Raw genomic sequence first — 66,598 nt, forward strand, 5'->3', positions numbered from 1 at the left:
TGTATAGCTATTCAGTGCTTTCGAGCCAGAGGACAGCTTCAAGGATCGAGTTTGGTCTTGGCGGCGGAGCGCCTGCGCGTTTGGTAAATTGTGTTTGAATGGTTCGTAACGGGTGTGAGCGTATGTTTGTGTGCACTCTCCGGGTGAACCGGAGTCTGTGTCACGCTTCCCTCCTCTCTTCAGCCCTCCCTCCCTCCCTCCCTACTTGAGCTCTCGCTCACTGGCTGGAGCGGTGATTCAAAAAAAAAAAAAAAGATTGCTCACGTACTCCACTGCCTCTCGGTTTCATCATCAACTTTTTTCCCTCCACTTCAGTTTTCCCTCTCTCCTCTCCTCTTCTCTAATTCCTCTCTCTCTCTCTCTCTCTCTCTCTCTGTGCAGATAGAAATGAAAAAAAAGCCTCTACCGCTGTTTCCACAGTTCAGTCTCCTCCCCTTCACCCAGTCTGTGCCAAGAGAAGGAGGGATTTCTACTACTCACAGGATTTTAACCCTGTAGCACAACCGATTGGCTCAAGCTGCTTCTCTGCCACTTCAGTTTTTCCAGTGCGTCTTTTCCACCACTTCTCTAAACCTTGGCGGTGTGTTCTTCTGCATTTTCATCACCTCGAGACGCTTTCGATCGGAGCATTTACAGCATCCGGAGGTGTGTGGCATTTCTCATCCTCGCCAGGGGTTAACGGATCCTTTCCGTTGCTGAGCTTTGAAAATGGCTGTATTCTCCCTGCTTGTTGCGTGTCTCGGAGAAGGGAGGCGCCTGGATTTCTATCACTTTAGCACCACCTCTCTCTCTCTCTCTCTCTTTTGCCCTCCCTCTCTCATACACACACATACAGTTCTTCTTTCTCGCTCTCTTTCCCTCTCTCTGAAAGGAGAGCGGGAGGGCGGTGCGGTGTCGGAGCTTTTTCTGGGACAGGTGCCAATTCCAAACAAAAGACATAAAAAGGCAATGAGTGAAAGATGCCTTCGATCGTAAGAAAGAAATATGTTGCACGATGAAATGCAAGAAGTTTGTGGCGACCGTGTGCTCGTGCTGTTGTGCACGTTCGGCTGAATAGAAATGTTTGAAGCTAAGATTTGAAATACTTTTCTTCTCTATCTCTCTCACAACACTCTCTCACTCCTCTGGCGCTCTTCAGCCACTGAAGGCATTTCAGTCATGGGGGGGGTAAAAAGGGGAGGGGGCTCGGTTTCAAGCTCCTGAATTATTCATACGCCTGGGCCAACGCTGCGATCGGACTGGCTGGGACATTAACATGCAGCGGACACTCTGTTTGTCTGTTTGCTAACATTCCTCATTCAAAGACTTGTTAACTGCAAGACGGACCGACACACGCGTCTCGGGTTGCTATTGTGGCCAGAGCCCAGTCGTCCCGGACCAAGGGACCGCAGGCAGACGGGTAGCCGAGCGCTGGAGACACGCAGCTGGGGTGGGAGGATTGGCTTGGCCCCCCGGCCTACCTCCTTCGGTCCTTGTGCCTGCTGTGGAAAGCTCACTGCCTCTTCTTCTCCTTCTCTCTCTGTCTCTCTCTCTCTCACTCTCCTTCAACACAGGGCTGGTGAAGTGAGTAGAAAAGGCCTTCAGCACTTGTCCTGGAATGTTTCTATCTACAGGCACATGTCAATGTTATCGGGTAAGTTGCGAATATTTGAGTTTTATGTGGTATTTGGACATATTTCGTTTGTTTTTCGTTTCTCTGATGTATTTCTTGATTTTTGTGTCTTTAGAATGTGTGTGAAATATTCCTGTTATGGTTTTATGGTTTATACGAAAAAAAGCGTTTTATAAACAGTACAATTCCTGAAGAAAATGGCGTAGGGGGTATGTAAAGGCAGTTCATATCAGCGCCCAACAAATATGATGTGCCTCTGTAGTGAGGAAGTCGACCTTCCACTGTGCATAGTTTTGGGGTTAATGTTTTTGTGAGTGAGAGTTTTAAATCATGTTATCAGAAAAAGGTTTTTACGAATTAACCCTGTTATTTTCTGATGCTTTTGGTGTGTGTTTACTGGAACACATCAATGTAGTGAATGGACATCAGCTATTTGGGCCTTGTGTTTGATTATCATGTTGTATTGTCATTTATCTTACGAACTGTTCATTGCGATTAATATTTTTTATCGTTTTCATAATATTATTGAATTGTAACATGGACGCTTATGGACAGAAGCATAATATATGCCACTTCTGAGATTAGTTTGCGCAGTTATGCCTTAAAACTCGAATATACGTGACAGTACTTTGTGTTAATCATGTAAATGTTTCAATTAGAGTTGTTCTCGGATTTTATTTTTTCTGTAGCTTTTTTTTAGGTTGCTTTATTTCAATAGTTTTGATGTAAATGTAAAATTCAACTCTCATTCATGTCATTTTGACTCAAATATATCATTGTTTAAATGTACACATATTTAAATTGATCGAACATGACCGTATTTCATTTGAAATCAGCAGAGAACAATTTCTGCGATTTATACAAATTTTAACCTATGAATATACATATTAGTTGTTTTTATAAAGAAGGCATTTGCTCAATCTGAACGATTTATGTATTATTTTAACTCTTTTATTTAAGAAATACATATTACGTAAAGATGTCTTTTGAATTTTTCTTTTTTAGAAAATAAATGACCACCCCAGTGTTCTTTTTTCTGTCTCACACACACTCTCACACACACACACACACACACACACACACTGCCTCTCTCTCTCTCTCACACACACACACACACACACACACACACACGTAAAAACTCTCTTATGGCTTTCTTAAAAGTAAATAATTTATAGGTAAAATCGCATTTACCAAATCAGAATTTACCAGCTGACCCCTGTGTGATATTTAAGAACCATTTACATAAAATAGCATTGTGTTTGATCAGTTCATATCATGTAGAATTTACAGGCATAAAAGTAAACAGTTGTTTCTTCGCTCAAACGAATGATTTTGGCTCATAGCAGGCTGTTTAGTAGTACGAGTGAGAACACCAGGGGCAGTGCTGATGAAGTGTGTTGGCACAGAAAATGCACGTTGGTTGGCAGTGCCCTCCCCCACCCCTTTTTTGGTTGTGAATGAAGTGTTCCAGAGATGATGTATAGTGTAAAGAACAGAGCAGGTGGCATCATCTAAAGAAAGAAGAGGGGGGTTGGCATAGGAACGGAGATTTTCAAGATAAACGTACCACTTTTTCTCATTTGTACCAAAGATTTTTTCTTTTCTTTTTTTTTTTTTTGTATGAAAATATTCATGGTTTTGACACAAATGCTGAGTAGCTTGCATCGTAAATTTTGTTGCGTTATTTATTTATTTATAGTTTTAAGGATTTTCTGGGATCTTTTTTTCAAAAATTTTGTCATGAAAATAGAATTGCATGTATGTAAAACTGTGGCGAGGCATTCCCAGATATGCCGAAAAGCAGCGAGCATGTGTGCACTAACTGAGACACCCGCCCTCGCTGTCACGTACAGACGTACACACACTCTCTCACACACACCCAGACACACTTGCAGCCATGTGCTCCATAATAGACCTCTGATTCAGCCCTGAATAGAGTTCCCACGCCTCAGTGTGTGTGTCTGTAATAGTTAAGGGTGTAGACCCCCCCACCCCCACCCCTTTCAAAAGATACTTGTGTACTCTCACACACACACAGTCTAGACTAAAGATGTCTCCTTCATTCTGTTTCGAGGTGTATTTTAACAGCTACACACTGTGAATTGATAATTAGTTAATTTCGGGTGAAGTTCCAAGGGTGGAATTTAATGAAGGATGTGACAAAGCGATCAAAACAATTAAAAGCCTCATAGATTATAATAAATTTCACTTAAATATTTGCGTATGTTTTTTTTTTAAAGTCATTTTATGATTTTTTTTTTTTCTGATGGCTGTATGGAATTGAACAGCTTAACATGATTTGCACTAAAAAGGCAATACTTATGAAATGAATTCATGAATTACTTTACATATATGATATTGTGAGATGTCTCAAGCCAGGTTATGTTATTTGTTGAATATTAGTTTGTGTATTTTTAAATATTTCAAATTGTGTAATGGTCCAAATGCAGTATGAATGTGTATTATTAAATCGCACATCTTTTTTTTTTTGGTAGAAGTTTGGAGGCAAATACAATTATACAAATACAACAAATAACAGCAAAAAGCTGACGGACCCTTCGCATATCGGAATGTTTGTCTTCAGTATTTTAAAATGTTTTAACCATTTAAACGTGTTTTTTTCTCAGAGAACATTTGCGTTTCATTATCAGTAGTCAACTTAATCTGAAAACGATTATGCTTTAACATCAGGATTAAACTAAATAACTTTAAAAAGTTCTTACCGTGTTTTAGAGATTTAGATTAGATATTTTTTATGATTTTCATGGACACAAACGTCTTCTAAATATTAGAAATATTGTTTGCAGTATTGCTCATATTTTTGTGTTACCGTTTGATCTATTTCTTTTTAAAACGAAGATAGATGAAAGATAAATTTATCCTTTTTTTGGTGTTTTTCATATTTTACATTTATATTTCATTCATTAATGTCTGTATGTTATGGCAGACTCACAGCAAAGTGTAGAGAATTTACACATTACATAGTAAAAAAAAAAAAGACAGCATAATACGAAAATGTTTTTAAATGAATCTGTATGCATAACTCTAAATAAACTATTATGATTTTTTTTATCCACTACACATGTTTTTAATTATTGCTTATGATTGCAGAAGTAGACAGGCACGTTTTTTCTACATTTCTGTATAATAAAGATCCTAAGCCAGTACACTCCTATAGACTCTATAGTGAAGTTAAAAGGGAAAGGAGTGGAGGACTGTGGGGTCATTTGGGGATAGAAGTTCTCAACTAACTTGTTTCCCAAGGACACAATAGGAGCCAGACATGATTGGCAGGTGACAAAAGGTGGGGTGGAGCTGAGTAATTGTTCAACACTAAGATGATGTCATGGGCAAGTCTTGAGACCAAGAGCCGCTTGCAGTTTTAGCAAAGGCTTGTGTGCTGTTGTGTGATTGTGTTGGTGTATAATGTATATTCCCTGCATTTAGGTTTTTCTATCAGAACGAAATGTTTAGCTCAATTCTTCATAAACGCCTGCCCAGACAAAGCAGAATAATATTATGATACCGATCACTCGTTTAATCTGCGGTTTAAAGTTCAAGCTCAAAGTCCATTACAGACATTGTATTCACGCTCTGTTGTAATCAGTCTGGGATATCTCTCCCCCTCCGGCAAGTCACATGAGGTCTTTTTTTCTTTCTTTTTTTCTTTCACTGATTTTGTTTGAACAAACATATAATACAAACACAGAAGATGGCTTTGCTTCGGGAGCGATAAAACAGCCAAAGCTTTATTCTGTCAATCAACAGTTCTTAAATCATGTAACACAAAATGTTGCTTCAAAGACCGTGCGACAGGTTTCTTTGTCGTGTAACTTGTTTGTACCTGCAGTATTGACACTGCACAAATAGGGATATAAACAAAGTGTAAATGAGTTGTACACCTAAAAGTCAAACGATGATTAAAGGAAATAAGAATCGCTATGTTTAGCAGCCTTTCTGTATAATGGGCCTATTGTCACTGAAGGGTGAAAAACTGAGGGAATATGGCATCAGCGCCACCTTATGGCTGTTAGCTACTCCACCAGCTCTTAAAAGTTCCAGTAATTCAAGAGCGTAACGATCTATGGTTTGTTTCACCACTAATGTAAACTACAACCTGACTGCTTTTATCAGTAGCAATGTTTCTAATACTCTGCTGATGTTCTTAAGACGCTAGTAATCAAATGAGTGCAAATTGCTTGGGTGGTTTAGAGAAATATATTTGAAACCACTCAATAAATCATTGCTTTTAGGAAACAGTGTTCAGAAATCGACTCGGTGTATGGAGTTTCAGAATAACAACAATTTTAATGGATTGATTCTGAGTGAAAGTATCATCTGATCTCACATCATTTCTGTGCATCTCTGTCTCTTTTGGAGTACGATCCCAGCTCTGCTGTAAATGGACCTGCTTTAGATGAAGGGTGATGTGTTAGAAATGTTTGATGACACTAGTAAAAGTACTTTTATGGTTACGTTTTATTTAATAGAAAATGTCACATTACAAAATATATTGTCATGTTAACACAATATGTTATCATACTTTGGGTAAGAAGTTGAGAAATATGACATTAATATAAAATTGTTTTAGTATTTGGTTTGTCCACCTTTTGCTTTAATGACAGCAGCACTTGAGCTGCATGAACTTGAACTTGAGATGATCTAAAGTGCATCTAGAGTTTTAATCGAAAGAAAATCTGATTGTCTATACCAAGATTCATGCAATTATTGTTGCAAACACAAACATATTTTTTTCAATATTATCTCTTCATTTTACATTTATTTTTTCTTTTGTTTGAAATTTGTAATAATCCTATATATATATATGTATACATATATGTGAGTGTGTGTGTGTGTGTATGTATTACCATTTACTATTTTTCTTGTTGACAAATTTATTTTCAGGTATTTTTTAATTTCAAATATAGTTTATGCTTATAACAAGAAAACGAATTGTGAAAGGGTAACGAATATCTTTTATCCTAATATCTTAACCTGAAAATATGTGTGTGTAACCACTCACCCCTGTGAGGTTCGTGGCCTGTGTGAGTCAGCAATGTGTGTGTGAGCCTCCTCCTTGTCTGAGGTAAACCACACTGCTGCCCACAGCCTTACTCACTCACGCTGAACCCTGCCGGTCTGACCACACACACACCCGTCCTAATCCGCTCATGCACCCCTGTATACTGTCAGGGTCAACAGTAGACAGACATACAGCACAACAGATGACACAAGTCAAACAGGACATGGAGCTGATGTACTAACTTGAGTGTGAGAATTTCGTGCCTCAATAATCCTCTCTCTCTCATTCTTTCACAGATGGCAAACCCAGAAGGTGACTGTCTACCTTTGTCATGTTGGTGACCTTGATGATTTTGAAGGATCCCTGACTGAAGCTTTGGAGATAGAGGTGATAGGGGGCTGTATTTGGTGCACAGCAAAGAGTGTTGTATGAAAAACAGTTTTAGCCCACAAATTTACACTTCATTTCACATATTAGGTATCTGTGATACCTAATGCTGTCTGTTACTGTCATGTGATTTGTGATACTGTGCAGTCATTAGGCATTTTGTTAGAGAAGGTAAAACAGGAAATGGAAGCAGCTGTTGCAGGAAGAGGAAGAGAGAGACTGTCGTTTGGGGTGAGGTAGTAGGTTGTATAGTTTGAGGGTTTAACCCTTGCTGTCAGATAACTATACAACTTACTGTCTTTCCCGAAGTGACCGTAGTGCCATCGCTTCAGAACATGTCACATGGAGGACGTCAACAGGAAAGAAAAAATTACACTTCCAGGTTCCAGCATTAATGTGTTTATCTAAGGTATGCTTGATGCAGTCTTAAATGTTTATCAGATATTTACAATAAAATAATTTAAAAACATGGTTCATGCCATACTGTCAGCGTTACCAAAAAAACACTTCTGAAATTTGTGTTAGAAATGCAGTAATGCAGCTTTGATTTTGCTGCATCACATGTTGGTCAAGCATTCACGTGAATCCATAAAGAGGACAGTATACGCAGAGAGTGACGATAGCATGGCAATTAAAAAAAATGACAAATTTTACAAGAGACTGATACTGTTGAACATCATTTATTCTGAAACATCCTTGAAATCTCTCATCTTTCTTGTATTGGCATATTTTCTTCTGAAATAGAAGGTTTGAGTGGGGCATATTTAAGGGCTTATTTCTTTTCATTAAATAGCAAAGTCTTCAGTTAGGACATTACAGTCATGACTGATTTTGATTGAACAAAAATCAATGTAGTCAATATTTGTGGAAGAAACAAAAGACTAAACTAAGGAATTCAGAAGCATGTAGGTGGGTTCAAAGCTAACAAGAACAGTAAAACTTCAAAACAATTTCTATATAAATTTCTATACTAATAAAAAAATATACTGCATTAATGATTAGAATTCAAAAGGTAAAAATGTGTCGTTTTGTTGTTGTGGAATATTCAGCAATGATGTTCGTACAGGGTGAGGTAGTAGGTTGTGTGGTTTCAGGGTTGTGTTTTTGCCCCATCAGGAGATAACTATACAACCTACTGCCTTCCCTGAAGGGCAGCAAAACATCACCAGACACAGTTCATCCACTCTTTGAAGAGTGATTTCCTTTCGCTTCTTAAATGTTTTAGTTTCCCAAGATTCTAATTATGATGATCTTACCATTTATAGCTGCATGAGGATACAGCACAGGTGTGTAATACTTTAAACGGGAATAAAACAGTTTGATATTTCAAAGATTGCTTGTTTTTTTTTATTCTTTGCCTCAAGCATGATATTGACGTTCATAATGTAAAAAGGCAAAATAATCTCGTAATAAATGAGGAAGGAATAGTTCACTCAAAAATGAAAATTCTGATAGAGTGGACAATATTCTTCCAGATTTCTCTTTTGTGTTCTTTAGAAGGAAGTTGTATTTCTTCGGAATAACATGAAGGTGAAATTACAAATTTTAATTTGAAGTGATATTTCTCTTTAAGATTACAATTTCTGTCATTCAGTGACAGATCCACATTAAATGTAGAGTATTTCCTTCACAAGGATGTGAGTAAACTATACGGCCTTGTGTTATTTCGTTTGTTTGTTATTAAAGATGTAGTGCAGAGGCAGACAGAGTGCTTCTGCCAGGGTAGCTTGTATTGTAAATAAAACATGGCCATGGCTCCAGACGGCCATTAGCCGATGTTAACAACTACAGTGCTGTAGGCAGGCTGACCTTTCACTGCTGCACAATTTATGGGCACTGCCTGGCAGATCTCCACAGGAGCGCCCCTAGACTGGCACTCACAGGAGAGGAATAGCAGCAAGGGTGGACAGAATGTGACGGCCATGTCACCTTGAAAAAGTTTTGTTTCTTTGGAAACAGGTGGTGTGCATTCTTATTATGTCAGCATTACCTGGGGGAGTGCAGCACCGTTAGTCTTACTAAACTACTTTGTTATGCACATTACAGAGGATAAGGGTTTAATATTATTCGCTTGAGACCGCACCAGTTTTTCCTTTTAAGTCCTCAAGAGCTTTTTTTTTTTTTTTAAACACACACTATTACAATAATAAGCCTCTGTGCAATAAAACTGTAATATCAGTGCGGATGGGTTTTAAATGAATTATAATACATAAAATGACCTACAAATGTTAATGAATGAATAAAAACATTAGAAAATCTGGCCGTTTTATCCTACAGTGGCATTAGGCCAGAGGTTTTCAGAAACTAAAAAATAAATAAATAAATACTAAAAATAGTATTTATGACAACAGACAATAGCGTAGTTACAAATGCAACAACATAAATTAATTACAGATGTAATTACATAAAAAAGGTATTTTTAAATATAAGTACAATGTAAAAACATATATGTACACAATAAGTGTATTGTACCAAATGAATAATTTAAATGAAGGTACATAGTAGACCATAGTAAAAACCATTAAAATAGATTTATAATGTTATGTCCAATACACATACAGGTAGGTGGCAGCAAAGGTACGTTATTGTGACATTGTATTATCTCTTAAAATACTGAATAGGGCGCTATATGAATAGGTAACTAAACAGACTTTAAGACAACATACGTAATATTAATTATTTTATAATGACTTGTATTACGGTAAGTAACATGGCGAGATATTATTCAGGGGCATAAAATAATACCATCATCTCATTAAGATCTGTTGCCCAGCAACGCGACCTTAAATCGGTGGGCGTGGCTTTCCGTCTAAAAGCCTGCGCCGATTGGCCGAATCCATAGGTGTGTCAGGAGGTGTGCGCTGTCGCATCCGGAACGAGCGAGCTCGACTGCTGTCAGAGCGGTTTGACAGCAGTGGCTGCGGTGAATTTTAAATAGGACGTTTGAGGAGTACTACAGCCTCCCTCGCACCACCGAGCTGAGTGTTGGCAGTGTCACAGAGCCCGTGTGTTTTATTCCTGCCTGCATGGCGGCCTGGGATTGGGAGGTAGACGCGCAGCTCTTGTAAACAAAGCGCTTGTGTAACATTATGATCATGTTTTATCCGGTTTTATGGCCGTAATTACTGTAATCGTAGGCTTTTAACTGGAGCAAAGTAAACATTCACATAAGAACACATGTCTGTGCTATTTTCACAGCGAGAGTCTTATCACATACTCTGTAAAGAATAGTACATGCGTTTGCTATAGTTTATCAAGATTTAAACTCTTGCTGCAATCAAAGCGAAACTTTACAGCGTCTGTGGTATACGCTTAAGTTACATGCACTCGGTCGATCTTTAAAGCTTGCCGATTCAGTTTTTTTTTAATCTATATATGCTTTGCTATATAACTTTGCACACTAAAGTTAATGTGATTTTAACTAACATAATTATGCACATTCGTGTATCATTTATAATATCATTAAAAAAATACTCTTATAATAGTTAAACTCAGTTGAATTCTGTTATTTAGTATTCAATTTAGAACAGAATAATAAATGGAGTTCAATTTTATTTAGAATTTAGAATTCAAAATTCTAATGTAACTATGAATGAAGGAATGAATCTCACACTTAGCCGTCGAAAATATCAAGTAGTTTGCAAGTTACCTTGGTTTAACCTTTGTAACTATTTAAGGACCAAGAACATAAAAGTGCTTTAGTATTACATTTAATATAATATTTACCAGTCAAATTTAATGTTTGTTATAAAAATATTGCCTTCATTTTCAATTACAGTTTGTAAATTTAAAGGATTTTATGAGGAATATGTCAGTTACACGGTACATTTGACTAGAAAATTTGAGTTTTTGTAAGACCTGTGCAACTGTTTTTTTTAGTACCATTGCTATACTACTATAGTTTGTATTCATATTATATGAATATATATATATATATATATATATATATATATACATACACACACACACACACACACACAGAGATGATTGGTGAAGAACATAATGCAGGGCAAGCCTGATGTAGCCTTTAGAATGCAGATATATACCCTTAAAATTCAAGAGATTGAATTTTATTGATTGAAGAGTCTTTGTCTCATATTTATATTTATGATATAGTTAAGCAATATCACACAAGTGCTGTTTTTTCCCAAATAGCACGAGGGGAATGTGATACTGATTTTATACAACAGTCCAATAAAAAAGAAATTAAAGGTGCTGTATGTAGGATTTTGACTCTACTAAAGCATAAAAATACCATAATATGTTTGCAGATATTTAAGAAACCTGCTAAGTTAACATACTTGTTTATCTGAAAAACAATGCTACAGTCAGTTATTCTCCTTTGAAAATGTGCATTCTGGTGTACCGACAAAACATGCTACCTATCAGATTGTGCTACAAATAATATATTTGCATTGTTTTAAGGGTAAGTTTAGGGTAGGGGTAGGTATGGACATTAAAAAAAGCCTCAAACCACATGAATAAGATGCTGGTAGCACAATCTGATAGGTAGCATTTTTCGCTATCGATTTGTGCTACCTATCTTTTTAATGGGAGGTAGCACAAATCTTCAGAACACCGGTCCGGAATGTCTGTGTTTGTTATGGTTTGTGAAACCCGCCCACTGCCAGTTTACCCGATTGTATTTCGGCACCTCGGTTGCCAGTTGGCGGAAAACGCAGTTTATTTAATTTCATTCATCAGCGTGTGCGCTCGTTCCTGTTGCTGTCGTTAATCTGGCAACCTGCCTGTGCGTCAAGTCTGAGGAGGAGGGGCCGAGTGAAAAAAAACGTCTCCAATATTTTGAATTTGGACCACAATACCTAGTTCAACCGCTAGGTGTCAATCCTACATACAGCACCTTTAATACTGGTATATTTTAGACACAATATTGTCTGTTTTTGCTAACACAAATATTACCTATTAAAGCCACAGCAGAGCTGTTGTGCTTCTCCAAGCAACGCACAATTTCAAAAGTTGAACTAATCGGGTGAATCAATGATTCAATGGCCCTTTCATAAAGAGTAGCCTAAATAATAGTAAAAAATTATCTCATATTAATAAAAAATCAGGGGAAAAAAATCCATATCAATAATAAAAAATAAAGCGATAGCTCACCCAAAAATAAAAATAAAACGAAGAAGGAAAAATAGAAGAAAAAAAACTTTCTAAAGCTACTTTTTTAAAATATGTATTTCATTATTTTCACATGTAACACAATAATGGCTTTAAATTTATCTTTTGTGGGTAATATCTCAGCCAAATCTGATGTGTGATTCATTCATCTAATCTAATATTGTGTAATTCACTAGATTAAAGATTTTAATCAATCGACAGCCCTATTTTTAACTTTAGTTAATGTTTAGTAAAATGTAGATTTCAGGTAGTTTTCCAGTAAAAAGTTGTTGTTTATATATCTTGTTTTATTTCAGATACTGTTTATTTTATTTCTAGAAACGGATATGCGACCCCCTTTTTAACATCTTTTACTTAAGTTAGTCCCACTTGCTCACTGCCCCTCATCTTGAAGAATTCATTCATTGATAATTCTCTGATGTGCAACTAAATGAGAAACCGGCGGTGTTTAGCACAGCTTTTGTTGCCCACATATCAGTGACTATACAGGGCCACATGGGCTTGTCCATTCGCTCCTGTTACGTTTTTCCCAGTACGCCATTGCGTGGGCTCTGAGAGTCTCATTCGAGATGAGGTTTGAGGTTTGTCAGTTTATGAACAGCTAAATTATATTTTAAATAATGTGATATTCACATTTTACTTTAGTCATTTGATCCATCTTAGAAATCTGATTCATAATATAGTGTGTGTATACAGGAGCCCTAATACACTTTTAGGCATCTTTGAAAGTTGCTCCCTTAAAATTAAGTAATTTTATAGCCTGTTTCGTTATCTTATCTCTGTGGCCAAGTTTCTTTCGCCATATTGGCTTTGTGAAACACTTTTGATTATCATATATCATCTGTAAGATTAGATTAATGCAGATTTATGAAGTCATGATTGTCATGTTTAGTTTGTCGTAACACAGACACAGATTTTGTCCATGACTGTATCAGCAGGTTAAATGATAGAAAAACATCTGGCCTACATGGATGCACCTGCTTCAGTTGCCCCATGTTTGCATTTCATAGTCCATATGAAGCCGTCTGCCTTGACTTAATACTGAGCTGTCTCTCTGTAGGCTGAATGTACTAAACAGACAGGATGTTTCCTGGGCGTGTGGAATGAAGACATTCCTGTTCTATTGTTGAAATCCCAGCGGTTTTGATTAGGCTATAAATGTATCCATCCAGATATTAAGGTTCTCTTATCTGATGCATTCAGCTCACTGCGGCGTCTGTTTGTTGCTGTAACGCCAGCCCAACTTCTGAACGGAGAGAAGCAGGCATGCAGGGTGTGTGTGTGTGCGGATTCGGACTTTGGTCCTGAAAGGGGTGCGTGTATTTATTGGCAGCTGGCAGAGCAGAATCGTGAATCGTGATCTGGTAAGCACTGATTTCATTCTGCTTTGCTCTGCGCTTAGGTGATGATTCGAACCCGGTTTGTAATTGTGCTGTGCACTTTAAACAAAGCCTCACAGCCATTGTGAAAGGTGAAGTAGTTCTCTTTTATGCAAGGATATGTTTTGACACCAATTGTTTTTGTGCTGCTTTTTTGTATCTATATTTTAATCAGTGGCAAACGAGTGATTTTAAACATTTAGTTTTAAAGACATTTTTATTATTTACGTTTTGAAAAGCTTTTTAGCATTTTTAAGAAAACTAATTCCGTTACACTCTTTATGCATGCGAGTGTATACATTTTGATCATTATTTTCAAAAAGATTTTTAAATATATTTTTCAAGGTTTTGTTGTTGTTTTTATTAATTCAGAAACATAATTACGATTTTGGAGAGTCGTACCATGTTAGATTTTACAACCTTACAATAATAATAACAACAACAACAACTATTATTATTATTTAATAAATAAATAAATAAATAATTATTTAATTAGTAATAAATAAATGCAAATAATTTTTAAGAATTTAAGTTCAATTATTTTCATAAAGATTTATTTCTTCTTTATGATATCAGGATAAGTTGTAATTATACTTTTTACCCACCAAAAATATTAAAATGTAAGTGTTTAAGTTGTGCTTTAATGCATTTTAATGCATCTTGAATAATCAGTAGATCCAAAAAAAATAAAAAGTCATGTCATTGACCTTTCACCGACACTGAGCAAATAGACTTGTCTTTATTTTTGCCAAGTGGTTTTGACCCACATCCAAACTGGAGAGATTTATCCGTTGCACATGCTGCTAGGAAGACGTGCATTTTATCATACGCTGAATCAGTATTTCTTTCAAAAATAAACTCACACGTGGTCTGTGGTCACAGATTAATCTTTATACTTCAATTCTGTTGTTTCTGTCCGGTGGGTAGAGATTCTGCTTGGTCATTGGTAGTTGGCTGATGCAGTGGAAATTTCTACACAGATGTGTTTGCTTTACGTCTGTTGTCTTGCGCAGCGAGTCCAAGGCTGGTTCTGAAGTAATGATGGGGAACACATGATCAGTATGGCCTGTTTGTACTAAGTTTTTGAGAGAGGATTAAGTATGTTGACATTCATTGTCTTCTTGTGGCTCTAAACTACCCCTTGGGACTACTGTATTGTTACTACACGGTCAGACCAGACAGTCGGTGAAGATCAACCAGGAAGGAGGGGGTAAATCAGCCTGTATTGGTTTCCCAGTCCTGTCAGCTGTGACCCTCCACAACAGGCCTCCTCCTCTTCAGCACGTAGGCTATGAGCGTGTGTCCTTCTCTAGCCAGAATGAGAAACACGCAAACCTTGCACTGCAAAAATTATGTTATTACCAAGCAGTTTTTCAGGAACAATTTCTAATCTTAATTAAAACAAGATACATTTACTTGACAAGCTGAATGACACAAGAGATGTATTTTGATTGAGAATTTTTTATGTGTTTTTATGTGTTGTTATTTTGATACCATATGCAGATTTATCTTGTTTTAAGGATATTTTGATTATTTTTCTTTACAGCAAAATATGAAAAAAATATCAATTTTTGCACAGCCTGACTCAGTCTTGTTCTGTTTGTTTAATAGGACTCATTGAGGATTCTGTGTTATTGTTCGACTCTTGTTTTGTAATCTGCACTCATCAATTTATATAACATCTGTTATGAACAAGGAGGTGTTGAATCTTATGCATCCGTTGAGATATTTGTGTAGAATTGATTGTAGTTTGGAAGCGTCTGTGAGGTTTGGTTTTGCTGGTTAATGGCTCAGCCGGTCTCCATGGGCACATTTCCATTACAGCAGAAACTGGCGTCTATCCTACACTTCGCTTGGCTCTCACTCGTTGTCATGAGGCTCAAGTCATGCGTATGTGTGCCCATGTGAGTGTCTGGGTTTACACTGAATAAATATAGTAGCTTCAGCTTATCGCTCTCTGTCTCGCACCCTAATACACAATTACTGTAGGTACACAAATGTAGCCTCACTCAAACGCATGGTACATGCGTAATCTTGTTTACTGTCAATGGCTGGCTTCTTGCACTGCAAAATGAAATAAATCAAGCTAAATAAATAGTCATGTTTCTACTAAAAATAATCTAAAACTACATTTAAATAAATAAAAGTAAATTTGAAATATTTGCATAATTATTTACACAATTATAAAAATATTCATTAAATGAAATTAAAAGTACATTTTAGTAAAGTATTTATTTAAATAAAAGTTCAAATAAATTTACTTGAGACAGCTGTATATAAGATATAAAGATAAAATTTGTATAAATATTTACATAAAAATACAAAAATATTGATATTTTTTTATAAAATATTTGTGTACGCATGAGGTTTATGTTAAAGTAAATTTTAAACATGTTTATATATTTTATCTGGAAAACAAAACCCAAAAAAGGATTAAAGGTTCATTTTTTTAAATTTATTTGTTTGTTTATTTATATTTGTAGTGTGTTAAATAATATACAATCAATATACTATAATCCTTCTGTAGCCAGTATGAGAAATACATATCCTTAGATTTTTATTTCCTAAATTTGTAATTTTCATATATATATCTTCTTTTAAGGATATTTAGATGCACTTTTGCTTCTCAAGTCAATTTTAAGGGTGGTTATATACTTTTACTGGAAAACAGGACAAAAACAGATGAAGAAAATTGAAGGTGTTTTGTTAAAATGTTATTAAAATGTATTATTACCTTAAGCGATTTTAATTATCAAGCAAATCTATCTTGTTTCAAGAATATTTAGATGCAGTTTTGCTTCTCAAGTCAATTTTAAGCATGCTTTACTAAATAATTTTTTTTTGCAGTGTACAGTAGTAACTAATATGCAGTCATTATGGCAGTCAGTATGTTTCTCCAATAGGAACACTTGTTGCTTCACTTGTCTGTGCACGTTGTGTCACAAGCAGAATCAGGTGTGAGTCAGGAATTATTGTCGTACAGTTCTGAGATAGCGGACGGCTGCGTGCGTTAACCGAAGGATCACGCTGAGCTCAGGTTTCAGGTTTCAGCTGCAACAGCTGGAGACAAACAGATGTGAACAGCCGGGTAAGTTTTTTGCTGTTCTGCTTCGGCTGAATCTACAGAGCAGAGAGATCAGGTATAACTTTAGAAAGCTGGATGGCTTCCTCTCACAGACAGAGCTGGAAACTGGGATTCTCTGCCAAGAGCTGATTTATGACGGGATTCGGCAAGAACATCTTGTCTACCGTCGGTAGTCAATGTTAGTGCAGATTTTGTCAGCTTTTTAGCATGGGCAGTACTGCAACAAAAGTGTTTTCTTTTTTTCTTTTAGATTGGCTGTGTTTGTCCCTTGAAGGTAAAGTCTATTGTTGTTTCCTCCAAAAACAGCGATCTGTTGCAGAAGGGATTTGAATGCTGAGTCTGGCATTGGTTAGCCTTCTCCATGTGACTGCTGTAAGAAATTAAAGGGTTGAGTGGAATGGCATTTGAACCGTTGTCCACAAGACCCCTTGAGCTGCCATAAAAATTCCCTCGAGAACGTCTGAATCCATTTGAGTGCTTAATTCTTTTGCAGAGGATTTTTATCTCCTGCTCGCACTTGGACCATCCGGCCGTAGTGTGTGAGTGAATGATACTGTGATATCAAGCAAATGAAGCGCATCAGAATAACTGCCCTGCAACCCCTTGAAACTACTTAGCAGCCGCATAACAACACCACTCACGATTTCTTTGAAACATGTATAAATTTAAACCAATTTGATTTTACACTGACATATCTTTTACACCCAATCTTCAGATCACCATAGTCGATGGAGCACTTGGTCTTTGGTCGTTCTCTTTAAGTTCACATGGCAGGACGAATGAGATCACATTCCTGTGATGAAACAGGCCAAAGCCTTTGAAACACTCCCTTCATGTCTAAATAAAATGCTGCCATATCTGTGCCTGGGGTTTCCTTGGCAACCCCCCCCCCCTGAACATGTTAATAATGCCACTTGTTTAGCATTGCTCTGAATGGAACTTCTTCTAGTCACTGTTTCACAGAGCCCAGGCTGCAGGTTGCATACCAAGTAGATATTGATTTTCCTTTTTTATCATCACAATCAAACAGTGCTGTTTAAAATGATAAAATTAATTTAAAAAAAATAACCATTAAAATAAATTACTTTTAAAATAATAATAAAATAAAATAACTGCTTTTATTTCTTTATTTTTATGCATTGATATCAGGGCATTAATCTGAAATAAAAATTATGAAGCTTTACATATGCAAAGGGATTTATGATGACTGGTCTGTTTTGTGTAATTTTAGTATACTAATACAAAAAAGAAAAAAAAACATTTTTTAAATAAAACAACTATCTTTTTTATTTCAATGTACATGATAAAAAGTCGATGCAAAACTATGTAAAATGATCCAATAATAATAATAATGGGAAAACAACAAGTCTTTAAAAAAATTAACCATTGTTAATTGTTTTTATTCTCACAAACGTCAAAAAAAAAAAAAAAAATTTTTTTGCATCTGCATTTAAACCCAGTGTAATATGTGTATTGTGTTTTGCTCTTTTAAAAGATATGAAACGTTTTCTTGACTCAGTCTTCTTTTCTTGCAATTGTTTTGTCTGCAGACTGATGAATGATTCAAAGCTTGCCGTGGTCCAGCGCCATGGTAGACATGCCGAGCCTGTACAGTCCCTTGTCCCCGCTGGGCGATCCAATTCTGGACAGCCCTCTGTGTGGAGAGCTCATTGGTGACATGGAGGTGCTGGAGGACATCTCACAGTCCCTCAGTGACGATACCTTCAACTCCCTTCACGTGCTGGACTACCAGAGCAACAGCACAGCAGCAGACAGCTCAACTGGCTTAGGTAGAGCATACGGACACACACAATCCTAACCAATCAGGCCCCTTAAAAAGCTTAAATTAACGCTGTAAAGGTAAAGAATTAAACCTTTGCATTCATTGCATTCATCTTATGGTATATAAACAAGTTTGGACACACTTGTCAGTTTTAACTTAAAATTAGTTCTTCAAATTATGTATATTATACAATTTGTAAAAATTACATTTGTGCCTTTAAAAATTGTATGTTATTTTTTCATGTTGTGTAAAAAATAAAAATAATGCTCACACTTTATTTTAAGGTCCAACTCTCACCATTAACAAACCATTAACTATGACTTTTGCCTCAATAAACTCCTAATTTGCTGCTTATTAATAGTAAGGTAGCTGTTAAGTTTAGGTATTGGGTAATATTAGCGATGAAGAATATGGTCATGCAGAATATGTGCTTTACAATTACTAATAAACAGCCAATATGTTAATAATAGGCATGCTAATAAGCAGCTAGTTAATAGTGAGAACTGGTCCCTATGTTGAAGTATTACCAAAATAATCATAAAAAATAAGTTGGGTCAGTGTAAATATATGCATATGCCCATGGGTGTGTTTGTCTCGTAGATGTCTTAACACCAGCGTCTAGTCCATCCTCAGAAGTGTTTGCGTCCAGCACGGTTCAGGATGAGAACTCCTCTGGTTCTCTGGCCCTTGAGTGTCGCGTCTGCGCCGACCGGGCCTCTGGTTTCCACTACGGAGTGCACGCCTGCGAAGGGTGCAAGGTAAGCATGCACGCAATGCGCACAGTGGAAAATTCTTACACGAGTGCCAAGAGTCAATACCAAAACGCCCTCAACTTTTTCCTGCTTGGCATTAGTGCAGGCACTGTGTTACACTTTCATAACCACAAACCTATCCGGGACAGAAAACACTTGAGCGCACACACCAGAAAGCACATGAGTTTCTGTAGTATTTTCATAGCTGCTCTTGCAAAAAGACTGAGAGTTCCCCCGAGGCTTGTTCTCCCTTCGTACATGTGAGGTGAAGCGTTTACAAGAGCTGTTGCTTCATGCGGTGCATGTCAAATTCATCAGTAGAACTGCACACAACACACCCCAGCTGACTTGAGCCTGGGTCACGGCCGTTCTCGTTCCTTTAAAGTTAACTACTACCAGCCCAGTTATTGCCGTGTGCCATGTGTGTTTCTCCAGCATGAGAAGACTTTGACCGTTGGCACCCCTTATGGTGCAATTAAGCCAGGACAATTACAACGAGGTTTATTGCCAATGCGGTTTACCACTCTTTCACGTTGTAGTTTGGTGAGACCAATTAAAATATGCTTTATAAATAATTAGTTTTACTTACTAGTTATAGTTAAGCTTGTTTCAAAATTAAATGCTAATTAAAAACTATTTCCAAGAATTTAAAGGAACACTATCAGTATCGGTGTGTACCGACTTAGTTCCTTATTCAGTTCAGGTCACTGGTTTTGAGTTTCACGTGCCTCTAGTTTAACTAAATTTCATTTTAGTTAAATATATAGTTTGACATTTACACAGTGTCCTAACTAGGAACGATATCATAAAGCAACAAGCACTAAAAGCGATACTCGCATGTAAATCTGCGACAAGGACAGGACGTTTTGTTGGTCTCACTTTTTTTTTCTTTTTTTTTTGCCATTGTGCCCTTTAGCTCCGCCCACATTTAAATTTCATTGGTCTAAAAAAAGTGTCTATTACACATCAAATGTATTCTGAGGTGTGTAACACCTAGAAAAACCATTCATCTTAACAGCTGTCACTTGGCTGACGGAGGATGCTTCCATATGTACGCAATTTAAAATCCGCCATCTTTGCTTATGGGTGCTCATGTTGTTTTGTGTACCGTGTAATGGGCCATGTAAAACCTTGGCCCCTGGAACACTGTAAGTAATACAAATAATATAATACATATAATAATAGAATTTGTTTAAAATAACACAAACTCAGGATATTTTCACGTTGTATTCAGTATGAAATATATCAGTAATACCCCACAGTTGCCAACAAGTGGCTAAATGTAACTCTTGCTATCTGTTCTAATTTAAACTTTCCAGTTTGTGTATTAAAAAAAATATACATGTTTCTTGGAGGTTTAGTGGCGGTGATGTTAAAGTTATGCAACATTTTTTCAGTCTGGTTCTCATGAGAGCACCTGGAGATTTGGTTTGGTGCTAACCCTGAACATAGTGTGACCCATTAAATATAGCAATAAAAAAATAGCGCTGCTGAGTGAAGCAAGTCAGTGAATGAAATGTCTCAGTTTTGCATTTTGCTCTAAAACCAGCAGCGCTTACCCTAGGTTTATACTTTCAGTTAAAATGGAAATTTTATACACTAATCCAAAGTTCTGTCATGAAACTCTAGATGGCGCAGGCCATCTCAATCTGACATAATGACATAATTGACATTGAGCAGCTGATTGGTTTCTGTTTACATCAGCAGCCAATTAGCTTGCTGCTCAGCTTTCAAATACTTGGCTAATGCTTGCTATGGCAGTTGCAGCGCCCTTCAGAAACCCTCCACCTTCCCCAGCTCCACCTGTATAGATCTGCTACGGGGTGATTGCATGTATGGTATATTTGGGGGTTATTTTAATACGTTTTATTTGTGCAGCAGAAGTGTTTCTTACATGCTCACAACAGCATGTCTGTGGATGTATTAGCAGTAGCAAGTCTCAATACTTGCTCTGTCGCAGCAGCAGCAGCAGCGTAGCACATCTATTCCGCCAAAACCAAACACATTAACAATGCCATGTATATTACCATGCTAAACTTGAGTTGTCATGACAAAATTACAGTTGATTTTGCATTAAGAGCTGTCAACCATTTAGGTATGCAAATGAACGGTCCCAGCACATTTTTCATATTTCACTTACTAGCCTAACTTTAACTTGTTTCTTCTGGCAATTGTGTTTAGTTGTCAGAATTTATACTAACTTATATATTAAGTTGTGTTTTTGTTTTTTTGTTTTTATAAAGCTTGTGAAGATTAAAATTTTTTTTAAGAATCATGAACTTTTATTGGTTACAGAGCCTTTTTTCTGCAATAATCCAAAAGCCAAGGGAACCAGGATGATAGGTACTTGCGGGTTGGCCTGTAAATATGCAGCACTCTATTAGTATGTGGAGAAATTACCAATAACCAATTAATAAAATGCTGCAAAATTGTTCATTGCTATTTCTCGCCAACTAATGTGTTAACTAATGTTAATTTGTAGAAGCTTATTTTAAAGTGCCACCTAGTTGTTTAGTAATTTGCTTTTAAAAAGCAATTTCACGCGACAGTTTTAACATTTATGTTTGTGTTTTCTTTTGAGATAAATCTGGAAGAATAAATGAGTCATTTGCAGCATGCAAATATATTTTAAACTTCACTTCCTAAGGCTTTTAAGAGCAGTAGGAAATAATGCATCGGCAGCATGGAAGGTGTGTCTGTCCTTGGTTGATATTTAGGGGCTGGCTGTACTGTGATGAGCCGTTTCCTCAGTCCGGTTTTATCGTATGGTATGTTCGGTGTGTAGAGATGCGTCATCGCTTCTGTTTTTAGCGCTGGGAGCAATCCGTGACGGTCTGTCATGGGACCAAGCTCTCGTCTGATACCTGTTTCCATTGTCAGGCACGTGTTCTGCTTTTCCCAGTTAAATAACTCGCCTGGAGGGACACAGAATGTCTGTGCTGTAACCGTGACCCTTAGTACACATACCAGGACCCGTCCACAGTGTCTATTCTGATGAATATGTGTGGGAAGACTTTTCAAAGCTCTGATAGCCCTTCATTCACTGCATCAACTTTATCATTCTTGCTTTTTTACTTGATTTTATCTGATTGGTAAACAGCAATAATCCCAGTGCACCTTTCCCCAAGCATCCTACGCAAGACCTCGGTAACTGATTTTTGACAAAGCATTTACCATCAGGTTATGCACGATTCTCTTTTGCTTTGAAGTCTGTAAGTACGTTTCTCTGAAGAACATTTCTCAAAAGGCATAATTTATTTCATATATTATCATTTATTAACAAAGCATGGAAATGCTTCTGTAAGTTGTAACTCTTTTGTGCGAGCTACATTGAGCTTAGCTGTACATCTGTGTTTGTTCATAGATACTGTGTGTTCTTGAGAAATAAATATTGTTATCTTGCGAATCAGCCTTCTTATCACATGTGCAATTAGAGTTCGGTTTATCAAGGTCATTTTATTACGGTCTTGTGAGGTTCTGCTCTGTATTGGAAATTAGGGGCTAAAGTTCTTATACAACCAATTCAAAATGTAAACATAAATATATTACAAAGTGGTGCAAGAACAAGTTTACCCTTCCACAAATTAAAGCCTGAAAGGTTTTAAAGTCTTAAATGTTTCCTCAGTATTTTTGTCTGTTTTCCAGTACGAAAATCTAAACATCCTTAAATGGAGTCTTCTTTTCTGAGATATTAAACTAAATTAAGTGAGTTTATACTTTCCCCAGTGAATTAGCCCTTTATAGCAGATATTTGTTCTTGTTTTAATTATAAATTAAGTTTATTTTGACCAATTTCTCATAAAACAAGACTTCTTGTTTTGTGTCGTTTTACTTCTCAAGTAAATGTATCTTGATTTAAGGATCTTTGGACATTTGCACTGGAAAGCAAAACAAATACTGATAATACTTTTTTTGCAGTGTGATCAGAAGGTACAGTAAAAGTTATGTCCAAATTCTTGTGGTTTGGAGCAGAGCTATCCAAATCTTTTCCAAGATTTTTGGAAAATGAATTAAAAATTAATAGAGATCTGGTTGTAAGTTGTATTTTCAAACTTTGAGGGCATTGATATATTGTATCCCATTCAATTAATTCCTTACTTTTTCTTTACTTGGTCTTTAAAAGGTCTTTAAAATGTCTTAAGTCTTAAATTTACCTTCATAAAACCTGCAGAAATAGATTTTTTTTTTTTAATTGATCATGTCAACTTGCATTACATGTGTTTTTTTTCATGAATTTTCCACAGGGGTTCTTCAGGAGAACCATTCGACTCAAACTGGAGTACGACAAGTGCGAACGCAACTGCAAGATCCAGAAAAAGAACCGCAACAAATGTCAATACTGCCGTTTCCGCAAGTGCCTTGCAGTGGGCATGTCCCACAACGGTAAGAGCTTCAAAAAGAGCATATCTCTATGATTTAGATTATACAGAATCAGTTTATGGCTTGATGATTTAAGATCTTTAATTGCTTTATCTGAAATCAAGATGGTGTTCTGTTTTATGACAATAATAATTTGTAACACGTACTTATTTAGTTCTCTAATTAAAGGTCAGGACAATTAAATTCAAATCAAAACAGAGAACAACAACCTTTACACAGCGACATGACCGGAGATGAACCGGGCGACACGGAAGATACGCCGTCCCGTTCTCTCATGAAACTTTGACCCAAACCGAAGATAGCTTCTTCTGTTAATGGGCTAATGTCATGTGCCGCTGTTAGCACAATCCCTTCAGAGGCAGATCTGTATCATATCACGCCATACAACTCCCAACCCCACCGTCGTCTGCCCTTTGTCCCGGTACTGATGAAGTGGCAGCAGTGTGTTGACCTAAAGTTCTACTACTGTTGGTTTGTGTATATACTGGGGCTGACTATTCAATACGTTAATGTACCGTGATTAATTATTTAAAAATAGTGCAACCAAATAAACGCAATCAGTACCTCCTGACCCAAATTTGAGTTATGGGGATTTTCCTGTAATCCAAGCAATTAGAGTGTGGATCTGCACACAGACCAGCAGTTAAAAAGTGTTTGTTTTTCGCATTCTTGTATTTTATCTGCAGTTTTTTCTCAGACAGATTGACAATGCAGTTGCAACACAGCAGACTGTTATTCAGTGATGTGGAAATAAAACAAACAATGAATTAATTCATTCAGTTATTTAAAGGTCCCATGGCATGAAAATTTCACTTTATGAGGTTTTTTAACATTAATATGAGTTCTCCTAGCCTGCCTATGGTCCCCCAGTGGCTAGAAATGGCGATAGGTGTAAAGCGAGCCCTGGGTATCCTGCTTCGCCTTTGAGAAAATGTAAGCTCAGATGCCCAATCTGGAATCTTCCCTTTATGTCGTCATTTGGGGAAAGGTTACCTCCCCTTTCTTTGCTTTGTCCGCCCATGAGAAAATGAGCTACTACCGTGCGAGGCGAGCGCAATATTTTTTTTTTCCTCGATGGCTTGCAAATGAGCGAAGCACGATAGTTGCTCAGTGTTTGGATGTACAAATGAACACCGAAGTATTTTTTTAGTTCCTTCATCTAAGCCTATGGCTAGCATTAGCTACATGATAATAACTGTAACAGCATACATAAACAAACCAACTAAAGTACCGTATCCAGACACAATATTTTAAACTAACCATTCGGGGACGTCCTGCTGTAGCCGCTGAGTTGCAACTTCTTCATCCGGTGCTTCTCCACCCGGATCAGATTCTGGGTCAAACTGAAAAGCTTGAAGGACTGTGTGTCTACGAGCCATTGCGATACATCCACTGTCAACATTAGCGCATGGTAGCGCATGGTAGCGCAAGCTGGTTAAGGCCACATACCCACCCTCCACCTTGCCCCGCCTCTCTCCTCCTCATTAGCATTTAAAGCTACAGACACAGAAATGGCACGTCCTAAGAAAAGCTCATTGTGGGACTGGCTCGTAGTGGGAAACAGACTTCAGATACAGTATTAGGGACCACTTAGGCCTATATAAAAGCATCCAAAAAGCAGCATGTCATGGGACCTTTAAGTAACTATTTTAAGTAATTTATGTAATATTAAGTAATTATTTATTTAATGTAACATTTCACATAACATTTAGCAGAAGATTTTATCGAAAGCAACACAAAAGAGGAACAAAAGCACTTCTTTTAAAAAGCCAACAATAATCATAATATACAATGTCAAGTTTATTAGAAAACTAGATTAGGAAGGAAACAAGAGAAGAGGAAAATGCAGAAAAAAAAAGAAAATGCAGAAAAAAAAAAAATATATATATATATATATATATATGTGTGTGTGTGTGTGTGTGTGTGTGTGTGTGTGTATATATATATATATATATATATATATATATATATATATATATATATATATATATTAATATGTGTGTGTATATATATATATTCGTGTATATATATATTAATATATATATACTGTATATATATATATATATATATTTATTTATTTATTTTTGATTATTGTTTTTTGTTTTTATCAGCCCTAGTATGAACATTTTGTTAAACATATACAGTATACAGTACGTGTTTGTTTTGTTTGTATACGGTACATTGTCTGTGGCAGCATGCATGAGCTTGCATTTGGTTTCATTGATACTGTATGTGTGTGTGTGTGGGTCTTACAGCTATCCGTTTTGGGCGGATACCCCAATCTGAGAAGCAGAGGCTGAAAGCAGAGCAGGACGTCGGCGGGAAAGAGCAGCACGAGTCCCAGCAGCCGGACACAAAGAGTCTGGCCAGACAGATGCATGAAGCCTACCTCAAACACTTCCACATGAACAAAGCCAAAGCACGCGTGTTTCTCACGGGCAAGACCAGCACTCCGGTGAGCGACTGCTGTGTTGAGGACTCACTCACTGACACATAATTTATGTTGTATTGCTCATGCAAATTTAAAGCTGAGCAAAATGATGCAATGTTTAAACACTGTCCATTATAGCAGAGAGTTCCCAAATGTTTTTGAAAGTTGAACCCCCTTTGACCTAAAATAATTACATGAAGTACCCCTTGAAATTTGAACTGAAATTTGTTATTTGAAGAATTTTTCTAACCAAACAGTTTTGGTTCCTGTTGAATTCCAATGTGTTTTTTTGTCCATTCAAAGGAAGTTGGTGGAAACTGAAACTATGTGAATATCAGCATTCTTACAAATTTGTTCTTTTGTGTTCAGCAGATGAAAGAAATTCATACATGTTTGAAACAAAAATACAGCAAAAGAAGTAATATTGTGAAATTATTTTTACTACTTAAAATAACTGCTTTCTATTTTAATATATTTTAAATGTAATTTATTCTTGTGATCAAAGCTAAATTTTTTGCATCATTACTCCAGTCTTCAGTATCACATGATCCTTCAGAAATCATTCTAATATGCTGATTTGCTGTTTAAGAAACCTTTATTATTATTATTATAATTATCAATATCTAAAGCGTTTAAGTAAATTTTTTCAGGACTCTTTTATGCGTAGAAAGATCCATTTATCTGAAATATTAAGCTTTTGTAACATTATACACTATTTATGTAGTGGGTGGGGAGGGGGTATAGAAATTAATACTTTTATTTAGAAGGATGCTTTAAATGGATCAAAAGTGACAATAAAAGACATTTATAATGTTACAAAAGATTTCTATTTCAGATGAATGCTGTTCATTACATTTTAAAATAGATTCAAATAGAAAACAGTTATTTTAAATAGTAAAAATATTTCAAAATTTTACTGTTTTTGCTGTAGTTTGTATCAAATAAATGCAGGCTTGGTGAGCAGAAAAGACTTGTTTTAAAAAAACATGAAAAATCTTACAGTTCAAAAATTTTTACTGGTAGTGTACTAGTGTCAAAAATAGTTAATTAATGACTGTATTTTAATGACTTTAAATGAAGTAGCTTGGCAAGCTGCGGTTTCAAAGTAGCTTCCCCAACACTGAGTGACAGGGTGTCAATTGCTAATTAAGAAAACAGTGAGCACTAATTGCACAAGCTATTCAGTTTGAGTTGCACGGTCTGAACGCACACTTGTTCTCTGACTGTCCTCTCTCCATCCTTCATGGAAGCCCTTCGTCATCCACGACATGGACACTCTCCAGCATGCCGAGCGGAAACTACTCACCCAGCTGCTGGGCAACGTGGCATCCGGAGACGTCTCCACTCTGCAGGAGAGAGAAGTGGAGGCTCGGATCTTCCTGTTCTGCCAGTACGCCTCGGTGGCGACGGTCACGGAGGTGACGGAGTTCGCCAAGGCCGTGCCTGGCTTCGCCACCCTGGACCTCAACGACCAGGTGACTCTGCTGAAATACGGCGTGTACGAGGCGCTCTTCGCCCTGCTGGCCTCCTGCATGAACAAAGACGGGCTGCTGGTGGCTCGCGGTGGAGGCTTCATCACCCGCGAATTTCTGAAGAGCCTGCGCAAGCCCTTCAGCGACATGATGGAGCCGAAATTTCAGTTCGCCATGAGATTCAATGCCCTAGAGCTCGACGACAGCGACCTGGCACTGTTTGTGGCCGCCATCATCTGCTGCGGAGGTGAGATGCAGAGAGAGCATGCGATGTGAAATAGAGGCGGTCTTGGAAACATTTGGAAAGCATTATTTAAGTGAAACGCTACTTAACAGTGACTAGCAGCTTTTGAAAATTGGCTTTATTCAGGAATGAAATACTTGACATGAAATTGATATGTCATGCGGTTACATGCTGTACTCCAACTAGAGCTGGGGTGTTGAAACTGGGGGCCGGGGGTCATACAGAGGTGCTAGAGAAGAACAATATTTGACCAAATATAAATTTTTAAGGCTTGTCAAACTTTTATCATAAGTAAGTATTTATCATATATCTTTTTAAAAAGTTATCTTAGGGTATTTGTTAAGAATGGGGAAAGTAATTTATTTATTTATGCATGGATAAATGCTATGTCCATACATCTATTATCATTAATGTAATAGTAGGCAGAAAAAAACAAAAGGAATATTTTAAAATGCTTGATTAAATTGCATTTATACATGCTCATTTATATATAAGGTTATATTTAGGGTCTTTTGCATCAAAGTTTGGAGACCCCCTATTTTTGAATGCAAATTTAAAGGACCATTAGACTACTACAGTAATGGTGCTTTAAATGTATAAGTACATACATACATACATTTAACCTGAAGTACTCTTGCGTTTCATGAACATCTTACTCCATATTAAAGGGATAGTTCACCCTAAAAATGAAAATTCTGTCATTAATTACTCACCCTCATGTCGTTCCAAACCTGCAAGACCTTCGTTCATCTTCGGAACACAAATTAAGATATTTTTGATGAAATCTGAGCGCTTTCTGACCTTGCATAGACAGCAACGCAACTAAACGTAGTAAGGACATTGTTAAAATAGTCCATGTGACATCAGTGGTTCAACCTTAATTTTATGAAGCTACGAGAATACTTTTTGTACGCAAAGAAAGAAGAGAAGAGAAGAAATTATTGAATAAAGTCATTATTTTTTTGCTTTGTGCACAAAATTATTCTCGTAGCTTCATAACATTAGGTAGAATCACTGATGTCACATGGACTATTTTAAGTTGTGTTGCTGTCTATGCAGAGTCAGAAAGCTCTCAAATTTCATCAAAAATATCTTAATTTGTGTTCTGAAGATGAACAAAGGGCTTAAGGGTTTGGAACGACATGAAGGTGAGTAATTAATGACAGAATTTTCATTTTGGGTGAACTATCCCTTTAATGTTATCTCCTTTGCTGAACTCTAAGTAGGTTAGTTGTGGTTCAGGTTGTTTTTATGTCACCTCTGGAGTCCCACAGCCAGCAGCTTTTGAAAGGCATGATATAATAATGGTCGGAGTGAGATTGAGATTTTGTTCTCTTGAGGGCTAGCAAAAATAACCACAGTTTCCTCTCCCGCCGGTTCTAGCAGCAGCCCGAGGAACTGCTGCCGTACGGCAGAGACCTGAGAGCAGATGCTTCCATAAACCGCAGCTTCCGGGAGAGCTGCTGTTTTCTTACAACATATATATGCTAAAGAGACACAGCGTTAGCAAAAACTAAAAAATACATAATTCATGGACACACTGTACAGTCTACTGCTCAAAATTTGTCATGCAGTGACGTCATGATGTTTAATACAACTTTTGACACAATATCAATTGAACAGGAAAGTCCTTTATTTGAAAAGTTCGGTATTAATATCAAAATGTGACCTTGGAACACAAAACCAGTCATAAGTAGCACAGGTATATTTATAGCAAATAGCCAACAACACATTGTATGCGTCAAAATTATCGATTTTTCTTTTATGCCAAAAATCATTAAGATATTTAGTAAAGATCATGTTCCATGATGACATTTTGTAAATTTCCTACCGTAAATATATTAAAACTTAATTTCTGATTAGTAGTATGCATTGTTAAGGACTTCATTTGGACAACTTTAAAGGTGATTTTCTCAATATTTTGATTTTTTGCACCCTCAGATTCCATGTTTTCAAATAGTCATATGTCGGCCAAATATTGTCCGATCATAACAAACCATACATCAATGGAAAGCTTATTTATTCATATTTTTAAAAAAAATATATCCTTATGACTGGTTTTGTGGTTCAGGGTCACAGATTAATAAGTGATAATAATGGCATGAATCAGTTAAATAATTTGAAGTGTCTCTCTCTCTGGATCTCCACCGACAGACCGTCCAGGACTGAGCGACGCGTCGCAGATCGAGCGCATCCAGGAGAGCATCATCCACGCCCTGCGGCTCCACCTGTTGTCCAACCACCCCGACAACGCCTTACTCTTTCCTAAGCTGCTGCAGAAATTGGCCGACCTGCGGCAGCTGGTGACGGAGCACGCGGAGTTGGTCCAGGAGATCAACAAGACGGAGGACGCTTCACTCCACCCACTTCTGCAGGAGATCTACAGGGACATGTACTGACTTCGAAACGTCACCGTTCTCAGCATACTCGAGAGATCCCTCTGAGTTCGGGACAGGAGATAAAGGACGCTCAGCTCAGAGGGGGAAAAAAGCCCAGCGGGAACATCTTTACGGTGCGCACCTGCTATCGCATCAAGCACTGGCGGGACATTATAGGGAAAAACCGGTGTAATTCTAGGCACTAACCTTTAATCGGGCACATACCTTTATAAGGTCATTGCCTATAGTCCCGTAGAAAAGTGCTATAGATGCTTTTGTAAATTTGCCAAAAAGTGGATTACAGGTGCAGTAAATAGATGGCACTCATAATATACGCATTGGCTCGCTGTAAACTGGCAGTAGACCATTAAAGTGCCATATTTAGCTTCACAAGCATGTGTTTATAGTGCGAGAGCATAGTTGCCTTGTATTGTTTTTGATAAATGTGGCCACACAGAGATGATGCACTGCTGCTCTCCTTCTATGTAGTTTGAAGGGCGGGGCTTTGGAGATTACAAGGGGCGTGGCTACCGATCGGTCGACCTAGCTCTGCACTTTTAAACTCGAGCCGCCTCTGCCAAATAAGCACCAGCAGTCAAGATTTAGGACCTGGAAAATATATATAGTTGACTATCCTGAATAAGGGGTGATTTTTAATATGTTTAAATGCCAGAATGAAATGTATAGAGAGAGAGCCATATAAATCAGATTGTTTGTTACCTCATTTCAAATGCTTGTACATTGAACATCATTTGTAAAATCTTTTGTATAAAAATATTATTGTACACTGTATAGCACTCCAACTGTAATTTTATTGTACAAATGTGTTATGTGTTCTGACTTATTACCTGTATTTGATTGGTAAATTATTGTTTTACTGAGGTTTTTTTTTTTTTTTTTAAAGAAAAATTAATTTTCGTATTTTGAGCAAAATCTACGAGTTGACGATCCATAAGACTTGATCAGAAAGTGCGTTGTAGACTGTTGCAATTTTTAATGAATCATTTCATCTTTAGTTGTGGCTTTTGGGTGCGTAATTACTGACTGATCTCATCTGGTGTTTGTAGTTTGAATTGAAATCTAATGTAAATGAAAAATGTTTCTAAAAACAGCCTGAAATGAGCGGCGTGGTCGTGTTTTATTTCTGGCGCCATCCTCTGTCCAGTCTGATGTACTGCAAGCGTAAAGTGTAAAACGGAAACGCCGAGACTGTCCTTCTTGGCCCCCCGTCGTGATGTCGCAGCAGCATGGCGCGCTCTCAGGTCGCGTGCTCACTCAAAACAAACAGTTAGGATGTGTTTGAATGGGACGTAAAGGTTGTGCAGCTCGAGAGTAATGGATTTGAACGAAGGGTCCGCGCTCGGCGTCTTCACCTGCGAGCTGTGTGAACTGTGCAGTCCTTACAGCTTCTACGGCCAGAAGCCGCCGAACACCAGAGCAATAGTGTACGTACAAACAGTATTTGTGACACTGCAAAATAGCGCACGGTGTTTATATGCTATGAAGAGCGTTTTTAGTATAGCTTTAGTGATTATCTATCTAATAAAACGTGTCGGTGGTAACCACCCTGCTAAAAAAAACAATAGAAACCATCACAGAAATTCTAATGGTTTCCATTAAAATACCATTATAAACCTTTAGCTTTTTCCAGTGAAACTATTACAAAATTCCTTTTTGTAGTGTGTTTTGGGTATTTTTCCAATAGGATTTAACATCCTACCAATAGAATCCATCACACACCAGTAGACACCATTCTAGTTTCCATTAAAACCAATACAATTCCCATTAAAACCATTATATTTTCTATTGTGTCTTGGGCAGGGTTCTATTGTTTTTTCAGCAGGGCAAGACTGTTGGTTATCAACATTCTTCAAAATATTGTATTTTGTGTTCCAGTTACACAGGTTTGCAACATTAGGGTGAGTAAACGATAAACGAATAGGCCATGTGGACATAATGTGAATAATTGTAATATTTGTAAAGTAAAAATGGGAAAATGACACTGTAAATTTGTGTTCTGTCAGAGTAACTTTGGTGACATTTGGTAAAGGTTGGGACTATTCTCAATAATCCATTAAGTACATAATTAGTATAAACCGTTTCTTTTTGATCATTAGATGTTTGTGTGCTCTTATAATGAAGTGATTTCAAATGACACCATGCAGCAAAATATTGAACATTCACATCACAAAGCACTATAGGGGCTTGATAATAGTATTTGTTTGTTTTTATTATTAATAATAATAATAGTATTATAGCAAAACCACGAAACCTTTCGTATGAAGCTACAATCGCTTGTTTTTATTAAGCAGTAGGAATTTTTATCATTTCAAAAGGAGGAAAATCAAAAGCCTATTTGAGAGCCATGTCTTTTTATTAAGCAATACGAATTTTGACCGTAGCTTCATAATATATATAATCATACAATTTTACTGTGATTTACAGGGGACACCCTCTTGAACATTCAGTGAAACAATATTTGAAATATATTGTAAACATATAATAAATATAAAAAATTAAGCATATTTAGTACAAGGATGATTTGACATTTAAAGAGACTATTTTATTAGTTTTTGCCACTATCCTTAAAACCACTAGATTTTACTCATGCCAGCGAGACGATTTGAATAATTAAAAAATAATAATAAAATGTTCACTTTTTCTTTTATATATTTTAATAACTACAGGTTAGAATAAGTATGTTGTTTAATTTGAACCTAAATATCTGATATGACAATAGAACATTATTTCACCCATTTCTGGACCCATTTTATTTTCTCAAATGTTATTTGAAACATTAAAACAGATACTTGCTTTAATATGCTATTTATGTATGTGAAATCATCTTTGTAAAGTTGTGCTCTGTTTTGTCGTCTAACAATTTGCAGTATTTCCATGATCTGACCTGTGAAATGTGTTTCCTGAAATCAGTGCTTATCACAGCAGACACAGAAAGGACTTGTAGGCTGATATCTGAGCTAAAAGCTCATTAGTACATGTTTGTAGTTGGCCATTTAACACTCTGTACTTTGATTTAAATATCTGATCAGTGGTATGTGCTTGAATAATTGCATGATGTGTTGTCAGTGACTGAGATGTGCTTTTGTGCTTTGTCGTTTGTCCCGCAGGCTCTTGGAGGAATGTTACGGCATGAAGGATCCCTTCAGCCCAGAGAGAGAAAAGTTTCTGGTTTTAGGATCCAAGTGCTGTCTGTGCAGTAAGACGGTGTGTGTGGGAACGGTACGTGTAGCTTTGATTTAAAAAAAAAAAAAAAACACGGCTCTCCAATAGTCTATTGGTTTCCCTCCTTTTTGAATGATTCGGTGAAAGAAATAATGTATAAAAATGATCCATTGATCTCTTCCATTGTTGAAAAATGTGAAGATGATATCGATTAAACAATACTTTTATGCTTGTATGTAGTGAAGAACAACAGTGGCAGCATCAGGATCATTATGATATATATTTATTGAAATCAATGTCAACATATCAATAAGCTTGTGTTTTTTTGTTTTTTCTGACAGGACTGCAGTCTGTTCTACACCAAGCGCTTTTGTTTGCCTTGTGTGCGGGGTCACCTTCAGCAGTTTCCAGAAGAGGTTCAGAACGAGGTGCTGAGGAAGAAGAGTGTCCAGAAGATGTCCTCTTCATGATGCTAGAATGATTTAGTCAGGACACTAGTGAGCCATCTGGCCAGACACACAATATTAACCTTTTTTTTTTCTTGCACAACTGGAGGCAGCAGAACATGTTTTGATTAAAATCATGTGTTTGCTGTCGTTTACTGTGATGAGTTTTACAAACGAGTTTTATGATAGTGGTAAATGCATTGTGTTGCATGTAGGAACTATAAAATAAATTATATTTATGTGTATGTTTGTGATTATTTGATGACTGAAAGATAAATGACTGATATATGAATGTCTGATGTAGGTGAGCCTCGAACCAGTTGTTGGAGTGCAAACCTGTTGTGAGCATGCGCATGCAAACGCTACCTCTACACCACACCTCCAGACCTGCCGCTTTATAAATCATTCCAGCCATTAGTTGCAAAAACCACAGGTAAGTAGTGAAGTATAAGTTCCAGCACATGTATAGATCTGTGGCTCAGCGGTCTGAGCACTGGCAGACAACACCAGAGGTCCCTGGTTCAAATCCAGCCAGATTGCCACAATTAGTCAATTGCAGTGGAACCGGAGAAGAGTGGCTGACAGGAGCAGACCAGAGATGGTGGAATACTTGACCTTGGCTGACAGGACTGGCCATGGAGCATTGGCATTGCTGGAGACTGGAACGGTAACCAAAGTAGTGAGACAACAGTGAAGAGGAGAGTGATGACAGCACCCAAAGAAGTCCCAGCCTCTAAGACACAAAATGCTAATTTAAAATTACTTAAAGCTGTCTGTAAGTTTTGTCGCCATCTCTGTTTGAAAACCTGGAATTGCAGCTCTGTGCGGAATTATCTCCCCTGCGTGGGGTTGTACTCCGGCACAGCACGGCATCCAGTGCAGATGAATCTAATGTTTTGAGTACTATGTTTGTTAGTCTGTCGATCACCGCACAGGTGTGGATACTGTACTCAGGAATCACATATTCTAGCCTACGTCTTGGAATATATGACCCAAATAAGAATTTTCACAGTATATTGCCATCTAAACAAGTAACAAACAAGTCTGCCACGTTTGTTCTGACCAAGTGAGGAAAAAAGCAATACAATAAATCGCGCTACCAATGGTAAATAAATCTAACGATCGGTTAGCTCATATCATATCTAACCGTGCAAATTATTATTATTGTTATACTTTATTCTCAAATTACTAATGTTAACAACATCAGCATTGCGTGACAATGAGTATAGTGTGTACAGTCTGTAGAGTCTAATCTCTAATTGTCATACCATTCGAATGTCATGTTAAGAAATTCTTTTAACCCAAAAAGCAAACTATGCTCCCTTCCAACCGGTTCTCTTTAAAATACAAATCTTGTGTAAGCCCAGGCTATCTGTAATCAGAAGCACATTTAAAACTGGAATATAATTTAATTTCATTCACATGTGTTTCATAAACACATAATCCTTTCTGGATTACAATCCGCCATCAAAATGATACATTTAATTATTCTATCTTCCGTGAGAAAAGGCTATAAACGATCTGCCACCTGCAGGATCCTCACATGTTATATAATCCATTTAATTTATATCTTATTTTATATAAATGTATTCAGTACAAAATACATTTAAGTATACAAATATTTTAAACAAAATATTACAAAAAACATCAATATATAAAAATAAAGAAAAATATTAAAACAAAATAAATTTATATATATATATAAATGTATTCAATACGTAAAAATTAATAAATGTATATATTTAAAAAGTTAATTGACATTGATTTATATATAACTAATTAATTAAAATTGATTGATTATAAAAAATTAAACAACATATTACAAAAAACCAATACATAAAAATAAAAATATAAAACAAAATTAATTTCTATAAAAAATAAATATCTATCTATCTATCTATCTATATATATATATATATATATATTCAATGTGTAGTAAAAATTTTTTACATTTATATATAAAAATGTATTGACATTGATTTATATATTAAAAATTATTAAAATTGATTGATTATATATAAAAATTAAAACAAAATATTACAAAAACCCAATACATAAAAATAAAAATATATTAAAACAAAATTAATTTCTATAAATATATGTATATATATATATATGTTTATAGAAATGTATTCAATGTAAAAAATTATAAATGTATATATAAAAATGAATTAACATTGATTTATATATAAATAAATATTACAATTGTTTATATATAAAAATTAAAACAAAATATTACAAAGAAACTATATAAAAATTAAAATATATTAAAACAAAATTAATTTCTATAAATATATATATATAAATTAATTGACATTGATTTATATATTATTATTATTTTAAATTGATTATATATAAAAATTAAAACAAAATATTACAAAAACATCAATATATAAAAATATATTAAAACAAAATGTATATATTTCTATAAATAAATATATATATATATATATATATATATATATAAAATTATTTTATATATCTCTCTCTATATATAAATTATATATATATATATACATTTCATACTTCATACCTACATTTCATTTAGGGCTGCTTTCAACTCTGCAGGAAGCAGCTCATCCAGAAGCAGGACTCTACATCAATACACTTCACATTATCAACAATTACACAAACGACTTCAATGAGCAAAAAGAACAAATACTGCAGCTACAGACCACTTATGCCATACTCGCATGCAATAAACACCTTCAGGGGCTTTTTCTAACACTTCATGGAGTTTTACTGGGCATCGTTAATTTCATCCACTAGATGGCAGTAAAGCCATGTGTGTCTCCAGCACTGCAGCGACTTTTCCTACAAACAATGAATCCAATGCATGCATAAACATAAACAACTGTTGACATGCCAAAGATGACATTTCAATAATCACGAACATAAATTATAACAATAAATAACTTTTAACAAATGTCCAAAATTGTGACTTCACAATACTGCTGTAGTTCAGTCACTTAGTTCTATGCATTTAGCTCAAGTCTGTGTTTTCAATTCACTCATCTATAATACACTGATTTATATAGATCAGTGCATCATGTCACATTGCTGAGGACAAAGCAGTGAACATATCAATGTGTGATTGTATATAGATAGGCCTGTGATATTCATAGATTTCACCTTTTCCACAGAGCTCAAACCAACACAGATGCTCTTGAAAAGAAAGTCTAAAGGGGGTGCTGGAACATTTCAGCTACTTATTACTGGTAATGCCAAAGTCTGCCACAGATAAGCTGCCTGCCAACTATGACCTCAGGCTTGGCAGAGAGATAACAAATCACACAGAGGTTTAGGAGTGTCCCGTGTTCCCGTCGGTCTCCGTCACACCGTGATGTGCATTACAGCTTCATGACATGGTCACATGTACATTATAAAGTTTTGCTATTATCTTTTTAACACCTTGATGACACATTTAGTGTTGCTGATTCAGACAATTGACAAACCACAATCTTAATCTGCAGCTGTGTTGCCAGATCATCATAAACGTTTCATACTTAGCAAAAGGTTTACACAAAGATTTACATCACAATATTTGAAAGCCATACAGCCCTAATTTAATTTTCACAACTTTTTCTAACTATATTTGAATCTAAAGTCCAATAATTTGCTGGATTTTTATAATTTATTAATTTACTTATAGTTTTACTCAATTTAAAGAAAAACTTTCTTCCCCCAGGCAATCTACCTCACAAACAGGTAAATGTTTTCCCCATTATGCAATAAAAATATGTGCAATAACCTTGTATTTATTTGTTACCACCCTACATTCTACTACATCCCTACATCTTATTCTATTCTATTTCTATTGATATTCATAGCGCATCTGTACAAACAATCTATTTAATTTTTTCAATTTATTTTTCTAAATAAATTTGATTTACATATGTGTATTTTATTCACATCTTATTTGTATTTTTTTTATTATATCTGTGCTGTTGTCCCTGTATACTGGAAGCTTGTGACCCTAAAACAAATTCCTGGTGTGCAAACATACTTGGCAATAAAGTCTGAAATATTTTACAGCTTGATAAATTAGCATTTTCCCTCAAAGAAATGTCAACAGCATTTTAACATTTCAATCATTTCCGTGATTTTTGCTGGTCTACAAATCACGCTTTTAAAATTAAGTCACCTTCATGGTTTCTTCTTCAAAAGAAACAATATTTAAAGGATTAAGCTCAAATAACCAGGAACTAAATTGTTTCCTCCCTTTTTTTTCCCTCACTTTCACTCATTTTATTGACTGTGTTGTCTCATTTTAGATCATCTCGAGGGCCCCAGGGTTCACGACAGCTGCCATATCACAACATTTACACCAAATCGCACATAAACCAGGGTCGCTGGCTTAGAATAAGCGGACCTGGCAACACGGGACTGCGGGAAGCGCGAGTCTCTAGTATTTGTATCGTTTTTCACTGATGGGCGGGCCCCGCGCTCCGCCGGCCAATGAGAAGCATCTTCTGTTTAAATAGCCTTCGCTGTCAATCTTTTTTTCCCCTGCCAGTTTACTTGCGATCGCCATATTGGGTGCTCGCCTACTCGAATGACTCGTCTGTTTTTCTTCGGAATTACTACGAGACGGCATCGGAGTCGCGCGCTGTTTTCATGACTTGTTTTCCACGCGCCTTCGCCTTTCCGCACGCATTCGCGCGTTTGTTATGCGTGCGCTCTGCGTCTCGCTCGGCTCTCTCGGGAAGAAGGATCGCTCTTAGTTAGACCGCGTCTGGCTCGATTGCGACTGCGATTCTCGGGACGAACTTTCACGTGCAAGATGTCAAAAGTGCGCGTCTCCAATGGAAGCCCGACGCTGGAGAGGGTGGACGCGAGGCAGGCGGATCACGCCAAACTGCCGGTCTGCAGAAACCTCTTCGGCTCCGTGGATCGCGAAGAGTTCGCGAGGGACGTCAAGGAGCAAATGCTGGAGATGGAGAAAGCGTCCAAGGATAAATGGAATTACGACTTCGCCAAAAACGAGCCGCTCGCGCCTGGCGACTACGAGTGGCAGGAGGTGGACGCGAAAGAGGTGCCGGAGTTTTACACCAGACCGCCTCACGCAAAACAGGATACCTCGACCGGGACAGTGGATCATAACGGGAACCACGACTATTTGTTGACAACGAGCGTACAGGGGGACTCTGACAACGCGGAGCACGGGAGTCGCTCGGATTGCCGAACGGCGCTGACCACGCCGAGAAAAAGACCGTCGACAGAGGATCAGGGTAAATGTTTCGGAAGTCTCGGTGCTTTTGCGTTATTTGCGCGCAGATCTCGGGGGACAAACAGTTTGCCCTCCCGATCGTGCGTAATGCTGAAACGGCTTGCTTTCGTGGTCTTGCTCGCAAATGAAGTCGCTTTTCTAACACCATCTTCATTCTTTCGATAGATCTTCCTTGCCAAAGTAAAAGAGCCAACGTCCAAGCGACCGAGGCGAACCGCTGTCCAGAGACGAGTTCGCACGCGCCCAGCAAGTCGGATCCCAAAACGTAAACAAGGTGAGTTTCGTGCGCGCTGTCTAGTGCCTGACTTATTTTACGCATTGATGTAAACGCGTGTTAACTTAATGCTAAAAAGATCGCGTTCAATATAGCTGATGTTTGTTTATTTATATATATATATATATATATATATATATATATATATATATATATATATATTATATTATATTATATTATATTATATATTATTGTTCTCTCGGTTTTATTGTTGTACGCTAAAATGCTAGGAATGTTCGTTCCTTGACGCGTGCTTGTCCACCGTGGACAGTCCACGCGTTCGCAGTGTGGAAAGCGGTTGGTTTGGCCTTTTAAAACAAACGCGCGTTTAGACGTTCTGTCACCGCGCAAGTGACAGTCGAGTCAAACGGGACTCAAATGCATAACATTGTAGTAACACGTCAGCAGGTCTCTTGTAGGGTGTGCGCGTGGGAGGAGGAGGGGGTCTGGGTTCACAATGCAGGCATATACTTGCGCGCAAAATTCCTCGCTTTTCATTCGCGCTGTCCTGCGCTATCGCTCCTGTTTTAAACGCGTAGTGGAGATGGGCGTTTGTTTACGCGCAAATATTGTTTTTTTCATGCATTATTGTCGTTGTGAAGTTTTTGCAAGCGCGTTCGACATGTTATTTCCTTTGCTAATCAAGTTTTTTTCCCCCTTGTTCCCTACAGAGATAGATGAAGAAGACTATTTTCTCCATCAAATACTTCAAGAGCTTTATGAAGTAAACAGGGACAGCGGTTGAAAATTACAAATCGAGCCTTGGAGAGGCTGTATAAGCACTGAATTTTTACACTAAAGTTTTGGCACTCGAAAGAATATATTTGCCTCAAAAGCAGACAATGTAGCAGTGTGCAATTGGAGTTTCGTTTGTTCTTTTACTACCTATGTATATACTTTCATTTTATATGTAGCACATTTAAATGTAACATTAAGATAAAAAAAAATAACACAATCATGTATAAATGGAGTGCGTTTGACTTGAAGAATTGCTGTGCAGTTTTCCAAACGTCTCCCCAAAATGAACCCTTTTAAAGTAAATATAACACACTCACACACACACACACACACACAAACACACACCATTTCCCTTTAATTAGGTTTAACAATCCCATTGTCTCAGTTTTGGCTGGCTCAGGATGTTAACAGTCAGAAATACACCTTCATGTGTATCAGTGTTGTGCTCAACAGCAGCAGCACAACCTTGGACATTTTTTTTTAAGTTGCACAAATGTCACTGTTTGTAAAGCATTACAGACTTTTTCCATCTTCTATGATCTGGCTAAATTAAAATGATTCGATATTTGCATTAATACCATTCATGTTTATTGGTACTTGTATATGATTTTACCAGCCAAAGTTACAGCATGTTGGGCATGTGGTGTTCTTCTCTGAAGGGACTGTGACTCCTAGTGTGGTATTAAGTTTTTCATGTTTTTTTTTTTACAGTATTATTATATCCCCGGGTTACTCCACTAATTTTATTTTCTCTTTTTTAAATTATTTCTTTTTTTTTTTTTGCCATAAAGATGCAAATTCACATGAACTACAAATCCTACTGAGTACACATAAAAAAAAAAAAGTGCAACTGTAGTGACCAATTGATTTTCTTATTTCTTGTTTTTGTCAATTTTATATATATATTTTTTCTATTCATTTCTGTGTAGCATAATGTATATATAAATATATATTTCTTTTTTTTTTTCTTTAACACTGGGCCATACAATTAAGAACAATGTTAGTCCATGAAGCCACTTCTTTGCCACAATATATTTGGCTTTCGTGTTGAACATGACATGGCACTATGACAAAAAAAAAAAAGTAAGTAAAAACCGGCAAAACATTAAATTAAGACGTTACACTGCATGTGTGTAAAACATTGAAGTGTACCTGTGTGTACTGCTTTGTAAAGAAGAAAAAAAAAAAAAGATAAAAAAAAAAAAACACTGAGGAAATTATACTAACTTATTTATGTCAAGCTTTTTGTTGTTTATGACTATCCAAAGTGGCATTTGTGCATTTTCTGTATGTACTTCTTTTTATAGTTTTTTTTTTTTCCCTCCACAAATTTGTGCAAGGTTGCAAACTGAGCCTATTAAAAATTTGATGTGGATTGTGTACTGCTTTATAAATGAGATGATTAAAACATAATGACATGAACACCTTCACCTGACTCCTTTTCATTATATTGTGCAGGAAACAATTTGGAATGAAAACACACTCTTAGGGGAAACTTAAATACACTTCTCACACCCTGCATTAGCAAAAGCCCCAAACTGACCATAAGCTGTGCTAAAAACCTAAATAACTTTAAAACAAATCATAACAGAATTGATAAATAAATCACTCTCTGGTGCTAAACTGGTATGTGGCAGAATGAAACCTATGGGATTTAGTGTTTTTTTTTTTTTCAACCCACACAAGCACCTGTCCACAAAAGCACAATTATTCAATTTAAACTGCACGCACTTTTTAAATTTATTTTTAATTTTTTTATTTAGTGATATTGAACAAGGCTGCTCATGACATGCTCATAAAATTGATTTTCTTATGTAGTGTAATACATATGATATGATTAACCTGCTATTAAACTGTTTCCACATTTCAGATCTCTTTTAGATTGTCTTCAAATAATATGCTACATGTAATATTCCATATTAAATGTAAATAGCAAAGAAGCTCTGTGTTGAATTTGAATCTGACACTTTTAAAAAATAAAACAAAACATAACAAAAAACCTTGGCACTGCAAAATACTACAATTGACCCCAGTATGTTTTGTTTTAATATATTAATAAACCCAATGTGTCCAACTATATTACTCAAAACACGCTGTGTCAAATCGAAACGCTGTTTGACTTTAAAGTGTTTTGGTCGCGCGTGTTGACTTGCAAAAGACACACACCCTCAAATATTTATCGCGATTATTAGAGATAACGTACGTGGTCACGTTGAACTTATTCTGCTCGTACATTATCCTTGGAATATACAGGGCATTTTCGGTGAATTTTTACAGCGTTTTTGCAGTTTGGTTATTTAACTCAACGTGCAACAAGTTTGTGCGTAAAGCTGCTGCGTTTCTAACACACGACCTGCGGAGCGCCCTACTTCAATTCAGAAAAAGAAAAAGAAAAAAACAAGGACACGTCCCGAGCAGAGGGGAAAAAAAGCCAAGATACTGACATACGGTTTGTCCAATCAGACAACTATTAAGAAAAACACACCACTTACTGTAGCCACTGAGAGTGGCTTTGCGCGCGCTGAGGCTGGAGTAAGAGTGTGTTTGTACAGAGTGTTCTGCTCGTAAAGCACAACCCAGAATAAGAGCCATTGGTCAGACTGATATTTCTGCTGATGTTTGCGAAAGGGAAGGGAGAGGTGAGTTTGGCCCGAGGGTTAAATCGCAAGGATCTTTCTAAAGCCCCGTCCTCCTACTGCTCAAAAATCACGGCTGCATAGAAGATGACGAAACTCACACCGCGGGCGCAATTTGCACGAGCGAACGAGAAATTATTTTACAACAATAAACTTTATCGCATGTTTAACATTACGACACGCCGGTGAAAATGTTACTGTGTCATATAAGCTACATATAGGGGAGGCTAGCTGGAGCTGGGCATGTCGCCAGACCTTATATGTTATCTCAATGAGACAATTATACATTTAAACCGTGGAAGAGTTATATAAACCGCAAGTTATATAAAAACGTTAGCTTAAAGTTACATAAAAACAATTAATGACAGCAGAAATGTAAGGGGCAGCAGAGAAAAACAATTCAAACCATTGCAAATTAGGCCTATAATCCAATTAAATAATGTAAATAATAAAATAAAATGTGTAACGTTACAATAAATAGTAAAAAATAAAATAAAAAATACTTGTGTATCCAACAGCTTTAGCAATTTCTGGCATCTTAGTGTATCTTAGAAAAAAAAAAAGGAAAAAAAAAGTCTAATTTAAGAATAATCAGTTTTGAATTAAGGGCATGTTTAATTGGACTGTGGACTAGAAAAAAATAATAGTTACTATGTATAAAAGATCAACATTGTGACAACTACATCCTTTATACACTGTGCAAGAGATGTACACTACCAATCACACTTTTTACACACTTCACTTAATTTGTTACACAATGTCTGATAAACCTTTTATAGAAAAAAATGTAAATTCCTAAAAATATATTTTTATTTCTTATTAGTCTTTTAATTTAATTTATTAGTATTTTTATTATGTCTTGGATCAGACAGTAAAGGAAAACATTGGAGTGTCCGGCATACAGAAGAACTCCCAGGATGTGAATAAATGAAGAGAGTGTGTTGAGCATTTTTGGTCTCTACATTTTCCCTTGACTTCCCTGTTATTTTACAGTTTTCATGAAAGTGAAAATAAAAAATGAAAACAATAATAAAGTCTCAACATATAAAATAATAACCCTTAAGTTTTATAATAAAATGCTTTGCACGGTGAAAAAAAATCACTAATGCCCGCACAGCTTCTTACACCAAAGAAAACAATTCATATTATAAGTGTTTTTTTTGTTCAGTTTTTTTTTACCCAAACATCTTTCCACTAAAAATCAAACATGCTTGTGGTCAAATCAGTGAGAAAACCACTGTTACTGACACAACACACCCCTTCATCAGATGAATCAATATACTCAAAACCTCTTTCTGAGAAGATCTAAGTGGTTTGTATTCCTCCGGTCAATAAGTGATTAAGCAACACGCAGCTTCTTGAACTGGCAGCCTGCCATGACATGAGCCTTGGTAAACACTAATAGCAGGCTGATGAAATCAGTAATTATAATACAAAAACAGCAGAGGGCTTCACATTTGTGCAGCTGTAAACCACCAGTGACAACGCCCTTGCTTGGCCTATGCAGTAACTAGAGATACAAGTTTGGTTTTTAATATAAAATTAGATTTGAACAACCAAAGGATTCATTTCATCTACTTGCATTTCCACAAGAAAAGGGGATTTTTCTGTACCTCGTTCACATTTCAGATGTCAGCCATGGCAACACTGGTAATACAGCTTGACTCGAAGAAAGAGAAAATCAGATATAAAAAATTAAATATGTTATTAGAAGGCATTAACAATATATAACTTCATATTATTATTATTATTATTATTATATACACTGTAAAAAGTGATAAGTTGACTTAACTTAAAAAAATTTAGGAAACCTGTTGCCTTAAAATTATTAAGTAAATAATAATAATTAAAAAAAAAAAATGTAAGCGAACTTGACAATTCACTTAACTTATTTTTTTAATTATCACTTACTTAAAAATTTTAAGGCAACGGGTTTCCTCAATTTTTTTTAAGTTAAGTCAACTTATCACTTTTTAAAGTGTACAGGGACCCCAAAAAGTATTTGGACAATGAATGATGAAGCAATGGACACACAGTCACATAAAAAATAAATAAATAAATAATAATAATTAAAAAAGTAAAAAGTAAATGGCATTACATACCAAAAAATAAATAAAATCTGCAAATAAATTATGCTAGAGCCTCGGAACTAACTTCACTTTTCAGATTTTTCTTTACGCCTTCACATTTGAGATGTCAGCCAAGGATTGCATAAATTAAATATCCCAAATATAGAAATAATATATATATATATATATATATATATATATATATATATATATATATATATATATATATATATATATATATATATATATATATATATACATACTTTTCTTAGCTACATTTTTAATTATTTTGAATAAATTGGTCTCAAGATCATTTCTCATGGATGTATGAAGTCAGTTTCCACAGGTGTCCTCATGGTGTAGTTCATCATATGAATACGTTTCACAACATTTGACAAGCAGAAAGTGTCCAAGACTTTTTGTCTTCATTTTCAACTATCTATCAATTGCTTCATATTTTAAAACCTAATAAACTTCATTTTGTGAAGGAAAAGTGTGCTCTTTTTTTGATATATATTTTTAATTATTTCTCAAGTGTCCAAATACTTTGTGGGTGTCATTTATATTTATTACTACAATGATTGAACCAGTTTTAAGGTACAGAACAACTGTAGGCAGGCGTACAGCTGGCAGGGATGGTCAGCAACACTCAACTTCTGACCTGAGTTGTGCATCTCCCTGCACCTCATAAAGGGGAGGATGATATCACGGCACAAAACAAACGAATGCCAGAGATGACCTCACGTACCGTAGGCCGCTGATGATTGAGTGGTGGTTCGCTCTTGTCTTCACCACCCTCTATTTACACTTGCTGCGTTCGCTCGCGAGTAATTACAGTGTCCTGCTCTCTGAGATCAGCTCTTAGATATGTGCGGAGCCGCAATCTCAAATCTCAACGCCTGCAACAATAAGGTGTGGAGCGGCCAAACTTCCCTCCAGCCCTGTCAAACTAACACCACATTTCCAGGACAAAATTAGCTGAAGGCTAATTTAACAACCTTGCAGATAATGAGAGGAGAAGGATCGTAAAATCAGAAAATGTTTACAGCTGGCCCTATTAATAGATATTTTGCACAGCTCCGCACATGACCTCATATTTGGCCTTCCCGTTGGGAATGAAACCTTTGTGAATCTCAATCTTATTTTGGAAATGCAACGTACCATCTGTTTCGCATTGTTATTAATTTGAGTGAGTTTTATGAGCCTCAGTGTGCTTTTTTTCGTTTCTCGGCCTCTCTTTGCCCAGCAGTCATGTGTTTTGGCTGTCCTCTGCTCAACTAGAAACCTGTGTCGGCCAGGCAGAGAAACAACCTCTGGCGGATATTCGGTCTTAGTTGGCCCAAAATGTGTCCAAAAGAAGGATGTAAACAGTCACCTTTGCCAGCTGGGTTTTTTTTTTTTTTTTTTGTGTTCTGGCTCTCGAAGCTCAATGTCGTGCTGTGAACTTCACATGCATGTGTGTTTTTGGTTTGCTCTCAGTGTTGTACTCGTGGGGTCAACCAAATTTTCCCCTCCCTTGTGCATTCACTTGCTTTATCTGTTCTGATCAACTACCTTTCATTCATCTAATCCTATATTTTACAGGCAAAAGTGGATGTAACAGAGAAAAAAAAAAGTGCTTACTCTTTTAAAAGAAACGTGAGTGAGTGTGTGTGTGTATACTCACGCAGGTACAGTGGTGGCCAAAATGATTAGAACACCAGTATTTTCACCAGCTAAGTCAGTTATTTCTATCTTTTGCTGTAGTGTGTCAGAAGGAAATATCAGTTTACATTCATTGTAATAATTGTGATTTTTGTTTGAGTCTCCAAGATGCTTCAAGAAACCTACCTGCAAAGCTACCTGAAAAACTATGCACAAGTGCACCTATGGCAAAAACTGCTTTAAACACAAAGGATGGTGACACCAAATGTTGATTTAATTTATAGAAGTTAATTGATAAAGAAAATCTATTTATGACATTTTTGACAGCATCCTCATTTTACAGCATTTTTGCAGTATAACTGTATAGCTTTAGTGACTGAATTTATTTTCACCTGGAGGACATGTAGGATGGACAAAATACTGTACAATGAACTTGAACTGTAGAAGGTCCCAAGTCAAGAAACCTGAATCACAGGGGTTTCTTAAGGAACAGCCTTTTTTGAGTTGGGCCAGTAAGTAACACCCTAGCAATCACCCAATAGGTTAGAAACCACATAGCAACAAACTAAGGATGTTTTCACATATAGTTTTAAAAGAGCCAAACCCAGTTCACTTAAAGTGAACCAGAAAGAGAAGCAGCTGAAAGTGACCTCAGTCTACATATAGTGAACTCAAATGAGAACCCAGTTCTTTTTTTTGGTCCTCTTCAGCACTGAAGTGATCTCAGACACTTTCTTGTTCACACCACAACTTCAAAAGAACTCAGACCGCAGCTTGTGTGCAGCAATTGGATGCTGGAGTCTGTAAAATTTGGAAGATGAAGTGGACAGGGAAAGGGGGTGAGGAAAGCTGGCAATCCCTGATCATGTCATCGGTCAAGACATTGGCAGAGCCTTAACACCACATTTCAGTTAAGTTTAAAATTAAAAGGGAACATTGTTATGGGTTGTGGCATAAAATGAATATAAATGAAAGGCAGGAGAACGAAACGGCTTCAACACACTTCCCCCATTATTAACTTATAAGAACGGACAAACACGAAGGGAGAACTGAGGACTTTTAAAGGAAAGGGAACAAAAGAGCAAACAACGTAATTCAACTCAGGTGGGGACAATGACAGATAATTAACTAACAAGGAAAGGAACTAAACCAAATAAGGACAGACGGGAACTCAGACAGGCAGACACGTGACAGTACCTCCCCCTCCCGGTAGGTGCGTCCCGCGCCGTAACTGTACCACCTGAGAGGGGGGGTGGGCGCCCTGGACGCCAGTGCAAGACAGGGATACAGAGGAGGCATCCAGGGCGGAACAGGAGATTCTTAGAGGCTATGGCGGGTCAGGATGCTCGGAAGGCCATGGTGAGTCAGGGAGCCATGGCGGAGCAGGGAGCTTGGGGAGCCCAGGACAGAGCAGGAGGCTTGGACGACCATGGTGGATCCGGGAGTTTGGGCGCCCAAGACGGAGCAGAATTCACCGGGGAATAGCCCCCCCCCCCCAAAATTTTAAAGGTGAATTCAGGGGTTTTTTGTCTTTGCGTGGAACTTTGGGGGCGCTCGGGCAGAGCGGAGCTGGGCGGAACCAGAGGAGACTCTTGAGGGTGCTCCGGAAGTGCGGACACCTGGGGGCGCACTGGCAGCGCAGAGCTGGACGGAACCAGCGGAGACTCTTGGGGGTGCTCGGGCAGCGCGGAGCTGGGCGGAACCAGAGGAGACTCTTGAGGGTGCTCGAGTGCGGACACCTGGGGGCGCACTGGCAGCGCAGAGCTGGGCGGAACCAGCGGAGACTCTTGGGGTGCTCGGGCAGCGCGGACACCTGGGGGCGCACTGGCAGCGCAGAGCTGGACGGAACCAGCGGAGGCACAGGCGAGCTGGGCGGAACCAGCGGAGACTCTTGGGGTGCTCGGGCAGCGCGGAGCTGGGCGGAACCAGAGGAGACTCTTGAGGGTGCTCGAGTGCGGACACCTGGGGGCGCTCTGGAAGCGCGGAGCTGGACGGAACCAGCGGAGGCACAGGCGAGCTGGACGGGACCAGCGGAGGCACAGGCGGGCTGGACGGGACCAGCGGAGGCACAGGCGGGCTGGACGGGACCAGCGGAGGCACAGGCGGCTGGACGGGACCAGCGGAGGCACAGGCGGGCTGGACGGGACCAGCGGAGGCACAGGCGGGCTGGACGGGACCAGCGGAGGCACAGGCGGGCTGGACGGGACCAGCGGGCTTGCCATACTTCTTGGCGGGCTTGCCACATTCCATGTCGGCGGGCTTGCCGTACTACTTGGCGGGCTTGCCGCATTCCGTGTCGGCGGGCTTGCCGTGGCCGCGGACGGCGGCGGGAATTCGTGGGCCGCGGACGGCGGCTGGTGAGGAGGAGTCGGGGATGATGGCGGACGAGGGAGAGCCACGGCTGACGAGTTGGTTCCGGCTCGGGCCCGGACGCTTCCCAGACACCGAAGAATGGCCTCTCTCCAACTCAATCCCGTGGTGTCTGGGAGGTCCACGGGACGGTGGAAAGTGACCCCGAGCCGGAACATCTCGATGATGGTGGAGTCCGCCAATGTAGTTGTCGCAGCAAGCTCACAAAACTCCCATGTGAACTTATAAAAGGGGAGATCCAGGAGGGCTAGGGCAGCGACAGCATCCACGAACTCCATTACTCTGTTATCGGTCCGTTCTTCTGTTACGGGTTGTGGTTGTGGCATAAAATAAAATGAATATAAATGAAAGGCAAGAGAACGAAACGCCTTCAACGCACTTTTTCCCATTTATTAACTTATAAGAACGGACAAACACAAAGGGAGAACTGAGGACTTTTAAAGGAAAGGGAACAAAAGAGCAAACAACGTAATTCAACTCAGGTGGGGACAATGACAGATAATTAATTAACAAGGAATGGAACTAAACCAAATAAGGACAGACGGGAACTAAGACAGGCAGACACGTGACAATTATTTATAAGGTTCACGCAACTTCCTTTTTACTCAAATAAGATAGTGACATTTTTCTGTGTTTTTTTTGTGCTATTTTATCAGCCAACCAAACGCAAAGCTTCCACGAAGAAAAACATTTCCCAGCAAGCGAATAGCGCTGACTGCAGTTACTTGGATGAGTCTGTGTTACTCAGACAGTTGTTATCAGGGAATAACATAGCTTGGAATGTGGTGACTGTCCAATCAGAATCAAGTATTCCACAGAGCTGTGTAACCACTGAATGCACAGGTTCAAGTTAGTTCAATCAACATTCTATTCTAGGCCTATTTATGTGCTTTGTGCATCTATGATGCTTTGATGCACGTGCACACACACACACACACACAAGTCACTCTCATACAGAGATCACGCAGTGCACACACAGAAACATTCAGGAGCACAGAAACTTTGTCAACTCTACTGCACGACTTTTATTAATAAAATAGCTTCGATACTGAATCGCTACATTATATTTCTTTGCAAAGAGGGGATAAAAATCACTGTTTAAGAATTAACCAAACTCACGCAGGTAATGCACACACAAACTTTCAGTTTTCTCTCTCTTTCTCTCTTTCGATCGTTTGATAATGAATTAAAATCAATGCTGTAATTCATGCATTTAAATAAACATGATCTTACTGCACCATTTAACCCCTGTGATTTAAAACGGGCAGAATGCTAGACCTCCGCTGCGCGTCGGGTGGTTCTTTGCCTCCATGTACACAACTAGCCACACTGTAAAAAATTTCAAGCAGGTTCAACTAATTATTATTTAGTAACTAGTTCCACAGAAATTTTACGTTCAGTCAATTTTTTACTTCAAAGTGTTATCTGAATTGTTATTTTTCAGTTGACTCAATCTTTACTGAACTAGTTTTACAGTCCATTCAACTAAAATGTTTTAATTGGTCAAACATTTAGAAAACTACAGCAAGTTATGTCAATTAAAATTTTATAATTTACTCCATATTTTTTTTTTATATGTTACCTCAACTAAGATTTATTATTTGGGCATCATAAGAAATTGCTGAGGAACTACATAAACATATATTTTTATAGTTTAACAAAATTATTACAAATTATTAACTGGTGTTTATCAATCACTAAAAACACACACATTACAACACATAATAGCCTTTATTTAATATCAATCTACATTTATAACATTTTTCATACAGACTAAACATACAGGCTTAAAGAATAAAAGTCACCTACATCTTGGATGGCCTGACAGTCAGTAAATTAACAGCAAATTTTCATTTTTGGGTGCACTATCCCTTTAAAGCTCCCTTTAAAAAAAAAAAAAAAAATTAACCAGGTGTTATAGTACATAAATGTAAGTGTTACAGTATATAAAATCAAGTCACCTTTATTTACATAGTGCTTTATACAATACTGATTGTGTCAAAGCAGCTTTACAGAATCAAACAGGAAATAGTTTGTCAATAATGCAAGAGGACAATAACAAGTCATTTTTCCAGTTAAAGTCAGTTCATTGGTGATTCAGTGATGACATCATCCAGTTCAGCTCTCTTCAAACAATGTCTGTGCGATCAGCCAAGCGTCCCCAAATAAGCAAGCCAAAGGCGACAGCGGCAAGGACCCAAAACTCCAACGGTGATAGAGATTGAGTAGAAAACCAGGGTCAGTCGGGGGCCAGACGAAACTAGCATGGTGTGGTTTAATTCTAGGCTGCAACACAGGTCAGATTGAGCAGAGGACTAGTCTGGTTCCCGTGGTCTTGTCCCGATGGCCAACGAGGTCTTCGGAGGGGATCTGTCTCTGGGGCTCATCTAGCTGACATGGCCTCCGCTGACATTCAGGGCTGTAGAAGTCATCTCTAGGTGCTGATCCACCATCTGGTCTGGATATGGACTGGATCTGGGTGGCTACATTCACCTCGGAATAAGAATGAAACAGACTAATATTAGTGTAGATGCCACTGAGAACAGTAAAGCATATTATAATTGTAGTAAAAACTCTAAACATTTACACATATTACCTGGAATGAAAACAATAAACTCCTAGTCTTGAAGGTATACACATGTAGTTGCAGTGGAGCGGTCTGGTCACGAGCCAGTGTTTGGTGCTTTGGAAGAACTGACTGGGTTGCATCTGAAATCTTGCAATGATGACAAAGCACCAATGAAACCTTTGGCCACACCCTGATGGGGAAAGAAAAGTACATTTTAAGTTAAAAAATGAAATGATGCCTTTTAAATCATTTACAATGTATCAATATCAGTTAATTAAATTTGTGACGAAACAGAAATTGCAACCATTTTATTTTATTTTATTTTATTTTTTGGTACAAATCCATTCCACAATGCATTGCACAACAGGGAGCATTGATGCTGACTGGATTTGTAATAGAACATGTACATTTCATATTATAGGGCTAAGTCACCTTAAATAGCATAAAAATAATATCAAAATATAACAGTCCTGCTTGTTGTAGATAAATACCAGTGGTGTCGTCGCTAAAAACGCTGTGTAACATTAATCCGCCCCATTTGAAAAGAGCAACATTTCACCATGGCTTGTTTTTGGTCATGTTTAATGTCGTCTTTTTACTTCACGGGACAATTGCAAAAGTTTACACATGCAAAAACCCATTCAACACGCCCATGTTAACTTCAAATGAGCGCTGTGGTTTACATTAAGTTACACATTTCACAGATTTCGGTTAAAGTTACAAATATTTATTCAGTGCCACTCGACTTAACGTTACTTGATGCCTGAACTTGGCATACACTTAAATATCCACTTTTCTTCGGATATACAATTCGTAAAACACTTTCTAAATGTCCACTCAAAAAAATCTAATATGTTGCATGATTTTTTAGTTACATTTAGTCTAAAAAAATAACCTGACGCGTAAGCATGACAAGATGGCGGCACTGTTTCTCCCGCGAAGTCACTCAGGCGCGTGCACGTGCAGAATGATCTCAGTGTTGGCTGGATTTGTTTTTATTAGTTTAGTCAACATTTAGCATTCTGAATGTTGATTGGATTTGAAAATAACCATAATGTTTTTAATATATATTTGTGCAGACCTAAAGGTGCAATAGAATGCATTTATACAATATTTTAAATTGTTCTCTGATATCTACATAGAAGGTATGTGGCTTAGGTAAGGGCAAAAATTCTCCAGAAACAGTTTTACATGTCCATTTACAACCCTAGGATTTCTCCCTAGAATGAAACGGTCTGTTATTGGCTTATTTGGAAGAGTCATGAATAATAATGTTCAGCTCTGCTCTGATTGGCTGTTTCACAGTGCGGCTCAATGTTGAGCTCTGCTCTGATTGGCTGATTACTCATTTCAGTAGCTTACAGGAAGGAAACACAGGGAAAATATATATTTCAATACTTTCTTGCGCAGTTATATCGTTGGGTAATTATGCTGTAAATAAAATGTGGGCATCAGGGAGCCGCTATTAATATGTTGGGCATTGAAACTGCTTTCAAATGCACGATGGCTTTTTAGTTTCACTTTTGAGATTTGCGATCACTCGTACTCCGTTTATACAATGGAGCGGCAGTACTTACCACACATTTTACAAGATCAGATGCTTGTCAGTGGTGCTCAGGATCTGTAAATCATTCGCCATCATCCTCAGTCATCTCTCCTTACTCTGTTTATGTGGTAAGTGAAATCTTATGTACTGCGATGTAACAGTCTACCGCTAGCAAGGCGCTAACCATGTCCCTTTAGTGGCTCGCGTTATTTTATTACAACGCGTTATTTGCTTTCCGTGCCTTTCTGATTTACCCATCCCTGCACTTCACATCCCCTGCACAGCCTGGACCATAACATTTATTTCCATGATCTGCCATTTTCGATGTTGTCCTCGCGTGTTTCTTCACAATACCTGCAGAACTTCTGATTCGGCTGGTGGCTGGCCTAGAACATGGGCGGGTATATGCAAATTTTGGGGGAGTAACTATTAGTGATCCCTACTGTTACGTCACAGTCGGTGTTTTTCAGTGGTCTTTTTTATTCACGAGATTTACACAAGAAGGAAGAAACAATGGTGTTTGAGGCTCACGGTATATCATTTCCATGTACAGAGCTGTTATTATTCAACTATGCCAAGTGTCTTCTCAACTAAACCCAAACAATAAAATTAGTTCAACTTAAATATTTTTGCCCTTCCAACATTTTGTTAATTGGATTTTTTACAGTGCATATATTACACAGACAACAACAAAATTGTTTTGTATTGTTCGTTAACAATTTGTTTATCTATTTATTTATTTGAAAAATTTAATGACAGACGTAAATGTCTGAAAAATACACCTGTAAATTATATAATAATAATCTTAAACTATACATATACTTAAAACATAGAATAATTAACTGTTTAGTTCAACTTCAAGCATTACTGTGTTGATCCATACCAAAAAAAATAAATAAATACAAAGCAGACCAGGACCTGACTGCTTTCACAAATCACGAGGAAGTCAACCACAAATGGACTCACTTTTGGGTCCTTTTAGGGGGGTCTGAGATCACTTGGTTTGTTCACATGTACGAGCTGAACCACTCCGAGAGCGTTTGGAGGGCTCAAATGAACTAGGTGTAAAAACACCCTAAAACTGTAAATACCGTAGCAACCACCCACAGCAGTGTTGTGTGTTTACCTTGCCTCATTAAAAACTAGTTTGGATGTGACTACATAGCCCTCAAGTCATTTCAGGCACCAATTTCCTATTTTCACTGCTGAATGTCAGTGCTGTCTTGGGTCAGGATCATTTTCACCACAGTGCAGCCAATTAGAGCTGCACAAAACTTTGTTCTCCCAGTGTAAAATAACTCAAGTACATCCTAAATGAGTCAAGCCAGCTAAATTAATGCCAATTCTCAAACTGAATCTAATGCATGAGGTATGGCTACTCATAATAGTACAGATAACATCTGGTCAGATGACAACGATGCAGATAACAGGCCCGTCAAGTCAAGCATCCTAATTTAAACCTGTGTATCTATGGTTTCACACAGTTTGGCTTTACTTTCCAGAGTTACTGCAGCATGTTAGATACAGTTTCAGCTCAGAGGACAGCTCAGGTCAGAGGACCTTTCAAGGGTCAAGCTGCCCCTCTCGTAGGAATTAACAAGCAGTCTCTGAGGTGACAAACCGCTACTGCTTAGAGAGGGACAAGCGCCCGAAGGGCAGAGTGTATCTGACCTGTGTGAATCACCAAAGGGTAAATGTTTTCTTATCCTTTTTACTTAAAACCCTCGGGAGAAAGCCCTCAAGAAAAGTTTAGAGGAAGCTTATGATTATCTTGGCTGGCTTGCACTTTTACTAATTTTAAATCATTTTACATTTGTCTAATTTTAAATCATCTAAAAACAACAAAATATTTTTTGATTTTAAGCAGGTTTACAACAATTATGAATTTAAAAAAAGAAAAGATAGATATTACATATGTTGCTAATAAAGTTATGCTTTAATTAATGTTGCCATGCTGTATTGATTTTGTTCAAATAAATAAATACTCTTAACACCTTTTATAAGCAAGTAAACAAACAAATAAATGACTATTTACTCTATACTAGAGTACTATATACTCTGTACTGTCTCACTATATAATACCCTTTATAAACAATAAATAAATATACACACAGTTAATATACCATTCATAAATAAATAAAAATAAATATATAAATACATTTTTATGTGGCTACAGCACTAAAAAAAGCAGCAGTTAGATGTTTTTTTTTCTACAGAGGGCCTCTCAACCTCAAGCTGATCTTGTCTGATTTCACATTGAATCTCACCAATCCAGTTAATGTTGGTGAAACCAGGAGAAAGCTCTCAGATGAGAGGTCAGGTCAGCTGACTTGTAATTACACTAGCATTTAACAAATATGGGGTTTCAGTATGACTGTATCTGTCTGAAGACTAAACGGCTGAGTGAGTATTTTAATCTACTCAAGGGAAGTTGATTAATATCAAAAGAAAAAGTGTAGGGGTTAAATAAAGTAGTATATTTTTTACACCCACTATTGCAGGCTCAGATCTCTACACCCACATCAGAGGTCACTAACAAACACAAGCGCCTGATGACACACACTAATCAGTGGTTCGTAAGTTCGTACTCTTGTGTGAAATCTAGTTTAGCCATCCTACGTCTTACACTGACTCTCAAATTAAGTGCTGTGCTCAAATTAGAAGCCATTAGGAAAACTTTGGGTCTTTTGCTCCTTCATGCAGTTTCAAATAACTCAAGTTCAGCAGCTCAAGACTCACATTCTAGTTTGAACAGCACATGTGCTAATTAACTTAACACTTTACTGCAACCTCCTACGCAGGGTGAACTGAAACGCTGGATGCTAGCTCTGTAAAATGTCACAAGTAGGAGTAAAAAGAGATGTAGAATAAAGATACTCAAGAAAATGTACTTTACATTTACTTACACCGATGTCGTTCCAAACCCATAAGGTTTTGTTTTTTTGTTTTTACTTTGGTGATGTTTAGCAAAATGTCCACGCTACTATTTTAAATACAATGTAAGTGAATGGCAGCTGTCAAGCTCCAAAAAATTAACAAAAGCGACCTGAAAATGCAAATGTGTCATTTTGAGTCAATAATGTGAAATTTCTTTGGTTCTCATATTCAAAAACAAGAGCATAAATAAGAATTCAGAGCAACGGCAAAGGAGATTTTTACTGAATAATAATTCCACTGAACTATTTTTATGGTGCATTTTTTTAAGCTTGACTGACTCTTTGTGTTTTGATGGATTTGGAATGTATGAGTAATGTAAAACTATTTAACTCTTTATTTATGTTTGCTGTTTCAACTACTAGTTTAGAATTGACCCACATCCCAGAAGCCACTCAGTCTGCTGCCTGTATCTTGTACCTTCAAATCTTGTTTGAAGATAACTGCTCCCTTTAAAGCACAACGTCGGATTGGGAAAAGAGTAGGACTATGTGGCTCCAGATTGGCATAAAAAGAACAACTTTGCCTTGGGTTATCTGATTACTCTGCTTGCTGCACAAACACACAGGGAGCCTTTTAAAATGCAGACACATCTCCCACCACAGAAGGCCTTCGCCTACGGCAGCCGCAGACAAAGTCTGCAAAGCCTGGCGAACACCTACATCTAAAAGAAACCACTGATGTCTGTCTCACTGCTTAACCACAGCTCAAATGTCACGCCCAGCACTGTGCAACGGCCCATGGCAGTCAGTCGTTGCTGAATGATAAAAATGGGAAGGATAATCACTGTCTATGAATGTGTAAAACTACACATTTTCAAAGTCAGCAAGTAAGACGGTTGTTTGAACAACTAGCAGACTATTAGGTCTCAAGGAAGTTGTATATAATTAGGCAGGTTACAGGTTCACTTGACACCAATAGGACATTTCTTTGATGAATTTGCATGCATTCTTGTGCTCAAAAACAAATGCAATAGTCTCAAGACATGTTTTTAAAAGTGGCACCATTTTTAACTCAACACACACAGTTATAAAGTAATGTTTTGAATACAAATGAAACAATCTACATCATTTGTGGCATTATGTCAATTACGTGGTACATCCGTTTGCAAACATAGCTGCTTTAAAATGTTAAGACAACTTCTCTGAGAGGGTTTTGTCTAAAAGTTAAAGCACATCAATACATTAAAGCATAGACACTAAAAATAAGCCTTTGTAATCAATTTGCCATTTTTTGGATGACCACATATATTAAAAATTAATTTAGTTAAATGTGGGTACAATGATATTTTGTTTAAACTTTTTAGTTATTACAGGCCATAAAAACTACAATAAAAAAAAAAATTTAAAACAATCAAGAACATCATAGCGTATTCATTCAAAATGAATAAAGGCACTATTCACTGGTAACATTTCTCTCTCAATCTAAAAATTGCTAAAATACCTGTGTAATTTTGACTGTCATTTCACCTTTGATGTGGAGAATGTTTAGAGGGCACTAATAACAGTGTTGGGAAAGACGCGCTTGTGTACGGCACACGCACATGGCATATTCGTGGGAAGACATCATATCAGACTGACTAGACCTGCTCTACCATATTTACTACTAAAATTATTTGAAGAAGAGAGAGCGTGTGTGTTCAGGCATAGTGGAACCTACTCAAATATAGGCTAAACAAAATGACCTTTGACATTTTATAGCCTATATCATGATAATGATATATAACAGGCTTGGGTGTGGTGTGTTTAACTTCAAATGTCTTCAAGGCTTTCTAAATACATATTCACTTTGTAAATATTTGCATTTCCAGAAACTAAAACTGAAACTTACCAGGATGACTGCACTTTGCCACTTTACTAAAAATCCAACAAGAAAAAGTCATGAAGGATACTTCAAAAATGTACTTCATAAAGTGATTTTAAAAATAAACCTTCCAAAAGGATGTTCTCACAGAAATGTCATAGAAGATCCATTTTTATAACAAAATTTAATAACGTAACACTGCAGCAATGAGTTTTGCATGATTCATAGACTCATTGACTTTGAGATTGCTTCTTGAAAACACTTCCAGAGCATTTGGGCACGCTAATCAATTCATTTTTGTTTTACACATGCAGCTTGCAGGAATTTACCCTACTGATTTCAAACATCAAAGCACTCAAGTCAGAAGTGTTCTCTCACATTTCTTGACCTGAGCGGATGCTGTGATGGATCTCCAGTGCAGAGTGCTGCCCTCTTTTGGAAATGCAGGGCACTGTATTCCTGACAACATCCTAGGAATATCAGACCGTCGGAGAGGAGATCCGCAACCGTAGTGTCTGTCAGAATGACGAAGGCATTCCACTCTGAAATCTACCTTATCTGCGGGCTGGGGCGATATCAAGTCGTAATTACGGTTCAGCCCAGGGAGGTGCAGCTAATGTCATTCATGGCTTGAGCGTAGGATTCACATAGCAAATAGAGGTGGTGTTTTTTTTTTCTCTGCGGTCTGGCTGAGTAAATAGATGAATGTCCCTGAATAGAGACCAGATATATGAAACCACAGTCTCCCTTTTCATTGCGTGGAAGAACATGGGGTTAGCTGCCAAAGGAACAAAAATACTACCAGCTTGTGGAATGTCTTGGCATTGGCGAATAGAGAAGCAAACTCATTATGAAAGAGAGAGGGAGAGAGAGAGAGGAAGAGGAAAAAAATCCCCTTCAGGCTAAACGCCAACAGCCTCAAATCAAACTCCGGCGCTAGAAAAACCTTGAGCGTATCGAGTGAAAGAGTGAAGTTCACCTCGCTCTCCAGTTCTCTCAATATGAATCGTTCCTTCTTTAGTTCTTGTTTCTCTCTGACTTAACTGAATTTCGACCTCAGGAAACACATGGAGGCTTAATCCGATACATCAAATCTCCACTATTATGGTTACGAATGAAATATCATTATCATTTGGAACCACATAATCGTGACACTGGATCCGACGATCGGTGATACTAATAATTACAAACGCCACATAAAAATTCCTCGGCCTTACACAAACAACACAACAACAGGAAGGCGATCAATCAACTCTACAGGGTCTCAACGCTGGACAAGTCTGGGCTTTGTTGCCTTTGTTTACGGACATGTTTGCACTTGTTCAGAGAGACTGTGGCGGAAAGGCTGGGTGATGGACGGCCAATTACCTTAGCCTCTCATCCTGTCGCAGTCTGAGGTGAACCACATGACCTTTGAAGAGGCTTGTCGCCCAGGGAGGCCATTGTTTCCTTTGGATGTTTCACACCAGAGAAAATTGCAAATGTTTTTCTCTACTTCTAAAAGCCAAAGGGAAAAGTGCCGTCATATTTCCAAGCGCTGGCGTAAATCAGACTTTCATCAAATCATTATACTTCATCCTACATTTTCATGACGATGCAAATTTCTTTGCTGCTTGTTTCTGAGCTGAAATACCACAGAGTGAAAGTGCAACTAAAGTGCAACAGTCCATGTACTTTATACACTTCTGATAAATACGGTTGTCACTCTTCTTCTGAGTGCTTAACTCCATCCTGTAAACACAAAATTGGTTATTTACAGGAGTGACAACCGCATTCTGCAACCGAATTCACTTCTCAATCAATGAAGTGCGTACAGAGTCAACATAACTACTTGTTGATGCAGTGACTGTTTCTCATTCTTGTGTAAAGCCATAAATCACCGAAGGGTTGCTATGGATGGTTACAACCAGGCCAGATGACTTCTATAAACTTTTTTCATATTATACATTGATTTTTCGAGCGAAATCTGGAGGAATGCATTTAAACATTTAAAATGTGGTACACAGAAGTAAGGGCCCTTTAACCTTATTGTCTTTTGAAAGCATGACCAACTGAGCCTAAATGTATTACCAGTTTAATAAATGTGCGCGCGAGATGCATATACTTTAAAAGTTTGATTTCAGTCGGCATAAAGTAATAACTCAGTTTTTTTTGAATGTCATGACGCTTTAGTCCAACTGAAATTGTACCAATTCTATTTTTTGGGAAGTCTAAATAACAGACTATATAACAGATTATAGGTGCGTGCAAAATTGCACAAAGTCTGAGCAACAAGGAACAAACTTCATAAACATTAAAACATATGTCCTAAATAGTATAAATATGTCTAGTATGAATTAAACCTGAACAAAATGAAACAAAATCTGCCGTGCTGTCATTTGCGTCATTTAATTGCCATTCACAACTCCTCTCCCATGGCCTCATGGGGTAGTAAAGAATTTCAACAGAGGTAGTAGGCTAGTTCATCTGGGTGCTTTTCACCTATGGTTTTATGAATACGAGGATTTTTAATATACTACTTACGTACAGCTTTTCGCCAACTATACTGTAGGCAAGTTGACATATTCGGACTCAGGGAAGGCTACTGTAGCTCAGTTTTGTCATGTGACCAGTGGCAAATAAAGTAATGGCCATTACAGCTGGTACTATTTGACAAGACCGACATTTTTATCTTATGTACAGTATTAAGTGCAACAGTGGAGGAAAAAAGGGATTTAATCGAATATGCATCTCTCCTCCAGATTTACTAGGTGCAGTTTTATGTCAGCAGATGCAATATGACAACATGTTTCCCTTTTACACTCACGGGGTTCACTTGAGGATCTAGAGTGGAAAAATACAGAATGCGTCCAAGAACTAAGAACCTCCTTTTTCAAAAACGATGGTGAAAAATATTGCTGCAAGCTTACTATACTAAAGGGTGCTAAAGCAATATTGCACCAAGATCATACCTGAGCAGTCGGATCTACAATCCTTGAATGGATAGTATTTTACTCTCAACCTCTTGTCCGGTCTAAGCTGTATTTAAAGATGCACTGTGAGCGGGAGGAGCTAAAAATGTCCCATTTACCCTCTGAAAATAAAATCCAACAGAGCTTGAAACCCAAAAATACACCAGCTGAAAAGACTTCACAGGGAGGGCGCTAAGCAAACAAACATAACTGGAGCAATGTAGATGGGGTGAAAGACAAGCGGGGAGTAAAGAGGCCTTGCTTACAAAGACAAATAAATCACACAACATTTCAAAACACAACAGAAGAGGGCCTGTTTGGCTGCTTTGATTTTATGGCCATGGTTTTCTCTGTGTCAGCAGGGATGCGGCCCTTTGGTGCCAAACACGCCGCAGAGCTCTCCGAACCAAACCGTCAAAACCAAAGCCTTGTCTCCTTTCGATATCTGGATTGTGTTGAGTCGAACAGATGAATTGGCGTTCCACATACAGCTGACTCTGGCTGCTCTTGGCTTTATCCCTGGTTTTTTGGAGAGCTAAATTAGAGACAGGCAGCAGACTCTGTGCTGAGGGTCCAGCCAAAGCCCGGGGCAATATGGGGGACAAGAATATTCCAAAAAAGCATCAGATGAAAGGGCAGCGTTCCTGTTTATGGAGGGTCTCTTTCAGAGGGCTCAAGAGCAGCTTATAAACTCCCACTAATTCAATTAAGCTGTGTTACAGCAGGATGACTGGAGCCTCACGTGAAGAGAGATACAAGCAGAGAGGGAAAAACAAAGAAGAGAGGGAAAAACAATGAGTAAAATGCCAAGGAGTTTTATTTTGCAGTTTTTCTCCCTTTTCTCTAAAGAAATTTCCTAGTATCTAAACTTTAGATGCTGAGACCAGAATGAGTCTAAAATGCTTTAGGATCTCTCTCTTCAAGGATTAATTCACCCAAAAATAAAAATACAGGGACAAAAAGCAGATGTTAAGCAGGATGTTCATAAAAAGTGTGCATTACTTATAACCTATTCCAAATCTGAAGCAACCAGATGGACTATAAGTTGCCATTCAAAGAAAACTTCCTTTCTCTCGTTTGTGCAATTTTGAATACACACATATTTGTCACTTATTTAAAAATAAAATAGGGCTGTCAATTTAAGGTGTTATGCAGAGCTCATGGCGTAAGGTGCTAAAAAAGCAGAATAAAGCAGGTAAAAATACAAGACCACCAAGAACCAATGCTATAGAATCTAGGAGGTTAAAACCTACAGTTTATGTATAGATGCAATATAAAAGCTGTAAATTGCATGATCTATTGTGTGTAAAACTGTAGTTTTAAAAAAAAAAAATTATATTATTTGCTCAGTGACTGACATTTACAATACTAGTATAATATTAAGTATAAAATCATTGCTGTTAGATTTAAATACAAGGCTCTACTTTTATTACTCGGTCCTGCTGGTCTACTGCTCTTTTTGTGCTAGCGTTTTAAAATTATGGTGGTTAGCTTTCTAAACTTTTTTTTTTTTTTTTTTTTACTTTCTTCAGGTTTTCTAGCCATCTCATTGCCAAACATCTTTTTTATTACCCTTGTGTTTGGGTGCAACAGGTACATCTCATGCGATTGTGCATTTCACATGAAAGGTGCATTTCTTACTAAAAAAAGAAAAGAACAAAAACATAGCTGCACAGTTGCTGCGTGAAAAAAATGTGTAGGTGTTCACAGAGAGAAGTCTGGTGCAAAGCGTCAATGTCACTGAGCCAGTAAAGTGATTTACTGTAGGTACACAGCCTGAGGTAATATTTTTTGATTCCACTGTTCCTTCCTCCTGAAGCTTCCGCTACGCTTCAGAACAAAGCTTTGACTTCTTCAAATCTGTTTTTCCCGTGGGACTCCCCCCTAAAACTACCATATGCTGTACTTACAGTGTAATAGTACACCTCAGTCAACAGGAAAACACAAAATAAAACAAAAAAGTTGTGATGCACACAGACCTGACTTGACACAAGAAGCCTATTACATTAGCAACACTAATACAACAGAGACAATGGCCATGGGTGTCAGGTCTCGCTGTTTTTTAGCACCTTACGCCATGAGCTCTGCGTAACACCTTAAATTGACAGCCCTATGTAATATATGTAACATGAAAACTGTAAAATAAACTGTTACCCAGTCACATCCAATATGTATACGGGATCTATTTGACTCACGTCAGACTGATAATACTGTAAAACAGTATTCGTATAAAAGCATTTCATTCTTTCAGCATGGTTATTATGAAGAATACCAGCTTCAAAAAAGTGTCTCTGAACAGATCCTTTGCAAACATGAGTGCTTGCTCAGATCCATTATACGTGACACAGAGATTAGATCTCATAATATCTAGAAGCAAATAATACTTATTATGCTGACATGTGGTAACTGGAACAGAAACCGGGCAAAGGACCAGGATGTTTCCTGTAGTGGGTACATTCCACACAGGGTAGCCATAAAATCCTTATCACTTGAACAGCACATTAATGGCATATAGATGTATAAAACACTGGCCTCATGCCAGTACACTGACAGTTTGTGCAAGTGATAAAACCTGAATTAGCCAGTACTCACGCACATGACAGAAAGGGGTTAGGCAGAAAAAGCCAAGCATGTCTTGTTTTTTGGTAGACGTGCGAGGAATGATCAACTTTTGAGTCTGTATTACATTGTGATCCCTGTGTAAATACCCTTTGATTATACTTGGATGCAGAACGAGGGTTGGATGTTGTCTTTAAGATGTTGTAAAATAAAGCTTATTGAGCCTTTCTGTCCTTGCCTGGTAAACGCATCTGAAGGCTCCTGAGTTTGTTTGTTTGCACAGTGTAAGCACATCTTTTTGTGGCACATATTCTTCTGCAGATTGCACTCTACATAGCACTAATCTACAGCTACAGTTACAGGACTCTACACGTGTCCTGCACATGCGTTCAGAATTATTAATAATAAATATTAGTGGATCAAGCCAGAATGTTTCCCCCACCCCTACAGCCCCAAAGAAAAAAAAAAAAAGGTTTTCCCTATCGTATTTAAAAATGGGGATAGCACCCATTAACAGAAAAACTGCATGATTCCAGTTTACAACTGACATAAAATATTTGCTGGCTGTTATTATCATGACACTCTTCCGTCTGGGCCAAGGTTGCAGACAGAGAGGAGACTCTAAATGATTTTATGATTATACTTGGAGCACACACCTGCATTAAACCAGGCAAATAACAGACAGTAAACCTTAGGAGTCATGCAATGCTGACTGGAGGAGTTGACTTTTCCCCAAACTAGGGGAAGTGCATTTAGCAGATACAGGCTCGCTCTGCATGCAAACAGACCACAGGAGACCAGAGGCCCAGATAAGATTACTGCTCTTGTGAGCGGTGCGGGGCAAATGGGGGCATGTCTCTGTGCACAGCCAAAGTTTGTGAGGTAAACCATACATTAAGTACTACGCCTTTATCTGCTGCTTCACCACTGAAAAATATAAGCTCTGTTCCAAAATCTTGAGAGATGCCTCGCTGTCTAGTACATAGGCAACATTTTGGAACACTCTACATAGGCTTTCAATAGAGTGCAACTTTTTAACAGCCTTGGTTTCCGAAATATTTTTCCCATAGGAATTTTTTTAAAAAAAGGCTTTGTTTAAGAGTTATAAGCCATGAACAAAATCAACCAGCTTGGAGGTGAATCACAACATTGCAAACTTTGATCTGAAGCAAAAAGATTGTGCACTTAACAGTTTTAATGAGGGAAAGTAATATAATCCCATGGAACATTGGAAAAAACAATGGATAAATATAAAACTGCTGATTTAAAGATTCAAAGTTGATTGCAAAATATGCACATTTCCCTAAAGTGTTCTTTTGGCATGATTCTTTAATTGGGGATTTCTTGTCAGAATCATGGGTAATGTTGTTTTTCACATGCAATTCGGCTGTTGCACATGACAGTTTTAAAAAAATAAGATGAAATAACACGGGCTGATTATAAAACCTCACAGCTGACAATAGGTTTGTCTTTAAAGGTTTGTAAATTATCGCTCAAAATCAGTCAATCAATGGGATTTCAAGAACTTCACGAAACCGGCTGTTGCACTAGTAGAGTTGGTTATTTGCATGTTGCTAAAGTAATGGCATGACAATAAAATGCATAAATGTATAGCAAAATAGGTAAAATATGATTATTGTGGATTGCACTGTATTCTGGAATGCATCATCTTTTGCAATTATTTTCAATGTTGAACGCAGTAAAGGTAGCATATATAGTCCTATCCTTGGATTTATTTTTCTACTATCGTAGTGCCTTACTACACAGACTTGTTCCTTTTTGGCAACACACTTTAGTTTATGCCATGGCCACAAACTACAATTTGCTGCTTCCCATTTCTAATCAGAAGAAGGTGGTATGAGGACAGGAAAGTCTTATTCGAGATTCAAGAATAAGAGATAGACTATTATTCCCTTAAATGTGTAAAGACTGTACATTTTAAATGTGCAGATTGCTAAAAGATAAAGCTCCGATTGGGGTCTGGGGACTTAACCAGGTTATATTAGCAACATAGTACTAGTCGTACATCAGATGATAGTTGACTTTCATGTCTGACCTACAGCCATACTGTCTAAATACAGAGACAGTCCTACATGATTTTTCTAATGATGAGTCATTAATGTTCCAGCCTTCAAACCAAAAAGCAGTCTTATGAAGTGGGCGGTGAACATCAGAAGTTCACGTATGACTTTAATGTGACAGCAAGGACATCCCATAATGACCTAAGATCCAGTGACAGTCTTACTTCTCTCTCATTTCACAGTGCCTTGATTCTGAAGATAATTGACCGCATGGAAGACCTTTATGGGTGTCCATCTTCTCAAGGGTGCCATTAGAGGAGGGTGGAGAAAAGAGTGGTTGGAACTTTCCACAACAAAAAAAAAAAAAAAAAGAAAAAAAAAAGAAAGATGAGAAAAGGGGAATGGCTAAATTGGCTACTATGTTTGTTGACTGGTCATCAAGATGCCATGGCAACCACTCCAGATTTGAAATTCAGAGAAGAGGACTCGTTAATCCTGTTACTCAAAGCACAAAAGATGGATAAACGCCCAAAGATGCCACAAATGCTGCTTCTAGTCATCATTTACTCACTCGCATGTTGTACCAAACCCATATGACTGAGTGACAATCGTGGGAACACAAACGGAGAAGCTTTCAAACATGAAAAAGGAAACAAAAATGTAGAGCAGCTATACAAGTAATTGATTTATTATTTATTGAAAACTGAAGCACTAGAACTTGACACCATCCAGTTTGCAGCAGTGTCCAATAAAATTTCACACACTCAAAGTCTATTATGATCCGCAGCTATTAAGTTATTTTACTGTATTGAAGATATGAATGATTTGTTCAGACTGATCTGATTCTCAAGTTTAACTCGTCATCTGAAGCTATATGATAGCTTTGTGTGTGGAAATCTTCACATGAACAATCTTTTATTGAGTTTATGAGTCCTGAATGAACTGAAGATCTTTTCTAACAAATGGTTGCTGTAGGTCACAAAACCTGTTTAAATGATTTGTTCATGAGTCAGACCAATTCTCAAGTTCAACTCACTGACGAAGTTTACTCTGCACTAAGGAAAATGGTTTATTGAAGGGTTTGTTTTATATGCATTCTTAAATATCATGTAAAAATGAACAATGTTTTCTTTTCGCAGTTTCAAGGATTAAGAGAAAGCACTTTAGCACATCTGGGTTTCTGCCAGAGAATGAGTCTTATGTGGTCATGTAAACACGCAAGTGGCTTTTCTACAGGTTTTTGAAGAACATCTGAAGTAACAAATGTATTCACAAAGGTGGTTTTCTGGTGTGCTTTGTAAACGAATCAGTTCACAAAACTGACTGAATGATTTATTCATGAATCAGACTGATCTGACTCTCAAGTTTAACTCACAATCTTCAGAAGCTTGTTTGCAAGCCATATGGACCTTTTTATAATACTTTTATGGTGCTTTTGAGTCATGTGAAGTTAGAAAACCTCTGTCCCCATTCACTGTAACCACACAGAAAACAGCAACCGACATATTAATAAAAATGTCTGTTTTTGTGTTCAAATTTCTGCGTCTAAATAAAGGTTTGTTA

The 66,598-nt window shown here is 37.5% G+C and overlaps 3 protein-coding genes across 3 annotated transcripts; all 3 read left to right on the plus strand.

The window, feature by feature from the left end:
• The first annotated feature begins 1,194 nt into the window (after nucleotides 1-1,194).
• pparaa (peroxisome proliferator-activated receptor alpha a) lies at nucleotides 1,195-31,184 on the plus strand. The gene is given in 9 exon segments (XM_058773455.1): nucleotides 1,195-1,633; nucleotides 6,932-7,022; nucleotides 18,173-18,412; nucleotides 19,006-19,163; nucleotides 23,402-23,540; nucleotides 25,793-25,992; nucleotides 27,219-27,687; nucleotides 29,839-30,054; nucleotides 30,057-31,184. Coding segments are annotated over 7 exon segments (1,626 nt in total). The 5' UTR covers nucleotides 1,195-1,633; nucleotides 6,932-7,022; nucleotides 18,173-18,180; the 3' UTR covers nucleotides 30,269-31,184.
• Nucleotides 31,185-31,262: 78 nt separating this feature from the next.
• cdpf1 (cysteine rich DPF motif domain containing 1) lies at nucleotides 31,263-34,134 on the plus strand. The gene is made up of 3 exons (XM_058773459.1): nucleotides 31,263-31,507; nucleotides 33,191-33,302; nucleotides 33,587-34,134. The coding sequence occupies exons 1-3, from the start codon at nucleotides 31,398-31,400 to the stop codon at nucleotides 33,713-33,715; spliced, it is 351 nt and encodes a 116-aa protein (XP_058629442.1). The 5' UTR covers nucleotides 31,263-31,397; the 3' UTR covers nucleotides 33,716-34,134.
• A 4,043-nt stretch (nucleotides 34,135-38,177) lies between these two features.
• Nucleotides 38,178-41,363, plus strand: cdkn1ba (cyclin dependent kinase inhibitor 1Ba). Its single transcript, XM_058772057.1, has 3 exons — nucleotides 38,178-38,922; nucleotides 39,087-39,195; nucleotides 39,867-41,363. Exons 1-2 carry the CDS (start codon nucleotides 38,475-38,477, stop codon nucleotides 39,188-39,190), a joined length of 552 nt encoding a protein of 183 aa, XP_058628040.1. The 5' UTR covers nucleotides 38,178-38,474; the 3' UTR covers nucleotides 39,191-39,195; nucleotides 39,867-41,363.
• The last annotated feature ends 25,235 nt before the right edge of the window (nucleotides 41,364-66,598 follow it).

This window comes from Onychostoma macrolepis, chromosome 04 (genome assembly GCF_012432095.1).
Source record: "Onychostoma macrolepis isolate SWU-2019 chromosome 04, ASM1243209v1, whole genome shotgun sequence".
NCBI classification, from domain to species: Eukaryota; Metazoa; Chordata; class Actinopteri; order Cypriniformes; family Cyprinidae; genus Onychostoma; species Onychostoma macrolepis.

What these genes read in the sequence shown, in the direction of transcription:
- cdpf1 (XM_058773459.1), top strand. Translation starts at nt 31,398, where the DNA reads ATGGATTTGAACGAAGGGTCCGCGCTCGGCGTCTTCACCTGCGAGCTG. An exon ending in CCGAACACCAGAGCAATAGT is followed by an intron (nt 31,508 to 33,190) that starts GTACGTACAAAC and finishes TTTGTCCCGCAG; the next exon opens with GCTCTTGGAGGAATGTTACG. An exon ending in AGACGGTGTGTGTGGGAACG is followed by an intron (nt 33,303 to 33,586) that starts GTACGTGTAGCT and finishes TTTTTCTGACAG; the next exon opens with GACTGCAGTCTGTTCTACAC.
- cdkn1ba (XM_058772057.1), top strand. Translation starts at nt 38,475, where the DNA reads ATGTCAAAAGTGCGCGTCTCCAATGGAAGCCCGACGCTGGAGAGGGTG. An exon ending in ACCGTCGACAGAGGATCAGG is followed by an intron (nt 38,923 to 39,086) that starts GTAAATGTTTCG and finishes TTCTTTCGATAG; the next exon opens with ATCTTCCTTGCCAAAGTAAA.